The sequence below is a fragment of the Pristiophorus japonicus genome, chromosome 1 (genome assembly GCF_044704955.1).
Source record: "Pristiophorus japonicus isolate sPriJap1 chromosome 1, sPriJap1.hap1, whole genome shotgun sequence".
NCBI lineage: Eukaryota > Metazoa > Chordata > Chondrichthyes > Pristiophoridae > Pristiophorus > Pristiophorus japonicus.
Genome location: NC_091977.1, coordinates 78,626,440 through 78,698,528, shown reverse-complemented (window position 1 = coordinate 78,698,528; position 72,089 = coordinate 78,626,440).

Genomic DNA, 72,089 nt, shown 5'->3' with positions numbered 1-72,089 from the left:
GCCAGGATCCTATGCTATCACTTGTAAAAAGTTGCGTCCTCGATGGGAGCTGGTCAGCCATTCCCGGGGAAATGCAAGATGAAATTAAACTGCTTCACCGATGCAAAGATGAAATGTCCATCCAGTCGGATTGTCTCTTATGGGGTAATCGCGTGGTTTTGCCAAAAAAAGGTAGGGAAGCGTTTCTACGCGACCTACACAGTACCCACTCAGGCATTGTCATGATGAAGGCAATTGCCAGGTCGCATGTTTGGTGGCCCGGCATTGACTCTGAATTGGAGTCATGCGTGCATCAGTGCAACACTTGCTCGCAACTGAGGGAGGCTCCACTGAGTCTGTGGTCGTGGCCCTCCAAACCGTGGTCCAGGATCCACGTAGAGTTTGCCAGTCCCTTTCTGGGAAAGATGTTTGTAGTAGTAATGGACGCTTACTCCAAATGGATTGAATACATAATTATGTCATCCATCACATCCACAGCCACCATTGAAAGCCTCCTGGCTATGATCACCACCCATGTCTTGCCCGACATCCTTGTCAGCGACAATGGACCGTGTTTCACCAGCTCGGAATTCAACGAGTTTATGACCCGCAATGGCATCAAGCATGTCAGGTCTGCTCCGTTTAAGCCCACCTCTGATGGTCAAGTGGAGCAGGCAGTCCAAACCATCAAGCAGACCATGGAAAACGTGACGGATGGCTCCCTGCAGATCCGCCTGTCTTGCATTCTGCTCAGTTACCGGACGCGACCCCACTCGCTCACCAAGGTTCCCCCGACAGAATTGGTAATGAGAAGAGCCCTCAAAACCAGGCTCTCACTAGTCCACCAGGATCTCAATGATCACGTGGAAACCCGGCGACACCGGCAGAACATGTACCACGATCGCGCGGCTGTTTCACGTGATATTAATGTTAATGACACTGTGTTTGTCCTGAAGTACGGTCATGCTCTCAAGTAGGTTGCTGGCACCGTTTTGGCCAAGGAAGGGAATAGGGTGTTTATAATCAAACTGTTAAATGGCCAAACGTGCAGAAAGCATCTAGATCAGACCAAATTGCGATGTACTGACAACTAGAAACGACAAGAAGAGGACATCACCATCGACCACCAACACACACGCAACCAACAATCGACCTCGCTGTCAATCACGAGGATGAACCCACCATTCCTGACAGTCTGGTCAGACCAACCACGGTGCAGTGCAGCAATGGTCCGACTAGCTCACACACGCCAGTGTTTGAACTTAGACGATCAACCAGGGAGCGAAGGGCTCCGGATCGCCTCACCTTGTAAATAACTTGTACCGAAGACTTTGGGGGAGAGTGATGTTATATATGTAACTATAAAATACTTGCCACCAGAGGGCGCGACTGTTGGAGTCCTAATGGTCACCTGCACACACATGCAGGGCCAGTATAAAAGGTTGGCTGCCATGTTGTTTAGCCACTCTGGAGTTGCATAAAGAAGAGTAAGGTCACACTAAGTTTAGTTCACAGTACTCAGCCTCGTGGAGTTCTTCTATACATAACAGCAGCCATCAAGAACACTGATGAACACCAAGCGGTGAGCTATCAGTATTTATTAAAAAAACTAAAAAGCATTTCTGTTCCTGAAGCAAGATCTCTGTAACAATAACAAGAAACCTTTAAGAATAACATTTTCCAAGCATTTCCAGAATCTTGTCCTCCGAGCACAAAATTGTGGCCAGGGAGCCAAGTGCTTGAGGGAAAGTTCGCTACAGTATCTATCGAACACTCCAAGGTAATTAAGTAAAACACCAGAATATCTATCTAACTGTACAAATGTAATTATGCCACCCGAGCCAATTGATTCCAAGAGATCTCTATGATTCCAGTACAACAGAAACTATTATGTTCAGAAGACTATTTTTCCTCATTTAATACTTAATCTTAAATTCTATTGCTAACAGTTATTTATCCATTTTCCTTTTGTAGGAATACTCGGGGAATTCTAGCTGCTTCTAGGAATAGGGTATATTTTCTGGTTAGTTACACCTGATTAACAAATGTAATGTAGACGTAACTCAATGTAAAAAATGTGCAGATTCATTATTCGAGATGCCTGCCCTTTCAGCTCCCCATCCAATTTTACGGTTGTGTTTCGGAAGAGTGACAGTCTTATAATTATCAGCTTATAATTAATGATATTAAAATTTGGCCCTGATTACATCATAGGCCCATCTAATTTCCCACATTTATGTCGGTGCACTGCAGTAAATTACCTGTACAAGATGGATCTCCATGACTGCTATATTGTGCTGTTTATTGTGGACGTGCATTTAAAGAGCCATATGTTTAAAATTTATAGCAGCGTTTTGAGGATATTTCTGCTCTTATTTTTATTTTGTTTCTTTCCTGTTTCCACTTAATTGATCCGGAGGCTTTGTAACAAATGTTCTGCCACTGCCACAGCTCCATTGGGCGCACATTGTTCGCATGCCCAACACGAGATTCCCAAAGCAAGCGCTTTTCTCGAACTCCTACATGGCAAACGAGCCCCAGATCGGCAGAGGAAATGTTTCAAGGACACCCTCAAAGCCTCCTTGATAAAGTGCAACATCCCCACTGACACCTGGTAATCCCTGGCCAAAGACAACCCTAAGTGGAGGAAGAGCATCCGGGAGGGCACTGAGCACCTCGAATCTCGTCGCCGAGAGCATGCAGAAAACAAGCGCAGGCAGCGGAAGGAGCGTACGGCAAACCTGTCCCACGCACCCTATCCTTCAACCACTGTCTGTCCAACCTGTGACAGAGACTGTAATTCCTGTATTGGACTGTTCAGTCACCTGAGAACTGACTTTTTGAGTGGAAGCAAGTCTTCCTCGATTTCGAGGGACTGCCTATGATGATGATTTTGGGTGAGCCTTGTGTGGGACAACGGGTTTCTCAGTGGGAATCGTCATTTATTCATGGTGTTTGGCATAAGCAAAGGAGCAATGGAGAAATGTTGGGCAGCTCAGGCTACATCAGAGATAGATTGTGCCCACCCGCCCACTCACATTTACAGGCAGAATTGCACCTACCTGGCAATGACCATGTAAAGCTGGCTGCACAGGCAAATGGTGACATGATAGGTCCAAGTCAGCATGGATTTGTGAAAGGGAAATCATGCTTGACAAATCTTCTGGAATTTTTTGAGGATGTTTCCAGTAAAGTGGACAAAGGAGAACCAGTTGATGTGGTATATTTGGACTTTCAGAAGGCTTTCGACAAGGTCCCACACAAGAGATTAATGTGCAAAGTTAAAGCACATGGGATTGGGGGTAGTGTGCTGACATGGATTGAGAACTGGTTGTCAGACAGAAAGCAAAGAGTAGGAGTAAATGGGTACTTTTCAGAATGGCAGGCCGTGACTAGTGGGGTACCGCAAGGTTCTGTGCTGGGGCCCCAGCTGTTTACATTGTACATTAATGATTTAGACGAGGGGATTAAATGTAGTATCTCCAAATTTGCGGATGACACTAAGTTGGCTGGCAGTGTGAGCTGCGAGGAGGATGCTATGAGGCTGCAGAGTGACTTGGATAGGTTAGGTAAGTGGGCAAATGAATGGCAGATGAAGTATAATGTGGATAAATGTGAGGTTATCCACTTTGGTGGTAAAAACAGAGAGACAGACTATTATCTGAATGGTGACAGATTAGGAAAAGGGAAGGTGCAAAGAGACCTGGGTGTCATGGTACATCAGTCACTGAAGGTTGGCATGCAGGTACAGCAGGCGGTTAAGAAAGCAAATGGCATGTTAGCCTTCATAGCAAGGGGATTGAGTACAGGGGCAGGGAGGTGTTGCTACAGTTGTACAGGGCCTTGGTGAGGCCACACCTGGAGTATTGTGTACAGCTTTGGTCTCCTAACCTGAGGAAGGACATTCTTGCTATTGAGGGAGTGCAGCGAAGATTCACCAGACTGATTCCCGGGATGGTGGGACTGACCTATCAAGAAAGACTGGATCAACTGGGCTTGTATTCACTGGAGTTCAGAAGAATGAGAGGGGACCTCATAGAAACGTTTAAAATTCTGACGGGTTTAGACAGGTTAGATGCAGGAAGAATGTTCCCAATGTTGGGGAAGTCCAGAACCAGTGGTCACAGTCTAAGGATAAGGGGTAAGCCATTTAGGACCGAGATGAGGAGAAACTTCTTCACCCAGAGAGTGGTGAACCTGTGGAATTCTCTACCACAGAAAGTAGTTGAGGCCAATTCACTAAATATATTCAAAAGGGAGTTAGATGAAGTCCTTACTACTCGGGGGATCAAGGGGTATGGCGAGAAAGCAGGAACGGGGTACTGAAGTTTCATGTTCAGCCATGAACTGATTGAATGGCGGTGCAGGCTAGAAGGGATGAATGGCCTGCTCCTGCAGCTATTTTCTATGTTTCTATGTTTCTATGAGTCAGCAGAGCTGTGCCATCAGCTGCATGGATACCTGCAGCTAACATGCAGCGGGTGACAGCTGCACTACCAAGTTTTCCACCTCCAGCTTCTTCCTGGCATGCTGCAATGCTGGCCTATGGGGAGGGCAAAGAGGGCCAGTCTCCTTATTACTATCTTATCCTGCATGATTTCCAATTTGTCAGCTTTCAACTAAGGAGTTGGAGTGTCGCATCTGTTCATTTGACCAGACTCAATTTCCTGTCTTCACATTTAGTGTGTCAGCCACTGGGATTTGGAAGACATTTTTGTCACCTGAACAGCCTTTACAAGGGTGAAATATACATGATAGTCTTGGTAAAGGTGACCAACATTTAATTCCCCAGATCGCACAAGATCACAAGATCAGTTTGGATGAGGAAAGCCATTTTGCCTATCTTAGTTGATCCATCCAGAAAGACTCCACACTCACCCTCCATTGTAGCATCTCATTTTTTCTCAGATGGTTCCACCTCCATCATTCTATCTGGAGATGTATTCTACGCACTATTCACGTTTTGTGCTAAAGAGAACTTCCTAATATTAGTCATAAATTTCTGTTTTATTAGTTTTCATCCATTATGCTACTTTTGCAATTTAATTTGAATGAATATCCCAAATTTACCTTTCCCACATATTTATTGTCAAATACACCACTATGAGATCAACCCTCAGTCTTCTTCTCTTGTGGTTGAAAAGTCCAAGGTGACAATTTTTGTCTGTTGTCCGTTCCATTTACTGGAAAGATAGGATGGCAACGACATGAAATTTGGCAAGACTCATAACCCAATAGAAACATAGAAACATAGAAAATAGGTGCAGGAGTAGGCCATTCGGCCCTTCTAGCCTGCACCGCCATTCAATGAGTTCATGGCTGAACATGCAACTTCAGTACCCCATTCCTGCTTTCTCACCATACCCCTTGATTCCCCTAGTAGTAAGGACTTCATCTAACTCCTTTTTGAATATATTTAGTGAATTGGCCTCAACAACTTTCTGTGGTAGAGAATTCCACAGGTTCACCACTCTCTGGGTGAAGAAATTCCTCCTCATCTCAGTCCTAAATGGCTTCCCCCTTATCCTTAGACTGTGTCCCCTGGTTCTGGACTTCCCCAACATTGGGAACATTCTTCCTGCATCTAACCTGTCTAACCCCGTCAGAATTTTAAACGTTTCTATGAGGTCCCCTCTCATTCTTCTGAACTCCAGTGAATACAAGCCCAGTTGATCCAGTCTTTCTTGATAGGTCAGTCCCGCCATCCCGGGAATCAGTCTGGTGAACCTTCGCTGCAGTCCCTCAATAGCAAGAATGTCCTTCCTCAGGTTAGGAGACCAAAACTGTACACAATACTCCAGGTGTGGCCTCACCAAGGCCATATACAATTGTAGCAACACCTCCCTGCCCTTGTACTCAAATCCCCTCGCTATGAAGGCCAACATGCCATTTGCTTTCTTAACCGCCTGCTGTACCTGCATGCCAACCTTCAATGACTGATGTACCATGACACCCAGGTCTCGTTGCACCTCTCCTTTTCCTAATCTGTCACCATTCAGATAATAGTCTGTCTCTCTGTTTTTACCACCAAAGTGGATAACCTCACATTTATCCACATTATACTTCATCTGACATTCATTTGCCCACTCACCTAACCAATCCAAGTCGCTCTGCAGCCTCATAGAATCCTCCTTGCAGCTCACACTGCCACCCAACTTAGTGTCATCCGCAAATTTGGAGATACTACATTTAATCCCCTCGTCTAAATCATTAATGTACAGTGTAAACAGCTGGGGCCCCAGCACAGAACCTTGCGGTACCCCACTAGTCACTGCCTGCCATTCTGAAAAGTCCCCATTTACTCCTACTTTTTGCTTCCTGTCTGACAACCAGTTCTCAATCCATGTCAGCACACTACCCCCAATCCCATGTGCTTTAACTTTGCACATTAATCTCTTGTGTGGGACCTTGTCGAAAGCCTTCTGAAAGTCCAAATATACCACATCGACTGGTTCTCCCTTGTCCACACTACTGGAAACATCCTCAAAAAATTCCAGAAGATTTGTCAAGCATGATTTCCCTTTCACAAATCCATGCTGACTTGGATCTATCATATTACCTCTTTCCAAATGCACTGCGATGACATCCTTAATAATTGATTCCATCATTTTACCCACTACCGATGTCAGGCTGACCGGTCTGTAATTCCCTGTTTTCTCTCTCCCTCCTTTTTTAAAAAGTGGGGTTACATTGGCTACCCTCCACTCCATAGGAACTGATCCAGAGTCAATGGAATGTTGGAAAATGACTGTCAATGCATCCACTATTTCCAAGGCCACCTCCTTAAGTACTCTGGGATGCAGTCCATCAGGCCCTGGGGATTTATCGGCCTTCAATCCCATCAATTTCCCCAACACAATTTCCCGACTAATAAGGATTTCCCTCAGTTCCTCCTCCTTACCAGACCCTCTGACCCCTTTTATATCCGGAAGGTTGTTTGTGTCCTCCTCAGTGAATACCGAGCCAAAGTACTTGTTCAATTGGTCCGCCATTTCTTTGTTCCCCGTTATGACTTCCCCTGATTCTGACTGCAGGGGACCTACGTTTGTCTTTACTAACCTTTTTCTCTTTACATATCTATAGAAACTTTTGCAATCCGTCTTAATGTTCCCTGCAAGCTTCTTCTCGTACTCCATTTTCCCTGCCCTAATCAAACCCTTTGTCCTCCTCTGCTGAGTTCTAAATTTCTCCCAGTCCCCGGGTTCTCTGCTATTTCTGGCTATTTGTATGCCACTTCCTTGGCTTTAATGCTATCCCTGATTTCCCTTGATAGCCACGGTTGAGCCACCTTCCCTTTTTTATTTTTACGACAGACAGGAATGTACAATTGTTGTAGTTCATCCATGCGGTCTCTAAATGTCTGCCATTGCCCATCCACAGTCAACCCCTTCAGTATAATTTGCCAATCTATCCTAGCCAATTGACGCCTCATACCTTCAAAGTTACCCTTCTTTAAGTTCTGGACCATGGTCTCTGAATTAACTGTTTCATTCTCCATCCTAATGCAGAATTCCACCATATTATGGTCACTCTTCCCCAAGGGGCCTCGCACAACGAGATTGCTAATTAATCCTCTCTCATTACACAACACCCAGTCTAAGATGGCCTCCCCCCTAGTTGGTTCCTCGACATATTGGTCTAAAAAACCATCCCTTATGCACTCCAGGAAATCCTCCTCTACCGTATTGCTTCCAGTTTGGTTAACCCAATCTATGTGCATATTAAAGTCACCCATTATAACTGCTGCACCTTTATTGCACGCACCCCTAATTTCATGTTTGATGCCCTCCCCAACATCACTACTACTGTTTGGAGGTCTGTACACAACTCCCACTAACGTTTTTTGTCCTTTGGTATTCTGCAGCTCTACCCATATATATTCCACATCATCCAAGCTAATGTCCTTCCGAACTATTGCCTTAACTTGCTCCTTAACCAGCAATGCTACCCCACCTCCTTTTCCTTTTATTCTATCTTTCCTGAATGTTGAATACCCCTGGATGTTGAGTTCCCAGCCCTGATCATCCTGGAGCCACGTCTCCGTAATCCCAATCACATCATATTTGTTAACATCTATTTGCACAGTTAATTCATCCACTTTATTGCGGATACTCCTTGCATTAAGACACAAAGCCTTCAGGCTTGTTCTTTTAACACCCTTTGTCCTTTTAGAATTTTGCTGTACAGTGGCCCTTTTTGTTCTTTGCCTTGGGTTTCTCTGCCCTCCACTTTTCCTCATCTCCTTTCTGTCTTTTGCTTTTGCCTCCTTTTGTTTCCCTCTGTCTCCCTGCATTGGTTCCCATGCAGGGAGACAATGAGATCCCTCGAAAGGTCCACCCAATATGAAATGCAGGTGGGCCTCAAAATAAATGTCTGGCGCTCCCGCCCAAAACAAATGGAAGCCTCGTTTAACTTGGGGTCCTGCGTCCATCGAAGGAATCCAATGTGATGTTTGTGGAGCAATGGTCACTACAATACACCAGCTGTTGGACCCTGGCTTACAGTGCCATAAACAGCAGTCCTTAAAGAGACGGCTGCAGGCCACTTAAAAAATGGCTGACTTATTTTTTTTCTGGCCAGGAGGAGCAGGAATGGTACACTGAACCCCACAAAAATATTCTGGTCTGCTGTTGGTTGCTGAACGGCATCCTGGTCCCCACCCATATCACCTCCCCCCGCCTTCATGCATGGTTCGTACTGTCAGGTTGGTTTGATATATGAGCCAGCCAAACCCATATGCTCCCCAACTGCAGAGCTGCCTCTTGAGCACCTGTTCACCAGCCACATGTTAATGAGGCCCACTGCCCACCTGATTACTGCAGGTTTTCTTTCCTTAGAACATTCATAGCATAGTAAAAAATTGATTCAAGTACTTTTCCTTCTTATGCCCATGTAAGAAATAGGTTGAGATTTTTCAAAATTGTTACATTTCAGAACACATTGGTCAATAATAACAATAATTTCCATTTATTGAGAGCCTTTAATGCAAGATAATTCATGAGGTGTAAATACAATGGATGCCAAGCAAAAGGCCAAGGAAGGTGAAGAATTTCTAAAATGTGTACAGGCGAGTTTTCTTAACCAGAATGTGTGTAGCCCAAAATGGAAGGAAGCAGTGCTGGATCTATTTCGAGTTAATGAAGATGGACTTCAGAATGTGTTTCAGTGGGAGAACATTTGTGTAATAATGATCATGATATAATTAGGTTTAAAGTAGTTATGGAAAGGGATAAAAAAAAAATCAAAGGTGAAAATACCCAAATGGAAGAGTGCTGCTTTCAGTGATTTGCAAAGGGATCTAGCACAGGTGGACTGGAAACAAAGATTGGCCTAAAAAACAGGAAAAGGGCAATGGTAGGCCTTCACAGCAGAGTTAGTTCAGGTACAAACCATGCGTATTCCCGAAGGAGGAAAGATGAGACATCCTGGTACACTCATAATAAAGGATGAAACTGAGTACTGTATACAATGAGCAAGTGTAACCATAGCTCCTTTAATAAGACTTCAGAGTGGGAAGTGTATCCGTCTGCAGCTCCTGACGGACCGCATTGCGGCCCCGGAGCTGTGGGTGGATTCACTCTGGAGAATCCATGATGCTGAGAAAGACGTGAATAGCACGTTTAGTGAGTTGGTCATACCGCAGGTAAAAGGTACACAGTCAGATAGGGAATGGATGACCAACAGGAAGAGTAGTGCAAGGAAGGTAGTGCAGAGGTCCCCTGCGGTCATTACCCTGCAAAACAGATACACCGCTTTGGGTACTGTTGAGGGGGATGACTCATCAGGGGAGGGCAACAGCAGCCAAGTCCATGGCACCATGGGTGGCTCTGCTGCACAGGAGGGAGGAAAAAGAGTGGGAGAGCTATAGTGGTAGGGGATTCAATTGTAAGGGGAATAGATAGACATTTCTGCGGCCGCAACCGAGACTCCAGGATGGTATGTTGCCTCCCTGGTGCAAGGGTCAAGGATGTCTCGGAGTGGGTGTAGGGCATTCTGAAAAGGGAGGGTGAACAGCCAGCTGTCGTGGTGCATATAAGTACCAATGACATAGGTAAAAAATGGGACGAGGTCCGACAAGATGAATTTAGGGAGCTAAGAGCTAAATTAAAAAGGAAGACCTCAAAAGTAGTAATCTCAGGATTGAGACCAGTGCCACGTGCTAGTCAGAGTAGGAATTGCAGGATAGCTCAGATGAATACGTGGCTTGAGGAGTGATGCAGGAGGAAGGGATTCGAATTCCTGGGACATTGGAACCGGTTCTGGGGGAGATGGGACCAGTACAAACCGGACGGTCTGCACCTGGGCAGAACCAGAACCAACGTCATGGGGGAGTGTTTGCTCGTGCTGCTGGGGAGGTGTTAAACTAATATGGCAGGGGGATGGGAACCTATGCAAGGAGACAGGGGAAATTAGAATGGGGACAGAAGCAAAAGATAGAAAGAAGAAAAGTAAAAGTGGAGGGCAGAGAAACCTAAGGCATAAAGCAAAAAGGGCCACATTACAGCAAAATTCTAAAGAGGCAACATGTGTTAGAAAGACAAGCCTGAAGGCTCTGTGCCTCAATGCGAGGAGTATTCGGAATAAGGTGAACGAATTAACTGCGCAGATAGCAGTTAATGGATATGATGTAATTGGCATCACGGAGACATGGCTCCAGGATGACCAAGGCGAGGAACTCAACATCCATGGGTATTCAACATTTAGGAAGGATAGACAGAAAGGAAAAGAAGGTGGGATGGCATTGCTGGTTAAAGAGGAAATTAATGCAATAGTAAGAAAGTTCATTAGCTTGGAGGATGTGAAATCATTATGGATGGAGATATGGAATAGCAAGGGGCAGAAAAAGTTAGTGGGAGTTGCGTACAGACCACGAAACAGTAGTAGTAAGGTTGGGGACAGCATCAAACAAGAAATAAGGGATGCATGCAATAAAGGTACAGCAGATATCATGGGTGACTTTAATCTACATATTGATTGGGCTAACCAAACTGGTAGCAATGCGGTGGAGGAGGATTTCCTGGAGTGTATTAGGGATGGTTTTCTAGACCAATATGTCAAGGAACCAACTAGGGAGCTGGCCATCCTAGACTGGGTAATGTATAATGAGAAAGGACTAATTAGCAATCTTGTTGTGTGAAGCCCCTTGGAGAAGAGTGGTCATAACATCGTAGAATTCTTTATTAAGATGGAGAGTGACATAGTTAATTCAGAAGCTAGGGTCCTGAACTTAAGGAAAGGTAACTTCGATGGTTTGAGGCATGAATTGACTAGAATAGACTGGCAAATGATACTTAAAGGATTGACGGTGTCTAGGCAATGACAAACATTTAAAGATCAAATGGATGAACTTCAGCAATTGTACATCCTTGTCTAGAGTAAAAATAAAATGGGGAAGGTGGCTCAACCGTGGCTAACAAAGGGAATTAAGGATAGAGTTAAATCCAAGGAAGAGGCATATAACTTGGCCAGAAAAAGCAACAAACCTGAGGACTGGGAGAAATTTAGAATTCAGCAAGGAGGACAAAGGGTTTAATTAAGAGGGAGAAAATAGAGTACGAGAAGAAGCTTGCCGGGAACACAAAAAATTACTGCACAAGCTTCGATAGATATGTGAAAAGAAAAAGATTAGTGAAGACAAATGTAGGTCCCTTACAGTCGGATTCAGGTGAATTTATAATGGGGAACAAAGAACTGGCAGACCAATTGAACAAATACGTTGGTTCTGTCTTCACGAAGGAAGACACAAATAAGCTTCCGGAAATACCAGGGGACCGAGGGTCCAGTGAGAAGGAGGAACTGAAGGATATCCTTATTAGGCGGGAAATTGTGTTCGGGAAATTGATGGGATTGAAGGCCGATAAATCCCTGGGGCCTGATAGTCTGCATCCCAGAGTACTTAAGGAAATGGCTCTAGAAATAGTGGATGCATTGGTGATCATTTTCCAACAGTCTATCGAATCTGGATCAGTTCCTATGGACTGGAGGGTAGCTAATGTAAAACCACTTTTTAAAAAAGGAGTGAGAGAGAAAGCAGGTAATTATATACTGATTAGCCTGACATCAGTAGTGGGGAAAATGTTGGAATCAATTATTAAGGATGAAATAGCAGTGCATTTGGAAAGCAGTGACAGGATCGGTCCAAGTCAGCATGGATTTATGAAGGGGAAATCATGCTTGACGAATCTTCTGGAATTTTTTGAGGATGTAACTAGCAGAGTGGGCAAGGGAGAACCAGTGGATGTAATGCATTTGGACTTTCAAAAGGCTTTTGACAAGGTCTGACACAAGAGATTGGTATGCAAAATCAAAGCACATGGTATTGGAGGTAACATACTGACGTGGATAAAGAACTGGTTGGCAGACAGGAAGCAGAGAGTCGGGATAAATGGGTCCTTTTCAGAATGGCAGGCAGTGACTGGTGGAGTGCCGTAGGGCTTAGTGCTTGGACCCCAGCTCTTTACAATATACAACAATGATTTGGATGAAGGAATTGAGTGTAATATCTCCAAGTTTGCAGATGACAGTAAACTGGGTTGCGATGTGAGCTGTGAGGGAGACGCTAGGAGGCTGCAGGGTGACTTGGACAGGTTAGGTGAGTGGGCAAATGCATGGTAGATGCAGTATAATGTGGTTAATGTGAGGTTATCCACTTTGGGGGCAAAAACACGAAGATAGAATATTATCTGAATGGTGGCAGATTAGGAAAAGGAGAGGTGCAACGAGACCTGGGTGTCATGGTTCATCAGTCATTGAAAGTTGGCATGCAGGTACAGCAGGCGGTGAAGAAGGCAAATGGTATGTTGGCCTTCATAGCAAGGGGATTTGAGTACAGGAGCAGGAAGGAGCAGTTCTATAGGGCCTTGGTGAGGCCTTACCTAGAATATTGTGTTCAGTTTTCGTCTTCTAATCTGGGAAAGGACGTTCTTGCTATTAAGTGAGTGCAGCGAAGGTTCACTAGACTGATTCCCAGAATGGCAGGACTGACATATGAGGAGAGACTGGATCAATTGGGCTTTTATACATTGGAGTTTAGAAGGATGAGAGGGGATCTCATAGAAACATATAAGATTCTGACGGGACGGGACTGGTTAGAATGTTCCCGATGTTGTGGAAGTCCAGAACCAGGGACACAGTCTTAGGATAAGGGGTAGGCCATTTTGGATTGAGATGAGGAAAAATTTCTTCACTCAGAGAGTTGCTAACCTGTGGAATTCCCTGCCGCAGTGAGTTTTTGATGCCAGTTCATTGGATATATTCAAGAGGGAGTTAATTATGGCCCTTACGGCTAAGGGGATCAGGGGGTATGGAGAGAAAGCAGGAAAGTGGTACTGAGGGAATGATCAGCCATGATCTTATTGAATGGTGGTGCAGGCTCAAAGGGCCGAATGGCCTACTGCTGCACCTATTTTTTATGTTTCTATGTGAAGGTACCTCGTGGGTAGCCTTTGCAGGGAGCAAAATTCACCAGAAGCCCCCCCCTGTGTTTGGGCTCATTTGAAAGGAAATTTAATTTGGGACTAGCTACCAAAAAGTTTGGAACTGTAAAGCGCTTATGGAAGAAACTACGCACTTTAATAGAATTATGAACTTTTACAAGACAAATTGAAGCCTGTGGGCGGACCTCGGGAACAAAAGAAGCCCATTTGATTATTGGAACTGTCTGGGTGTGAGGACTGAGTTAACCTGTCTGAAAGAATGAGTATCACCTAGAGATAGCTCCCCATCAACATGGGCCTGGACAAACCATTTCAGCATATACATCACAAAGAGGCCCAATCCAGCCTGTATGCGAAAGACTAAGCACTAAAGGACATTGCAATTACCAAACTAATATTTCCATCAGGAAACATTTTTCGAACATCAACCCACCCAAGACATATCAACTTTAATGAGCCCGACAAAATATTACAAAGAAGAACCAAGCCCGCCAAAATTAAACAAAGGATTGTGAACAGATTGGGCGGCACGCAAGATTAGAACACTGAAATCGTATAACTGGCCACTATTTTCAACAGCGAGAGGAGAGAGAGAGAGAGAGAGAGGAGAGAGGGGAGAGACTCTCCAGCCTCGAAGTCTTGAAGTCCTGAAGGAAGGAAGAACATCACCATCTACCATTAACTATCAAAAGGATTGGTAAGCATAAATCCCTGCCTGCCCTGGAGTCTAACCTAGCTAGAATTAGGGATTGGGAGGTGAGAGGTATAATTTTACTGCAACCCCCTTTGAATGTGTAGTGTATGGTACTTTATTAGAGTGATTATAAGTTTAACCTTGTACCTTTCCTTGTACTGTTCTTTATTAGTGATTTTAAGTTTGACCTTGTACCTTTCCTTGTATTGTTCTTTATTAGAGTGATTAGTAAGAAAATACACAGCCAAACTTACAGAGTAATAAGCCTGTATTATCTTGACTATAATAAAACCAAAGTTCTTTGCATCAAAGCAGTGTCCTCTGCACTTTTGTCATACCCCCCAAATAAATCCAGAGTACAGAACCTGAGGGAGGGGGAGCGATTCGAAACCGCTCAAAGGGTTCAGAAGGAAACCTGACCCCCTCATAGAGACCACACCACGCCCCCCCCCCCCCCCCCACACCTGTTTATATACCGTGCTCCCAAGGGATGCTGGGATCCCTTGGGTCTCCAACAGGTAGGCCCTCTGGTGGTAGTGTAATACAGGTTACAAGGGGTTAAATACATAACATCAGCCCCCCCGTGAAGTCAACAGTACACTTATTTACAAGGTGAAACGATCTGGGGCTTTTTGCTCCCTTGTCGATCGTCTCGGTACAAATGCGGGTGTGGGTTGGTTGGTCAGTTCTTCACTGGGCTGTTGGGTAGCCGGCCTTGCTGGGCTGCTGGGGATGGTGAATTCGGCTTCGTGGTCAACCATGATGTCAGTTGTCACTTGTGTGTGTGTTGGAGGGTCAAAGTTGGCGGTGTCTTCTTCGGGTTGTTTGTAGCTGTTGGTGAACCGCAATTTGATTTGGTCCAAATGTTTTCTGTACGTTTGTCCATTTGCCAATTTGACCTGAAACACCCTACTCCCCTTTTTGGCTGTAACCGTGCCAGCGAGCCATTTGGGAACCATGTCCATTATTGAGCACAAACACAGGATCATTGATCTCAATACCGCGTGACAAATTTGTGGGGTCATGGTACACACTTTATTGATGCCGCTTGCCCTCCACATGATCATGGAGATCAGGGTGGACAAGAGAGAGCCTTGTTTTTAGTGCCCTGTTCATGAGCAGCTCGGCTGGGGGAACCCCGGTGAAAGAGTGGGGTCTGGTGCGGCAGCTGAGCAGCACTCGGGATAGCCGGGTCTACAAGGAGCCTTCCAACACACGTTTCAAGCTTTGTTTGATAGCCTGAACTGCCTGTCCTGCCTGGCCGTTGGATGCAGGCTTGAATGGGGCAGATGTGACGTGGTTGATCCCATTGCGGGTCATTAATTCCTTGAATTCAGCACTGGTGAAGCACGGCCCATTGTCGCTGACTAAGACATCAGGCAAGCCGTGTGTGGCAAACATGACTCATAGGCTTTCAATAGTGGCTGTGGACGTGCTTATAGATGTTAGCCTGTTGTAATACACACCCGACCCCATATGACGACGCATCGCAAGCTAGCACTAATCTTTTACAAGGGTTATACAGGATAAGCAGTTTTTTTGAACACAACAGATTTCTGGCTTTCTTAAAGGCAGCCTCTTGTGAATTCCCCCATACCCAGTCATCTCCCTTGTGCAGTAGTGCATATAGGGGTTCTAGCAGAGTGCTTAACCCAGGTAGGAAATTACCAATATAGTTAAGAAGTCCCAGAAACAACTGCAGCTCCATCACGTTCTATGGTCTCGACTCATTCTTGATGACCTCCGTCTCGACGTCGTTGTGTCTGATTCCGTCTGCTGCGATTCTTCTTCCCAAGAACACGACCTCCTGTGCCAGCAAAACACACTTCGAGTGTTTCAACCTGAGCCCCACGTGATCCAACCGACTAAGCACCTCTTCCAGATTCTTCTAGTGCTCAATGGTGTCCCGACCTGTAAACAGTATGTCGTCCTGGAAAACCACAGTGCAAGGAACCGACTTTAGCAGGCTCTCCATGTTCCGTTGGAAGATTGCTGCAGCCGACCGAATCCCGAACGGGCACCGGTTATAGATGAACAGACCTTTGTGCGTGCTGATGCAGGTGAGGCCTTTCAAAGACTCCTCCAGCTCCTGCGTCATGTAGGCCGAGGTCAGGTCTAGCTTGGTGAACATCTTCCCTCCAACCAGGGTCGCGAATAGGTTGTCTGCCTTGGATAGTGGGTACTGGTCCTTTAGCAAAAAACGGTTAATCATTACTTTATAGTCACCAAAATTCTAATTGTGCCGTCCTCTTTAAGTACCAGGATAATCGGACTAGCCCACTCGTTGAATTCCACCGGCACGATGATGCCTTCTCGCTGCAGCCTGTCCAGCTCAGTTTCCACTTTCTCACGTATCATGTACGGTACCGCCCGTGCCTTGTGGTGGATGGGTCACATACCGAGAACCAAATGGATCTGCACTTTCGTCCCTGAGAAGCTTCCAATGCCTGGAGCGAACAACGATGGGAACTTGCTCAGAACCTGGGCACATGAGGTGTCGTCAACGGACGAAAGTGCTCGGATGTCGTCCCAGTTCCACCGGATTTTTCCCAGCCAGCTTCTGCCAAACAATGTAGGGCCATCCCCTGGCACAATCCACAGCAGGAGTTGATGTATTGCTCCGCCATAGGAGACTTTGACTTCTGCACTGTCAATTACAGGGATTAGCTCCTTGGTGTAAGTCCTTAGTTTGGTGTGAATGGGGCTGAGCTTGGGCCTGTGTGCCTTTTTGCCCCACAGCCTGTCGAAGGCCTTTTTACTCATTATGGACTGACTTGCACCCGTGTCCATTTCCATAGATACTGGAATTCCATTCAGTTCAACTTTCAACATTATTGGTGGACATTTCGTAGTGAATGTGTGTACCCCGTACACTTCTGCCTCCTCGGTACGAATCTCCAATTCAGCCTGATCCACAGTGGATCAATTTTCCTCTGCAACGTGGTGGTTTGCAGGGTTTGCATGGTTTGCAGCTCACCTGCACATTCACTGGAGGTGTCCCATTGTTTTGCAACCATTGCACGCATAGTGCTTGAAGCGGCATTGTTGGGGTCGATGATCACCTCCACAGCACTAACAAGGTGTTAAATGCCTCGCATTAACAGATGATGGCGGACTCTGGGTTATCTGAGGTCGGGCAGCAGCAGCCAACGCATACGTTCTGCCATGTATATTTCTGCTCGAAACCGACGTTACTTTATGCACAGTACTGGCTGAAACTTCTTTACTCTGCGAAATCTGCTTGGTGTTGTCGCTGGTGGACATAAATGCCTGGGCTATCGTTATGACTTTACTTAGATTCGGAATTTCTACAGTCAACAGTTTGTGAAGGATTGTTTCATGACCAATGCCCAGTACTAAAAAATCTCTGAGCATTTGTTCTAGGAATCCCTCAAATTCACAATGTCCAGTGAGGCACCTTAGTTTGGTGACATAACTCGCCACTTCCTGGCCCTCCGATTGTTGGTACGTGTAGAACAGATATCTTGCCATCAAAATGCTTTCCTTAGGATTTACGTGCTCCCGGACCAGTGTACACAATTCGTCATAGGATTTCTCTGTTGGTTTTGCCGGAGCTAGGAGATTCTTCATGAGGCCATAGGTTGTTGCCCCACAAACCCTTCGTTTGGCAGCATTCTCGACCCCTTCCAGCTCGTTGGCCACAATATTGGTCGAGTCTCTCCACGAAGGCCTTCCAATCATCCCCTTCTGAGAACTTCTCCAGGATACCAACTGTTCTTTGCATTTTTGCGCGGTTGTTCGTTATCTCGTCGCCAATTGGTACACTAATAACAAAGAATGAAACTGAGTACTGTGTACAATGAGCAAGTGTGACCTTAGCTCCTTTAATAAGACTCCAGAGTGCAGGTACCTCGCGGGAAGCCTGCATATATACCGTGCTCCCAAAGGGAGTCCCTTGGGACTCCAACAGTTAGGTCCTCTGATGGTATTTTACAAGGGGTTAAATACATAACACATCCAAAGCAAGAGTTCCCTGGATGATAAAGGAAATAGAGATTAAAATAAAACTGAAAATAGGTTTATGACAAATGTCAGGTACAGAATATAGTAGACAACAAGGCAGAATAGAGAGAGTGCAGGTGGAAATTAAAAAGGGATATAGGGCCAGACTTTTGACTTTATTGTCGCCGATTTTCTCGTCGTTACAGCTGGTTTTTTGCCCGGCGAGAGTTTCCAGGTAAGTTTTTGAACGTTATCGCCCACATCTGAAGTCAACCGCCGGGACCAAACCGCCCACGTGCAATGCCAAGAACAACCGCCAGGGCGTAAGTTTGGGCTCAACCGCCGATGTCCAGGTCACCGAGAGACCGGCCCTGTAAAAGCTGCTTTTACAGGGTGGTATGGAGGGGACCCTGCAAAGAAAGGTAAGTTAAACGTTATTTAATTTTTTAAAAAATTTACCATGCGATTAGGGTTAAAATTGTCTTGGGAATGCTTTGTTTGTGTTTTTTATTAATGATCATTTTTTCTTTAAGTTTTCCCCCCCACCCCCCCGCTCCATAGGCCCAATCCCAGCCTCGGCCTAAATTTTTGTTCTTATCGTCCATTCCGGTAACGACCGCCCATTTGGCTACTTTGCACTTACCCGCCGAGAAAACAGCTGAGAATGAGTGTGCAACGCCCATTTTTTTGCCGGGCAATCAGTTCTACTTACCTTTACCCTCAAAATGGAAATTCTCGTCCACTTTTTTCGCCGAGCGTTAGGGATCTTTCTCAGCAGGCAATCGGGCGTTGAGGGCCTTTATGGAAAGTCTGGCCCATAAGAAGGGCAAAACGAGAATATGAGAAAAGATTAGCGGGTAACGTAAAAGGGAACCTAAAAGTCGTTTATAAACATGTAAAAACTAAAAGGATAGTTAAAGGAATGGTGGGGCTGATTAGGGACAAAAAAGGTAATTTTCTTGTGGAGGCAGAGGGCATGGCTGAGGTACTGAATGAGGACTTTGCATCTGTCTTTACAAAAGAAGAGGATAAAGTTAATGTCGGAGTAAAGGAGGAGGGAATAGGGATATTAGATAGGATAGAGATGTATCGAAAGGAAGTGCTAAATAGGTTGGCATCACTCAAAGTTAACACCTCACCTGGTCCAGATGAGATGCATCCTAGGTTGCTGAGGGAAGCTAGGATGGAGATAGCAGAAGCTCTGAGGACAATCTTTCAATCCTCCTTGGATATGGGAATGTTGCCAGAGGACTGAAAGTTTACAAACGTTACACCTATCAAAAAATGGTGAGTGATAAACCTGGTAAGTACAGGCCAGTCAGTCTAAAGTCAGTGGTGGAAAAACTACTCGAGACCATTGTCAAGGACAAAATTAATTCGCACTTGCAGAAGCATGGGTTAATAAAAGCCAGCCAGCATGGATTTGTTAAAGGCAAATCTTGTCTTGATGAACTATTGATGAACTAACAAAGAGGGTGGAGAAAGACAGATTTTTGAATGATAAGGGAGTCAAGGGTTATGGGGAGTGGGCAGGGAAGTGGAGGCCAAGATCAGATCAGCCTTGATCTTATTGAATGGCGGGGCAGGCTCGAGGAGCCAAAATGGCCTACTCCTGCTCCTATTTTTTAATGTTCTTATGTTCTACCACGAGGTTCAGGAGGATGAGGAAAGAATGCTTTTAATGACTTTGGTTAGGACCATTTCAATGTTGTAGGTGGAGCAGAAACCAGGTTGGATTGATTTAAATAGGGAATTTTAAATGTTCTAGAATCAGATCTGTGAGGTGACAACACATTCAAAGACTTTGGAGAAGAAAGGGAAGTTGGAGATGTGCCAATAGTTTGCAAGGACAGAGAGGTGGAGGTTGGGAGTTGATGACAGTGGTTTGAAAGTAAGGGTGATCGTGCCTGAGGAGAGGGAACTATTTACAATGTCATTTATCATGGGATCCAGCATATTGGGTAGTCATCCATTTTGTGAGAATGGTATCAAAGGAGCAAGAGGTGAAACTCATGGAAGAGATGAGCTCTGAGAGGGTGAGGGGGAGACAGAAGTGAAGCTAGAGAGAGATGGGGTTCAGAATCAGAGTGAGAGGGCCTTTAGGGAGTTTTGGGTAAGAGTAAAGGTTTAAAGCAGCATAGGCAGCTGAATGGATGGTCTATACCTTGATGGAAAAATGTCAATGCACTCTTGCACTCATTGCTAGAGATGAAGTAGGATGAATGGTTTTTGGAGATGGTTGGTAGCGGAGAGACAAACTGGGTGTTATTTCTGCTTTTCAGAATGATCCTAGAGTAGTGGATGGTTTTGACAGAGGTGACTGAAGCCCAGTAGAGCTTGAAGTGGTCCCGGTGGATCTGGTGATAGATGGCTAAGCCAGTTGTATGTCAGATATGTGCAAATCCGTAACCCTTGAACTTGTGAAAGTGGAGATAGGGGCTGTACCAGGGGAATGACTGGGATGGGAAACAGTGATGTATAAAATAAATTCTCAGGATGTGGGCTTCGCTGACTTGGCCGACGTTTATTGCTCATCCTTCATTGCACTTCCAAAGATGGTAATGTGCCTTATTCTTGAAGCACAGCAGTCTATGTGGTGAAGCTATTCCCGCAGTGCAGTTAGGTAGGGAGTTCCAGAATTCTGACCCAGTGATAATGAATGAATGAATGGTGATATATATCCAAGTCAGGATGGTGTGTGACTTGGAGGGGAAGTTGGAGGTGATGGTGTTCCCATGAACCTGCTCCTCTTGTCCTTGCTGGTGGAGGTCATGGGTTTGGGAAGCCCTGCCAAAGAAGTCTTGGTGAGTTGCTGCAGTGCCTCCTGTCGATAGTACACACTGCAGCCATGGTACGCCAATAGTGCTGGGGAAAAGGACATTGAAGGTTGAGGTAAAGGAATGGTTGAGTAAATCAACAGCTGCAAAGGTATTGTGATACTTGGATGGCCAGGCACTCGGGAGAGTTTTTTTCCAGGGAATTGGTTTTCAAAGGGGACGGGGGATGTGGTTGCCGAGGAATATAAAAAAGTTGGTGGAAATGGTTCATTAGTGCTTGAGACCATGGGAGCAGAGACGCCACAGGAGATGGTAAAGTTGAGGGAGCAGAGAGTCAGTAGAGAAAAAAAAGCATAACATTTCTATCAGTCTGGGCTGGATTTGAGTCCAGGAGCTCAAGATAAAATCAGAAACTTGTACATATGTTTGTGTTTTTAATCTATTGTGGTCAGTTTCTAAACTTCTACCAGAGGGAACTCTCACATGTAATCTGAATGCATTTAAAATAACTGTTGGTACTAACACCATGCAAATGATCCATTGGAAGCTGAGACGACAAGCCCATAACAATTTTGTTCATTGGTTCACAGATGTAACATCTAGATTTGCCAACATAATAGCAGCCACTGTACTCCAAAAAAGGAATTGATTGCGTGAGACATTTCAATGTGATGAAGCGTTATATACATGGAAGCTTCTCTTTTTATGATCCTAAAACTCCCAAAATGAAGGAAATTCTCAAGGAGCACAGTGACAACTAAGATAGGTTGGCGTCTCTGCCATTGGACTCACCCTGTCCATCACCCATTCACTGTGGTTGCAGTGTATACTATCTATGGGATATACTGTGGTTGTAGTATATACTATCTATGGGATATACTGTGGTTGCAGAATATACTATCTATGGGATATACTGTGGTTGCAGTATACACTATCTATGGAATAAATTGTGATTGTAGTATATACTATCGATGGGATACACTGTGATTGCAGTATATACTATCTATGGGATACACTGTGGTTGCAGTATATACTATCAATGGGATACACTGTGATTACTGTGTACACTATCTATGGGATACACTGTGGTTGCAGTATATACTATCTATGGGATACACAGTGGTTGCAGTATATACTATCTATGGGATACACTGTGGTTGCAGTATATACTATCTATGGGATACACTGTGGTTGCAGTATATACTATCTATGGGATACACTGTGGTTGCAGTATATACTATCTATGGGATACACTGTGATTGCAGTATATACTATCTATGGGATACACTGCAGCAATGCACCAAGCTTGCTTTGGCAGCACCTTCAGTCCCACAATCTCTGCCTTCAAGAAGGGCAAGAGCAGCAGTGTCAATGAAACATTATCACCTCCACATTCCCTCCAAGTCACATACCATTCTGACAGGGACATCGTTCTTTCATTGTTGAAGGGTCAAAATCCTAAAATTCCCTACCATACACCATCACCACAAGGACTACAGTAGTCCAAGATGAAGACCTCAGTATCACCACCTTCCAAGGGCAACTAGGGACAGCCAATGATTGTAGCTTTGCCAAAAATCAGCTTTTTTATGCTTAGAATTTGCAGAAATGTTCAAAATGTGTAATAATAACACATCTATAATCCCTATTTTCATGCATAATACAGTTTTAATATAGTCAGACCTTTTTCAAAACCTTAATTTGGAACACCAAACATAGTTCAAATAAAGAAAATGTATTTACAAGTTATAATAATCAAAAGTTGTCCATGAATAATAAGAATTTGAGATTTGTTGAGTTTAAATTTGTTCCATTATTTAAAGCTATAGTATCAGAAGTGTTGGACTCTATGTGGCTGCATGCAATGTTAATTCAAGCAATGTCCTTGCATGAATTCATTTAATTTCATTTGTAAGTAGTGTATTATATCTGTTTGCCGCACATGGAAATAACAGGCTGCTGCTGATTACCAGTGGAAACCTCTGCGTGCCATTTATCAGTAAAGATCCCTTAAGATTTTACAATTATATTATCACTGGTGGTCCTATTGGTCATTCACTGTGGATGAGGAAGTAAAGTAATTATCTAAATGTTAACCAACGATGACTGTATAACAGTACAATTTGGGAAAAATAATCGCGTTAAGTTTTTTTATATACATATACAAAGCAAATTACAATTTAAAATGATAGCTACATGGCAATGAACAAAACAAAAATTGCAGCTTCACAGTGCACCCTGCATTATACTGCGCAAGAATAGATAATTTAAAACAAGTTAAATATTTCAGTGTGAATACAGAACTCTTAAAGGAGTAAGAGATTTGGTATTGTTGCTGTTTTCTGAAAGGAACTGACTTGTTTTCAATAACAGGGCTGCAAGAGCAGTAGATTTCTGTAGGAAGCATCACATCCCAACACAACAATCAATCACACACCTATCCCTATTAGTTGAGAATAGACTCGAGTGCAGCTGTAATATTTCTTTCAAACACAATGTAAACAATTTAGTCCAATTTAGAGGACAGACGATGATTTACAAGCAATAAACCATACAGTGACACCAGGTCGCAGCAACTCCCCAGAAGAACAAATGCAAGTGCGGTATGTCACCCAATGCCACAGCAACTAAAACTACCTCCCCATCTTATACTCTATTCTTTCCACTTTTTAAAATGTTCATGTGGGTGCGATACCAAATTAAGAAATATTGTAAGTTACGAAAGAAAAAATGAATTCCAGTTTTGAGAACCAAACACTGATTTTGGCATTGACGCCATGGAGTTGGAGTTATAGCACTTTCTCTAAACCATCCTTAGAACTTCCACATATATATGGAGCAATATTCTTCCTATAATAAGAGTGATTATAAATCCTGACAGATTAATAGTATGTTAACCCAATAGGTCGTACTTGAGAGGTTCCAGGAAATGGAAGCTCACATCAATACATGGCTCACCCAATAACATCAGTGATGCTAGTTTAATCAGCTGCAGCCAGAAAGAGCTCTCTGATTGATGGTTACTGGCAGTAATGTGAGGCGTTGTCATCGGTGGCCTGAAACACTGAGTGAGACAATCAGATTCATGTTGATCCAAGCCTGTGGGCAAGAATTTCAAATCCAATGCACTCAAATTTCTAAATTCAGATTTCAAGAACAGCCTGCACAATCACCTTAAGGAATTGAGCATATATGGGGAAAGTGTAGTTCAATGTAAATAAAAGTGTAGGAGTACCTTCACCATATGGACTGCGGCAGCTCACCATCATCTTCTCAAGGGCAATAAGGGATGGGCAATAAATGCTGGCTTTGCCAGCGCCGCCCACATCCCATGAACGAATTTTAAAAAAATCATCAATAGTTTTTTTCTCCCTCTCCTCTCTGATGGTGTTAATCCTTTCTTCCTTCATTCATTCCATATAGCTCCCACTATCTCATCTCAGGGGCTACTCTTCATGTGTGAATCTTCATTGTGAGTGTTAGCAAATTATTTAACTAGTAGCACAGCTGACTGTAATCCTATCATCACTTGACTTCCACACTTGCATTTCCAGCATGGCTTACTGGATAGTAACCAGGAGTAGGAAGTTAACCCAGTGGTGCTGAGGCCACTTGCATCACCTCTACTACCTGAGATCAAACAATTCAATCCAGACTGCACTAAGGCCCTTTGTGGTTTATGTTGCTCAGTTACTCACTAGATAAGTTTGCTCAGCTATCAAGAAAGTCCGTAAAATCCATTTTTGTCCCACTTTGTTGCAAAATGAAATAAATAATTTCTTGTAGGCTTGGAGGGAATCAATAGACAATTTGTAGATTCTCCATCCAAAATTCCACAATCTTTTATGCCGTGTATTTGATTTTTTCTCAATTGTCCATATCGCTGGGTGTAATTTGCAAAAAATTCCAGATGTGAAAGGCGCTATAAAAATGCGTTATTTCTGTCGTTTAGAGGTGGTGAAAAGGGAAATAAAAACCATCCACCGTGCTCCTTGACTTTGCTAAAGATATGTCACTCTGTCACTGACACTGCTGCTCTCCCAGCATGGGATTTCAACTGTGTTCATAGTGATGGATACCAATTGTTTATACTAGATTTTGGTTGATTTACATTCATTTAATGTTTGGATATATTCTAATGAGATTCGCTGGAATTTTGAGCATAACTTGACATCGGCAGACTGGATGCAGGAGTGGGTGCATTTTCGGGTCTAACTTCTGGCTTGCACCAATGGAGGACATTCTAGGTCACGTGTTTAATTCTCTCTTAAATGCCATGATTGACTCAGTTTCAATATCCATTTGATGCAATGCATATTCTAATAATTCTTTGCATGAAAATGTTTCTTCTAGTTTCCCCTTTTTGCTACTGGGAGTCATATTCATTTTTCAACAATTAATTTAAATGGTTGTAAAATCCTACACAGCACACATCTGAATTTCCAATATGTGCTATCCACAGGATAGACTTGCCACTGGGAGTGCAGTCAGAACATTACTCTTTTATTTACATTTTCTCCCAAAATGTACTGTTACATATTTACCTACATTGAACTACACTTTCCCCATATTTGCTCAATTTCTTAAGGTGTCGATATCCTTCTGAAATATCCTACATTCTTCTTTAGAATCTGTCAAGCCTTTTCATTTGGTGCTGTTAGCTGAGATATATTGAGACACAGTAAACACACACAACTGCACAGCATAACTTGACATCGGCAGACTGGATGCAGGAGTGGATTCATTTTCGGGTCTAACTTCTGGCTTGCACCAATGGAGGACATTCTAGGTCACAGTCTAAGGATAAGGGGTAAGCCATTTAGGACCGAGATGAGGAGAAATTTCTTCACCCAGAGAGTGGTGAACCTGTGGAATTCTCTACCACAGAAAGTAGTTGAGGACAATTCACTAAATATATTCAAAAGGGAGTTACATGAAGTCCTTACTACTAGGGGGATCAAGGGGTATGGCGAGAAAGCAGGAAGGGGGTACTGAAGTTGCATGTTCAGCCATGAACTCATTGAATGGCGGTGCAGGCTAGAAGGGCTGAATGGCCTACTCCTGCACCTATTTTTTATGTTTCTATGTTTCTATGGCTCCTGGATAAGAACTGTGCAGCACGTGGCTTTATTGTTATTACATCAATAGTCCAGGAGCGGTGAGGTCAGGACAAAGGAGCGGCGAGAGACTGTAGAGTGATGTGATCGGGGCCCAGGGGAGGCGTGAGTTCGGGGCCAGCGGCCCAGGGGTAGCATGAGCCAGCCCACACTGTGATATGTGTGCACGCTATGTCTGTGCAGCAGAGCAGGTCTCCAGTTTGTCTTGGTTAATCCTTGCTACTGAACCAAGACCTAGCTCTTGTTTAAAAATTTCCAAGCACAGGCATCTTCCACCCTTCAGGATGTAGTTCAGGACCTGGAACTTTAGATCCTTCATTGGAACACTTGTGAACGTATCCTTTTTTGGCGTGGAAGCAAGTCATTCTCGTTTTGGGACCACCTATGATGATGACTAGGTGGCTCTACAATATGTCTCCCTCCTTATTGAAGAAGTTAATCATAACAAATAGTCATTGTACATGACTTGCATGATATATACAACTCTTGGTATACATTTCTCAAATGGAACCCATTTTATGTTTCCAAATTCTGCTATAGAATTCTGTAACACGAACAAAAAGATATGAACTTATTTTCCATATATACAGATTAAACTTAATCACTGGTTTTCTGTTTCAAAGAGGATATCTTCTTTCTTGAACTGAACTTTCTGATCCTGTAGGACTTGGACAAATTTCAGGCTGAGCCTGAGGAGAGTTGTCTCCAAGGACTGACCTTGATCTACATTTGCACTCTCTACACTCTCAGACTGCTTGCCTGACTCAGACTTAAATTCTGACTTGCTCTTTGACTTTTTTCTGGTACTTCTGATGCAGGATTTGATACAGGTACTCTACTTGTAACAAGACTATCTGACTCATCAGAATACATGATATCATCCCAACTTTCAACTCATTCTACCTCTGTAGATAAAATATGATCAATGTGAGCAAACCTAACCTGTCCATGATCAAGCATCTTGACCAAATATGTGCGAGGGTCACATAAGAATATAAGAAATAGGAGCAGAAGTAGGCCATTTGGCCCCTCGAGCCTGCTTTGCCATTCAATAAAATCATGGCTGATCTGATCTTGGGCTCAGCTCCACTTCCCTGCTCGCTCTTCATAATCCTTGACTCCCTTATCGCTCAAGAATCTGTCTATCTCCACCTTAAATATATTCAATGACCCAACCACCACAGCTCTCGGGGGCAGAGAATTCCACAGAATTTCAACCCTCTGAGAAAAGAAATTGCTCCACATCTCAGTTTACAATGGGCGACCCCTTATTCTGAAACTATGCCCCCTAGTTTTAGATTCCCCATGAGGAGAAACATCCTCTCTGCATCTCCCTTGTCGAGCCCCCTCAGTATCTTATATGTTTCAATAAGATCACCTCTCATTCTTCTAAACTCCAATGAGTATAGGCCCAAACTGCTCAACCTTTCTTCATAAGTCAACCCCTACATCTCAGGAATCAACCTGTGAACCTTCTCTGAACTGCCTCCAATGCAAATATATCCCTCCTTAAATAAGGAGACCAAAACTGTACGCAGTACTCTAGGTGTGGCCTCACCAATACCCAGTACAGTTGTAGCAGGACTTCTCTGCTTTTATACTCCATCTCCTTTGCAATAAAGGTGAACATTCCATTTGCCTTCCTGATTACTTGCTATACCTGCATACTAACTTTTTCTGTTTCATGCACAAGGACCCCCAGGTCCTCCTCTCCTGCAGCATTTTGTAATTTTTCTCCATTTAAATAATAATCTGCTTTTTTATTTTTCCTGCCAAAGTAGATAACCACACACTTTCCCACATTATAATCCATCTGCCAAATGTTTGTCCACTCACTTAGCCTATCCAAATCCCTTTGCAGAATCTTTGTGTCCTCCTCACTACTTGCTTTCCCACACATCTTTGTATCATCAGCAAACTTGGCTAAATTATACTTGGTCCCATCATCCAAGTCATTACTCTAGATTGTAAATAGTTGAGGTCCCAGCACTGATCCCTGTGGCACCCCACTAGTCACTGTTTGCCAACCTGAAAATTACCCATTTATCCCGACTCTCTGTTTTCTGTTAGTTAGCCAATCCGCTATCCATGCTAATATATCACCCCCAACCCTGTGAGCTTTTATCTTGTGCAGTAACCTTTTATGTGGCACTTTATCAAATGCCTCTGGAAATCCAAATACACCACATCCACTGGTTCCCCCTTATCCACCCTGCTCGTTACATCCTCAAAGAACTCCAGAAAATGTGTCAAACATGATTTCCCTTTCATAAAACCATGCTGACTCTGCTTGACTGAATTATGCTATTCGAAATGTCCTGCTACTGCTTCATTAATAATGGACTCCAGCATTTTCCCAACGACAGATGTTAAGTTAACTGGTCTATAGTTTCCTGCTTTCTGCCTGCCTCCTTTTTTAAATAGGGGCATTACATTTGTGGTTTTCCAATCCACTGGGACCTCTCCAAAATCCAGGGAATTTTGGTAGATTAAAACCAATGCATCCACTATCTCTGCAGTCACTTCTTTTAAGACCCTACGCTGCAAATCATCAGGTCCAGGGGACTTGTCCATCTTTAATCCCATTATTTTACAGAGTACTTTTTCTTTAGTGATCGTGATTGTTTTAAGTTCCTCCCTCCCTATAGGCCCTTGATTATCCATTATAGGGATGCTTTTGGTGTCTTCTACCATGAAAACGGATACAAAATATTTGTTCAAAGTCTCTGCCATTTCCTAGTTCCCCATTATTAATTCCCCAGTCTCATCCTCTATGGCACCAACGTTTGCTTTAGTTACTCTCTTCCTTTTTATTTACCTGTAGAAACTCTTACTATCTGTTTTTATATTTCTTGCTAGTTTACTCTCATAATCTATCTTCTCTCACTTTATTATGTTTTTAGTTGTCCTTTGCTGGTTTTTAAAAGTTTCCCAATCCTCTGGCCTCCCACTAATCTTGGCCACTTTATATGCCATTGTTTTCAATTTGATACCATCCTTTACTTCCTTAGTTAGCCATGGATGATTCTCCCTTCTCTTAAAGTTTTTCCTTCGCACTGGAATATATTTTTGTTGAGAGTTATGAAATATCTCTTTAAATGTCCACCACTGCTTATTAACAGTCTTACATTTTAATCTATTTTCCCAGTCCACTTTAGCCAACTCTGCCTTTATACCTTTGTAATCTCCTTTATTTAAGCTCAGGACACTCGTTTGAGATCCAACTTTTTCACCCACCTACTGAATTTGAAATTCAACCATGCTATGATCACTCTTTCCTAAAGGATCCTTTACTAGGAGATCATTTATTAATCCTGTCTCATTACACAGTACCAGATCTAAGATAGCCTGCACCCTGGTTGGTTCCGCAACATACTGTTGAAGGAAATTATCCCGGATACACTCTATGAACTCTTCATCAAAGCTACCTTGGCCAATTTGATTTGTCAAATAAATATGAAGATTAAAATTGCCATTCCTTTTTTTATAAGCCTCCATTATTTCTTGATTTATACTCTGTCCAACAGTGTAGCTACTGTTAGGGGGCTATAGATTATGCCAACCAGCGACTTCTTCCCCTTATTGTTTCTTATCTCCACCCAAACTGATCCTACATATATTCAACCTCTTCTAGGTAACCACTTTAACCATTTATGATGTTGGTTTTTCACTCTAACCTTCTGATTCAACTTCACACTTCTCTCCCTTACTCTACCTCGATAATGACTGTCTTTCTGTCTTGATTGTGCCAAGTTTGGCTTTATCAATGAGAACCTGGTTCATGGCTGTCATTTTAGAAACAACTCTGCTGGTTTTCTACCAGTAGTGGTATGAGGAGTAATCAGAAAATTTTCCAATTTGTGGTCCAATGACAAATGTCGTTTCTTTGGATTTGGATTCAACATTTGCTTGATGAGGGCACATTTGACAATTTGTTCTATGCATTCTGCTGCACCATTGGAAGCAGGATGGTATGGTGGAACTTTGGTATGTTTCACACTGTTTCTGCTCATGAGCTGTGTAAATTCTTCTGAACAAAATTGCAGCCCATTATCAGACATGATTTCTTCTGGGAAGCCATATGAAGAAAATAATCTTCGCAAATTGTGTAGTGTTTTTCTTGTTGTTATTTTCCACATCCGAAACACATCTACCCACTTCGAATGACTATCTATTACTATGAACAATTGCTGTCCTTCTAGCTGAGCAAAATCTACATATAACCTTTGCCACACCTTTAGGAGGTCATTTCTATGGCTGTAATGGTACTGATGATGGTTTCTTGCTCACCGATTGACATGTTGTACACTGACTGACGATGTATTCTATCTCCTTATCTAAACCAGGCCACCATAAAACTCTTGATCAAGTACATTCCCAGGTGCTGGTTCATTAAGATCTCCAAACAATTTGGACCCGAACCTATTTGGGATAACCACATTTGCTCCCCACATGAAACAATCTTTATCCACTGACAATTTATTCCTACGAATGAAGTATGGATGAATATCTTCCTCTGATACCTCATTTGGCCATCTATTTGCTATCTAATCGTACACCTTTGACATAACTGTGTCACATTTGGTTGTCCTACCAATCTCTTCACCTGTTACTGGCAGCACATCAATGTATGAGAAATAGAACACTTCTTCCATATTGGGTGTAACTTGTGATGAGGATGGTAACCTGGACATAGCATCAGCATTACTGTGATCAGCTGATCGTCTACTCAATGTCATACATATACACTAACAAAATCAAAACCCATCTCTGCATTCGGGCTGCAGCTAAGCTTGGAACTGGGGACTTTGCATGGAGGACTGCTGTCAGGGCCTTATGGTCAGTAACTATAATAAACTTACGACCAAACATGTATTTGTGAAACTTCTTGACCCCTAAAATCAATGCCAAAGCTGCCCTTTCGATCTGCGCATAATTCCGCTCACTGGCATTGAGAGTGCATGAAGCAAATGCAATTGATCTCTCCCCCCCACTATCTAGTACATGAGAGATCACTGCCCCAACTCCATAAGGAGAGGCGTCACACACTAGCTTGATCTTCTTAGATACGTCATAGTGAACTAACATGATACTCTCTATTAACTGGCTTTTACACAGTTTAAATGCTGTGTCGCATTCTTTTGACCACTTCCAAGGGACCTGTTTTTTCAACAGCTCATTCAGTGAATGTAAAACTGTAGCCAAATTTGGGAGGAACTTTCCGTAATAATTCAAAAGACCCAAAAATGATCGAAGTTCAGTGACATTCTTAGGAGTGAGTGCATTTCTGATTGCATCCAGATTTTCTTTGGTTGAATGTAAACCATCTTTGTCTATTCTGTGCCCTAAGTACTCCACTGAGTTTTGAAACATCTCACACTTGTGAGCAGTCACTCGTACTCCGTGCTTCTCTAACCATTTGAGCGTTTCATTCAACATATTATCTTGGATTTGCCTGTTTGGTGCTGAAGTGAGTATGTCATCCAAATAACATACTACCCCTTCAATCCCTTGCAAAATATGGTTCATCACCCCTGGAATATGTCGGGTGCAAAGACACTCCAACTGGTAGCATATTAAACTGAGAAAGGCCGAGGTGAGTATTTATAGTCAAGCATGACTTGGACTCCTCATCTAGCTCCAGTTGTAGGTAGATGATTGTTAGATCTAACTTTGAAAAGATCTGACCACCTGTCAGCATTGTGAACAAATCTTCCACATTTGGCAATGTATTGGGTAGATTACACTCCAGGACCTGGTTTACAGTTATCTTATAATCACCACACAACCTTACCTTACCATCTGACTTAAGTACAACAACAATGGGTGCAGCCCAATTACTTATATCTACCTTAGAAATAATGTTCTCAGTTTCTAGTCTCTTGAGTTCTTGCTCAACTTTTTCCTTGAGTGCATAAGGTACGGGACGTGGCTTGTAATAAACTGCTCTAGCATCCTTCTGCACTCTGACACTCATCTTGAAGTCTTGGATAGGACTGCCTGTTTTGTGGAACACCTTCAGATACTGCTTGATGACATCATCTTTCGATGCAAATTTACTTTCCACGTGAAAAATCTCATTCTAATCCAGCTTCAGTGATCCCAACCAATTTCTACCTAACAAGGCAGGCTTGTCTCCTGCCAGTACTATGAAAAACAAGCTCTTAAACTGATCCTTGTAGTTCACCGGTATGGTGATACGTCCTACCACAGGGATTTTCTCTCCTGAGTAGCCTCGCAGCTCTATCTTTGATTTCTCTAGTCGATAATCACGCAATATAGTGATTCTGGTACTGCACCAGTGTCAATTTCCATGGGTATCCTAGTTCCTGCGACATCTACTTGGATGGCAATACTTTGCGAATCGCTGTTAGATACCTTCTGCTCCTGATGGTGTGAAACTCTAGATATTCCTCATCCTGCTGCTTCTCTTCAACGCTATGTAGTGTCTGACGATTTCTACTTCTAGCATTGCCAGTCAGTTTACTCTTCAATTGGCACGCTTTCGCATGATGTCCAGTTTTCTTGCAGTAAAAACACTCTACCTTCACATATGGACAGCTTTGGGTGATGTGTTGTCCCAGGCACTGACAGCATGACTTCAATGCACTGTTGCTGAGCTGCCAACTGCCTTTTACCTTTAGCCTGCAGTCGATTCACCTCAGTTGTCTGACGACTGGAAATAACACAAAATTTTCGGGAGTATTGGTCGGCCATATCCATCGACATAACTCTCAGACAAGCCAAATCAAAATTCAAGTTAGAGGTTGTCAACAATTTACTTCTGATTTGTTCATTTTTCAACCCACAAACAAAGCGGTCATGCAAAGATCGCTCCTGAAAGTTTCCAAAATGACTTTGAATGGATAGCTTTCTTAAAACAACAATGTACTTACTCACTGATACCCTCGTCATTTAATTGATCACTTGTTCCAAAACTATGTATTTCAGCAATTTCCAGGGGCTCAGGACTGTAGTGCTGTTCTAACTTTGTGAAAATCTCCTTCAGTGGTGTGTCCGTCGGCTTGGCGGGAACAAGCGCATTTTTCAGGGATTCATACACCTCGGGGCCTGCTTCAGTCTAGAAAATAGCACGTTTCATTTCTAAAACCACCCGGTTATGGGTTACATCACTGGGGACTTCAACGATACTATTCACGGTGAAAAACATTACTAGCCACTCCACATATGCTCTGAAAGTCTCTCGGTCATGATGGAACTCACCAAAGTGCCCTATTATTCCCATAGGGATGGCCATCTGGACTCTGGCAATATCGACAGTTGAGCCACATGTGCTCAAAATTTACCACAGATTTTTAAGTTTTTCTGCAAAACAAAGGACCTCTAACAGTCCCTCTGTTGGTTGGCAGGATTATCCTCCAACAAAATTTCAGTTAGTGTAAGAGAAAATTGGCATTAGGGGTATAAGTGAAATAAGGTTTAAAGTGCCAGCTTCTACATTGGCTCAGCAAAAGGGACAGAAGGTCTGTGGCTGACCTCACATTCTGACATATTCCAGCACCAAGGACCCAGAGGCTTCTGATTCAACATTGATGTACAATTGATGTACCAAAACATTAGAGAACATTAAGGTACGTCCAGTCCGACAAGATAAGACTCTGTGAAAAGACTCTAAACAGACTTTTAGGCGTTACGTACGATCAGCAAATTCTAACCCAATGAGGTCATCCCAGTTAAGATCTAAAAGTTGCCTTGAGATCTTGGTCTGTCAATCCAAAATATTACGAATAAGGTAACCCAATTAGAGATCGAGGGAGGTCGTGCCGGGGGGGGTGGGGGGCGCGAAGGGATCTATGAAATGTATAAATGATGTACAATTTTGCTATTCAGAGAGCATCTCCACTCACAGGCGGCTGAGAGAGGGGTTCCCGGACGTTCATAATTAAAGATCGTTATACCTTGCCATCCATCTCTGTCTGCTAACTTTGAGAACTGCTACACGGGTTCGGGCGAGCGTCGACCTCTATCTCAGAGGGCCACTCGTGGGAGGAGAAGCCTTCCCATTTCCCCCTACATTTTGGCTCTGCGAGCAGGGTACAAGAACTTCCCGAACAGAACAATGATCGAGCTGTTGGGGTGAGTATGTTTAATTTACCACCTTCAAGTTAGAGCTGTGGCATTGGAAACCGAGAGGGAAGGACATCTGTACAAAGAATCATCTATAGCAGGTCCTGGAGGGACGGAGACGGAGGACAGGGACGATCTAGGGGTGGGAGGGGGTTAAAAGGCATACTCTGAGACGCGTGCATGTAGGTAGCGCGGCAGTGCAAGGGTATGACGCAAGGGAAGAGATAGGGGCAAGGCCTATTGACCCATAACGGTATGAGCATACGGCGCAGGGACGAGATATATTGACCTAGAAGCATGGCAGTACGTGTGTAAGGCGCAATGGGAAGACATATAGACGACGCCCCCGCAGAGACAAGATATATTGACCCAAAAGCGTGGAAGTACAAGTGTACGGCGCCAAGGAGAGACATATAGACAATGTGCTGCACACCAAACATGAATTGAAGGGAGTGCCCACAACCCTTATACCTCCCCAAAGTAAGATGGGTAACTCGGCAAGTAAAAAAGTGAATAGAACTGGTGAGGAAACAGGAACCCAGGCCATCAAAAAAGGGAAGAAGAAAGAATGTAACTGGGGACCAGAGGGGTCTCTACTAAATTTACTGGGTAACAAATACGCAATACTAGTGGAAGGAATGAGACGGAAAGGGTGGCAACATATGGATACCCCCGATAGGCAGATAAATGAAGGGATGGTCAGATCAAGCACAAGGTTGAAACGGCTCAGGTAATTATCCTCACCTGCTACCGGAAACTGGCAAAAGAAATAGATATCCACATTGAATTGATTCAGAAATTAAACACTAAAATAACAACTTTAGAAAGGGCTGTAAAGGAGAACGACCAAACTCTCCGGTGCGCATCAGCGACACCCAACCCAAAAATAGCCCGAATATACCCCTCCCTGGGGAAGGTACCGGCAGAAGAATCTCAAGGTGGTAACGAGACCCAGGGAGGGCCTCCAGCTTATGACGAGCATGTACAGGCAGCTCCCGTATGCACTACTACCATCCCGGCACACGGGATGCAACCCGCTCACGTCACTGTACAAGATGTTCCCCTCACCCCACATGAGAGATAGACACTGCTGAAAGATTTACCCACCCCCAAACCAAATAGCAGGAATACAGAATTCTGGCAAAGAGTTGAGGAAATGTTTGATGCACACAATTTAACCCTAGGAGACATACACGGTCCGGTAAAGGCCAAAACCGGTAATGTAAACTGACAAAACGCTACCCGAGCCGTGCAAAACAGCGACTGGATGACGGGGGGAAACCCGGGGTGAACTAAGGCACAGCGAATCAGTGACCTCAAGCATGGGATGGATGAATGCTGGGGACCAATAAGAACCAATTGGAGCCGGATATTAAAAGTAATCCAAAAACCGAACTAAACTGTAGGGGTACATGAAGAGTGGAAATGGCTCGAGTACAAGGACATTCCGCTGTTAACAACCCTGGTAAAGAAGACGTGGCATTCTTAGAAATGTTTAAAGACAGGCTGGGGGAGGCGCACCAAAAAATAATTAAACTAGGATTCAAAATTGGAGATGATTACGATGAAGTCTTAGAATGGGCACAGAACGTAGAGGAATTAAAGGCCGAGCAGATAGAAAGATAGTGGCGGCAGCATTAGCAACGGGAGGAAAGGAAGATGGAGGGGACCTCCACGCCGCTCCCTTGACATGCTACACATGTCATCAGTACGGGCACTTTAGCAGAGAATGCCCTCAAAAGGAGGCTGGAAACAGGACAGATAGGCCCAGGTACCGTAATTGCAACAAACTAGGACATGTAGTGAAAAGATGCTGGGCACCAGGATGGGGGGGGAGGAGGAGGGGGGGGGGGACGGCAAGAAAGGACCCCCAGCAAACCGGGAAACAAACCCAGCAAATCGGGAAACAAACAGGGACGCCCATTACGCGTGAGGAACTGATGGAAATTCTCCAACAAACAACATTGCCCCCTCCAGAGCCACCCTCGAACGAGGAGCTCCTCAACCTACTCAAATTGGCCAGTGGCCAATAGGAGTTACCAGCCCACAAAGGAAGGTTGGAACGGCCAACGTTAGATCCCCGTATGTTTATTAGTGCAGTGTTAGGGGACCGGCAGTGCAACATGCTAGTAGACACGGGAGCGTCGGTATCCATAACCAACCTAGATCTCCCCCTTACAAGAACAATGGTCAATATTCAAGGGATAGAGGGAGGATCTAAAAAAGCGACATTGAGTGAAGTAGTACTATTAGAGATACAGGGCATAATGGTACCCACCCAATTTTGGTGCTGCCCTAACCTGGAAGGCACCATACTAGGGATAGACACCTTGAGGGAAGTAGAGGCACTTATAGACCCCCAGCATAATCGGATTATATGGGGAGAAAAACACCAGACCAAGCAGAAGTTCGATTGTCTGGGGCATCAGCAGCAGCGAATAGCAAGGATTGTCCCAATGCAGCCCGAGTGGGAAACGAAGGGCGTGTGGGGCAGCGTATGCTGACTATACCCATTGCTGTGGGCACGGTACAAGCAAGATTGCAGGCTGGCCCGAGTTGAACCGGTCAACATCCCTGGGCCGGAACACAAGGCCCACAGACAATATCCTTTAAAACCCAAGGCTGATGCAGCCGTCCACCAAATAGTGCAAGAATTAGAAGTACAAGGGGTGATAAAGCTAGTAACTACCATCACTAATTCAGCGGTCTGGCCGGTAAAGAAACCCGACGGAACCTACAGGTTCACTGTCGACTATACAGCCCTGAACAAGGTCACCCTTAGGGAACATCCGATTGTGGCGAGCCCACCCACTATTTTCAATGGCCTGAACTCAGAACATAAAATCTTTACTGTACTCGACATAGCGAAGGGATTCTGGGCTATACCTTTGGATGAGGAGTCATAGAGGAAGTTTGCCTTCACTGTAAAGGGGAAACAGTATACCTGGACCAGGGTGCCGCAAGGGTTTCACAATAGCCTGGGCATATTCCACCGGGCATTGTCAGGAATCCTGGAACCCCTAGACGTAGGAGAAGGAACCACTATACTACAGTACGTGACGATATTCTTATCGCTTCAGGTACTGAGCAACAACACATGTTGGCCCTAGCTACAGTATTAGGGGCCTTACAGTGCTCGGGGTTGAAGGCAAATCCTAGGAAAGCCCAGGTGGGAAAGGAGGAGGTTACGTACTTGAGATACGTAGTAGCCCAAGGAAATAGACGGATGCCTGCAGATCGGAAGAAGGTTATTAGAACAATGCCTTGACCAGGAACAGTAAAAGGGGTCCGACAGGCATTGGGACTATTTAACTACTGCCGGAACTTTATTCCGGAGCATGCGGAGATGGCCCAACTGATACAGGACCTAGTAAAAGGAGGCAAGCCCTCCCAGGAGACTATCGACTGGGGTAGCTCCCAGGAGGCGGCGTTTATACAACTGAAGCAAGCCCTTATGTGCACCCGCCTTGGGATTGCCGGATCAGAATAGACCCTTCCACCTGTATATGTACCATAGTGAGACCCATTACAATGCGGTGGTAACCCAGGAACACAGGGATAAGCAAAGGCCCGTGGCATACTATTCCACAAAACAAGGAATGGTGGCAGTAGGGCTGTGCCGATGTGTTGCAGCTCTCGATTGTGCGGCGTGGGTTTTAACCAATAAGGGAATTAAGGGTTACGGGGGAGCGGGCGGGTAAGTGGAGCTGAGTCCACGGCCAGATTAGCCATGATCTTGTTGAATGGCGGAGCAGGCTCGAGGGGCTAGATGGCCTACTCCTGTTCCTAATTCTTATGTTCTTATGTTCTTACGTGAGGGCCAGCGAGCCTATAGTGATGAGCAGGCAGGTCATCTTACATACGCCACATACTCTCGTGGAATTACTTAAGACAGGAACTGTATCCGACGCACGGCGTGCCAATTGGGAAGCGATGCTCTTACCCCCAAACGGCGCTGTGACTATAATAAAGGACAACGGGAATAATCCCGCAGGATGGATAGTCACCGAAGGTACAGAACTCCAGTGTGGTCTCATGGGAAATGAGGGAGAAGGCAGTCACATTAGTGAAACCCCGCTTGAAAAGGCAGATATGGACCTCTATGTGAATGGATCCCATCAATATATAGACGGAACCCCACGAACAGGATGGGCAGTGATGGACGACAATGGACAAGTCAGGAAAAGGGGACCCTTAGAGAGAAATCTATCGGCTCAGGTAGTGGAATTGATAGCCCTCACCGAAGCATTAAAACTAGCAGTAGGGAAAAGGGTCAACCTATACACCGATAGTCGTTACGCCTTCGGGGTGGTACATGATTATATGATTGCTTGGAAGGGGCGGGGGTACGTGACATCAGGAGGGGGACCCATTAGGCACAAAGAGATAGTTAAGGAATTGGTAGAAGCATCCCTCCTCTCTCAGGAATGTGCAGTGATAAAAATTAAAGCACATCTAAAGATCACGGACAGGCACCAGCAGGAAAATGCCTGGGCAGACGAAGCTGCCAAACAGGCAGCCGAATTAGATATGACTAGTAACGCCCCGATTGGCTCATGTATTACCCAAATGGAGGAAGTAAACATACTCAAGATACAGGGAGAATCCACATCGCATGAAACAGAAGGGTGGGAACAGAATGGAGCTAAAAGGGGGGCGGATGGAGTTTGGAGGAAAAATGACAATGTAATGGCCCTGGAATGTATCCAACAGAACCTATTGAGTCTCTACCAGGGATACATCCATATTAGTAGGACCGGCTTGATGAACTCCATGTCACGATGTTGGTGGTGGAAAGAAATGGGTAGAGACATAGAAAACCATAGGAGGAAATGTATAACATGCCTTAAACACAACCTGGGGAAAAAGATAAAGGTCCGGCTGAGACACCAAACTCACCCAAAGGGACCCTGGGAAGCCTTACACATGACTTTACTGGGCCACTGCCTAGCCAAAGGGGAAAAATGTACTGTCTGGTAATAATAGACCAATTTACAAAATGGGTAGAAACCTTTGCCACTAGAAACTGCTCCACTGATACAGTAGCTAAGATCCTGGCAGGGAAAATAATACCTAGGTGGGGAATGCCTCTACAGTTGGACTCAGACCAGGGTACACACTTTACGGGAAAAATCATGAAACAAGCTTACTCCCTGTTAGGGATTAAACAAAAATTCCACATAACATACCACCCTGACTCTTCCAGATTGGTAGAGCGAATGAATAGGACCTTAAAAACAGCACTGGCTAAGGCAATCGAGGAGACCGGATAGCGGTGGGTTGAGTTACTACCACGAATCCTAATGAAATTAAGAGCTACCCCTAACTGGACTACTGGACTGACTCCCTTTGAACTAATGACAGGAAGAGCCATGAGGCTCCAGAAGTGCTGGTTACTGGAAGTGATGACGTCGGGCCCTACAAGGATAAGATACGGAGGTTTGTGATGGAACTCTGTAAACAATCACATGAATTACGAGCACAAGCTAGAGACCAACAAATTATTAGGGATCTAGATAGGGACATGAAGGAACAAAGGGTTCAGGCACCACAAATAGGGAGCCGGGTCATGGTAAAGATAAATCCTGAAAGACCCAGATTCTCACCAAAATGGACCGGACCCACCAGGTGATTATGGTTAGTGACACATGTGCTTGCAGGTGTTGGCAAATGGGACCACTGGACCCAGTTGAAACGATTTGGATCCTAACCAACCGGTGGCCACTGGAAAACGTTGTGTTTTACAGGATCCTATCCCTTCTTGGAGCCAGAACAGCCACTGATGAAGAAAGTAACAGACCTCAAGGCCTATATTATAAGACGTCGGAAAACGTTAGCTGTGATCCTGATTCAAAAACCCTAATGGTGGTAGTCAGCACAACGGTAGATTTAAATTGTAACATTGGACTAACGGGCATAACACAACTTAACATGAGCTTTAATCGACAGTGGGGGTGGAACAATAACAGGGGCCTAACATTAGTAGTAAATGAGACCACAGTGTGCTTCGTGTTAGAGAAAGAACGAATAAGTTGCACTCGTAGGGAGGGGATACAGATAAGGTGCACGCCCATCTTCAGTCAATTCTCAGGAAGGCCACAACAAGGGGATACAAGGTGGAAGGTATATCCGGCCTCCCTGTGCGTGGGCATGGATCAGTGGTGTTGGGACATCCGTGTCCAAAATAGACGCCCCACCACTGCCCCGACAACCACCTTGGGGACAACAACTCTCTTCAGTACCACCACGCATGCCCCTCCCACATGCCCATCCGTAAAGACGGGAGCCAAAGGGGGGCTAGTAATAAAGGAACCTAAGGAAAGAATACATTTTGGGGTGCTTCAAAGACTACTTACGGTAGTCCTAAACCTGATGGACATTGTCCTTCCTAGCTTCTGTGGGAATGAAACAATAAGTCTATACCAGAATTTGACACAACGAATCCTCGAAGGCCTGGAATCCACTACCCTGAGATTTAATGTTAGAAAGGGAACAGAACAAAGTCGAATGAAAAGGGGAATACTGGAAACATTAGGCACGGGTTATGCGGCGGGGGATGCGATGGTTAATTCCATAGACCTGTGTGCAATAAACGACTGGGTTAACACCTTAATGCAAATCTTAAGGGGTTTATTGGGGATGGAAATAGATAGCCAAGCCCTACAAGCGCAGTTGGGAGATGGCATGGAAGGGGAACTGTTACAAGTGGCCCACGCATTAAAGGAACATGCCAAGACTATAAATTTGATCCACACAATGGGGAACGACCTAAGTAAACGATTACAAGCTGAGATAGTTTGCTCCGGGTATGGGGCCTGGATACTGAGTGAGGTACAACATAACCTGGAGCAACTCCAGAATGGGTACATACCAGATTGGATCCCGAACGGCATATTTAATAATTGGACTCTAGGCAAAAACATGAACCACACGTGTGAGGTACGGAAAAATAGTCACGCATGGGTGCCAAATTTTAGATGTACTACTGGACATGTGAATATGATCAGATTCGTGTTATCAATACCAGAGTATAACGTAACAAAGGGAGACCCCTTATATCAAACCGACAATATCGGTGAAGTAAGAAACCGAACACGGTTGCGTTACCATCAACCCTCCAGACAGGTGATTAAAATTAACAATAGTACCAAAGGCATTGACATAACTGACAGCTATAAAAATAACCAAATGGTTTTATGTCAAGGTACGCTAAGAATGATGGATGATGATTGCGGATTCCACCAAACAAACGGATGCATGCTGAGTATCACTCCTCTCGAACGCGATTCCGAAACAATCGCTGCTCCACAAGGGAATGGAGATTGGTGCGTGAGCACAGGAGCAGCCAACCTGACAATTAAGACCAGGGGAGGAGTCACCCCCTGAGTCATCACCAACCCTAACTTCTGTTTCAGGCCCATGGGAAAAATAGACATAAATGGTTACCACATACATCCCGAGACACCGGAAATTATCTACAGAATGGTCACGGATACCCTCCGAGAAGGGTACAAGGAGGCGGTATGGGAACCGCAAGGAAAACAGATACCCGAATTAAGTGAGGAACAATTACAATTGGTGCAAGGAATCCAAAACCAAAGACGACAGTATATCCGGCTGATGGAAGAAATAGACAACCTACAAAGAGACATTAATGCGATGCTGGCTGATCAGCGCTGGTACTCAAAACTGTGGAACAATGGACTTGATATTCAGATCCACCCATGAATAAGGATTATATCACATGTACTTGTAGTAATACAGGGCCTGGTCCTGATGGTACTGGAAGGGTTAACCTGTGCACGAATTAAACAGGCCAAACGACACGCTAGGGCACGCACTATGATTAAGACAATAAGGGACGAAAATTTAAACGGTCCTGCAGGAAGGACTTACCTTCTATAGCCCTGCGGGAGAAGTCACAGGAGGTCCTGAAGTTTGGGAGATGGCCACCCAGGCGAATGGACATATCTGGAATTTGCCCACAAGGGAAGCATTTCCGGGGAATATGGCCTACTTGGCGTATAGCCAAGGGCCAAAGTGGGGAATTGTAAGAGAAAATTGGCATTAGGGGTATAAGTGAAATAAGGTTTAAAGTGCCTGCTTCTACATTGGCTCAGCAAAAGGGACAGAAGGTCTGTGGCTGACCTCACATTCTGACATATTCCAGCACCAAGGACCCAGAGGCCTCTGATTCAACATTGATGTACAATTGATGTACCAAAACATCAGAGAACATTAAGGTACATCCAGTCCGACAAGATAAGACTCTGTGAAAAGACTCTAAACAGACTTTTAGGCACTATGTACGATCAGCAAATTCTAACCCAGTGAGGTCATCCCAGTTAAGGTCTAAAAGTTGCCTTGAGATCTTGGTCTGTCAATCCAAAATATTACTAATAAGGTAACCCAATTAGAGATCAAGGGAGGTCGTACCGGGAAGTGAAGGGATCTATGAAATCTATAAATGATGTACAATTTTGCTATTCAGAGAGCCTCTCCACTCACAGGCATTCGTAATTAAAGATTGTTATACCTTGCCATCCGTCTCTGTCTGCTAACTTTGAGAACTGCTACGCGGGTTGGGGCAAGCGTCGACCCTCTATCTCAGAGGGCCACTCATGAGAGGAGAAGCCTTCCCATAGAAACATAGAAAATAGGTGCAGGAGTAGGCCATTCGGCCCTTCGAGCCTGCACCACCATTCGATAAGATCATGGCTGATCATTCCCTCAGTACCCCTTTCTTGCTTTCTCTCCATATCCCTTGATACCTTTAGCCGTAAGGGCCAAATCAAACTCTCTCTTGAATATATCCAATGAACTGGCATCAACAACTCTCTGCGGCAGGGAATGCCACAGGTTAACAACTCTGAGTGAAGAAGTTAATCCTAAATGGCCTACCCCTTATCCTAAGACTGTGTCCCCTGGTTCTGGACTTCACGAACATTGGGAACAATCTACCCGCATCTAACCTGTCCCATCCCGTCAGAATCTTGTATGTTTCTATGAGATCCCCTCTCATCCTTCTAAACTCCAATGTATAAAGGCCCAGTTGATCCAGTCTCTCCTCATATGTCAGTCCGGCCATCCCGGGAATCAGTCTGGTGAACCTTCGCTGCACTCCCTCAATAGCAAGAACATCCTTCCTCAGATTAGGAGGCCAAAATTGAACAATATTCCAGGTGAGGCCTCACCAAGGCCCTGTACAACTGCAGTAAGACCTCCCTGCACCTAAACTCAAATCCTCTAGCTATAAAGGCCAACATTTCCCCCTACAGTTAGGAAATCCAAGATCCCATCTTCATCGCCAATTCTGTGGTATCTTGCGACACAGTAAACACACACAACTGAACAACAAAGCAAAGCAGATGGACTACTTTCCTATTGCAAGCATCCAATGCTAGTATCAGGCACTTCCCGTCCAGCCGCAGAGTGAAGCTTTTTTCTAATCTTAACTCAAACTTCATAGGAAAACAGCCTACTTCACCATTGTGATGTTTTCCATTTCCCAAACCAGCCAATCCGATAGTTTCAATGACAAGATTGTCAATTTAGTTCCAAATTAGGATGAAGCGATATGCTTTTGATCCACAGCCACTAGCAAAAAGGGTGGAGTCTGCCCAAACTCATTTCACATGAGATCCTTATAGACAACAGAGTGAAGGACCATTGCATCATTTTGGGCTTGCCTTCAACCATAGGTCCCAGAGGTAAATGAGAATATTGTAACTCACCACATCAAACAGCTCTGCAACTTTACACCACCCACATTTTTCTAACAACTGCCATAATGACAGCAAACATTTGACTCCTTGTGTGTACAGATAGATTGCACAATACTACATTGTTAACTACATAGTATTTACAGCACAAAAGCAGGCTATTCGGCTCACACTTCTTCATCTAATCCCAGCATCATATCCTTCTATTCCTTTCTCCCTCGTGTTTATCGAGCTTCTTTTGCTCTTTTATGTGCAGAGCCCATTTACCATCTAAAAAGGTTTGTCCTCGGTACCCATTCCCAGGATGATTTTTGAAAAGAGCAGATAACTTTGAACTGCGGCAGTCTCACAATTGCCGAGGGTTACATCAGATGCTTTTTGCATGCTGTAAAAACTGCTCTTAATGTCTAAAAAGCACTAACTTTATAATTTAAATTCTTTTTCACAGAAATCAAACCGACATGCCTGTGTACGTGAAACCATTGTACCTGGAAGCTATTCCACCGATGAGGGGAATCTTATCAAGTGGGAAAAATTGGATATTCAATGGTGAAACCTAAAATTTTCATTCACTGTATATTCCAGTTCTGTCCTTTTTCACATTGGCACATGATCATTTTACAAAGGTACTTTCCTTGCCTCTATTCAATGGCAGTGGAACTTGTCCAGTGGGATTTATAAGCTTATGGAAGGGGTAGCAAATTCTGAGTGCCAAACAAAGCAGTTTTGTTTTGTTTTTGTTTCACTAAAGCTTATTTTTCTGTGTCAGCCTTAGCTAAGTGATAGCATTCTCGCCTCTGATTTGGAGGGTTGAAAGTTCAAACCCTACTCCAGAGACTTGAGCACATAATCCAGGCTGACACTTCAGTGCAGTATTGAGGGAGTGTTTTGCTGTCGGAGGTGCTACCTTTTGGATGAGACGTTAAACTGAGGCCCCATCTGCTCTCTCAAGTGGAGACCCATGGAGCCAAAATTTCCCCTCTCCTTAAGGCCTGTTACCACCGCAAATTGCGGAGTGGAGTGGCCGTCGACTTTTCGTAGAATGGCCGCTGATAACCCAATTGCCCTTCCCCTGCGAAGTTTCCCGGCAGTGCCCTGATCCCCCTCCTACCATTTTGCTGCTGCCGATCGTGTTAAGTACATCATCGCCGTGCGCACCGCCGATCTACCCCCGCCCGCCCCCCCCCCACACCCCAACGGCGAAATTCCGCTCTGAAAATCTTCAGCCCACACAGCGGTGTCAAAACAAACTTTTCTCCGTTGGTCCAGTGAGGCTGAGGCCTTCTGCAATGGCGGTGTGGCTTCCCTTAAAGGGAAAGATGCACTGCCGCTGCCGCCATGTTTCTTTTTTGTCGGCCGACTGCCATGTCGGCCCAACAATTATACCCCCGGGTTCGGCCGGACCGTCAACAGGCAGCTTGGCACCCCCTCTTGGGTGCCAGGCCACTGGCTCAGCTGAAACCCTCCCTGGTGGCCGAGTGGATCAAAGTTTTAAAATTGAGAAGGCTCTCCCCTTAAAGTGAAGGGGAGAGCCGTGGTGATGCGGCACCATGATGACGTCATCACAGCGGTCACTCCGCATTTCCCCGCCAACTTCCGTCCCTCAGGTGTTGCCACCGTCACATATCTGCCCCTCTAGTGAAGTCACCGCCCCCATTAAGAGCAACTTCCGGATCCAAGTAAAAAAAAAACCCAAAGAACGGAATTTCGCTCAACAGGCGAGGTCAACCACCACGAAGATAAAAACCACACAAAACGGGGTGGGAGAGCCCCGTTTCGGGCGAGGGGCAATTTCAGCCCCCATGTCTCACGATCAGCATGTCATACTCAAATTTGCATGCTGGGTCTGATTTAATATCCTAGCACTTGGTGTGGGCTACTTTATGTGGAAACACTGTCGCCGAAATTAGTATGGGCCCGAAATTGGTTGATACCGATGGTCCGCCCAATTCTCGATGGTATGCTAGTGGTGCGTCATTTCATACCGCTGGCATACCACCTAGACCGAAGAGGACAAAATTGCAGAAAGAATTTTCGGCATTACGTCGACAATATGTCAGCGGTCTGCATTGGGTGGTATGCATCTTAGTAGTCGATCAAGATCAACTCTCTGTTCGATGACCGGTGCGGCACGGAACTGCGCATGCGCAATTTTTTTTTCTGATTTTTTTTTCAGATACGTGTTACCCACGATTTCGGGGGTCAGAGGTCACCCACGCACACATAGTGAGTTGAGGAGGAGAGAGAGAGAGTGAGAAGGAGCAGCAAGGTAGTCGAAGGCCAGTGAGTTTGAAAATAGATAGCACAGTGGAAAAGAATTGGTAGCAACTAATAATTATTCAGTTTCAACACAAGAGCAGGTATTTAAGAAGGGAAAATTAATATCCAGAAAAAAATTATGCCAGTGGTAAAGAAAACACCCAAGCGCAGGAATATCAAGAAGGAGGGGAGGTTGAGGGTGCCTGCCTTCGATGAAACGCAGGCCCTTCTGGAGCACATCACAGAGAGGTACTCTGACCTCACCAAGGTTGGTCGTGGAAAGGCCCTCCCAAAGGAGAACAGCCAAATTTGGGACGAGATCGGGGAGGCTGTTTCCTTGAAAAGTACGATGGTACGCACTAGGGAAAGGTGCCATAGGAGGTGGAACGACCTGGCGAGGGTTGCAAGAGTAAGTAATGATTTTATTTATGCCCCCCCATGTGTTATGTGCCAAGTAAATGTAGGTTCAGTGTCACATGGATGATGTTATTTATCTTAAGGTTACGGCGATGTATTCGTGCTTTTCAGGCAATGACAAGAGGATCAACGCAGTGGTGAGTGTGTGTGTGTGTGTGTGTGTGTATAATGTTAAATGGATTGAAGATTTATACATTGATTTACTTTCCTTTCTGCAGAGGAAGACATCTGCAATAGCTGCCGATCAGCGTCGCATAACCCAGGAGCTGCTTGCAGATATCGAGATCCGTGCCCTGTCCCTGGTTGGGGAAAGCAACCGTGCCACCACCGGCATTGGAGCTGAGCCACTCACACAGGATGGTAAGTTGAATAAAATGCAGTCCGTGTTGCAGTCCTTTCATGTCATGTAATCTAACTGTAACTATAATGTTGGCCTGATATAATGTAATGTAAGTTTATTGCACTGTAATGTTGGCCTCATGTGATGTACTGGAATGTTGGGGGCATGTAACGCAATGCATATATGAATTCTGTCTGTGATATGTAATGCAGTACTGCAGCAGTCGTGGACATTTAAGTAAGACTGCAATAATCACTGTACTATGTTCTCATGTAATCCTCATCCCTTCCCTACTGCCAAGCTTTTTATAATGTTGTTTTGTACTTCCAGACTCCAATGATTCAGACCACAGTGACACCAACGACAGACCCACTGGCGTCACTCAGCCCTCTCCTTACAAGGAAGAGGAAGAGGAAGAACAGGAAGAGCCAATGATCCAGCAGCCAGTGGAGGTGGAGCTGGTGTTGGAGACGGAGGAGGATGCACCAGCTCCGTGTTGGCCAGCTGGAACATCCGCCACCACCACGGAGTCTATATTCATGGGATTCCCCCATTGGTCCTCTGAATCTGCGGACCAAGCCATGGGCAACAAGGCACCCCCAGTGTTGCAGCGCCTTTGCCACAGTGACGGAGGTTGGTGCAGGAAAGGCCGGATGCTGTAGGCGTGTGCCAGGACATGTCACAGGCCAACGTCGACATAGGTTGAGAGCTGCTCAAGGCCATGACCCCAATAACCACTAACATTGTGGCTCTATCAGAGCGGCAATCGGAGGAAAGGTTGCGTATGATCACCGCGATGGAGCGAACCGCCGACGCTGACGAAGCCATGAGGCAATCGACAGGATTGGAACATGAAGTGGAACCCCCCCGTGCCATAGTAGTCAGGTCGACAGCACCTGAGGGTGGGGAGCTGACATCATCTCCCAGCTCTGAAGCCTCGCCTTCCACATCGCGACTTCTCCTGAGGCCCCAGTGATTGCGTCTGCAATGTCTCACTCCCCCCCACCCCACGACCACCAACGACAGCAACGACACTTGGGGTGTGGTGCTGGATGCCGGCTTGGTATATACCCGGGGAGGTCATGCCCATGGGCGACGGTAAGAAAGGGGGGAATAGTCCCAAGGGTGGTGTACCATGCGGCCGTGGAAGGGGCAGAGGGCATGGGCGGGGAAAGTAAAGGGTTTGTTAGTAAAGTCATCAAATGTTTGTTAAAGTTGGTTTAAAGTTTTGTAAGTTTTGTTCAAGCTTTTATTAAAGTTGTAACAGTTGTTAATTTTTACAAAGTTTTGAAATTGTTGTATATTTTTAAAATGTTTAGATAAATGTTTGAATTGAATGTAACCATTCTTGTACAGTGTCAAACTTTTGGGGTAATAGTTATAAGGGTCCCAAAACGCAGCTCTCCACATTCAAGCAAAGCGTTCATTTATGAACTGTTGACGTAACAATTTTGCAATGGCATACACTCTGCATGCCCTCCGCTGTGGTGTTGGGGGTAATGCCATGGGTTCATCTGCAAGCTCCTCATCATCCTCCTGCCCCTCATTCTCCTCTTGCTCCTCCTCCGTCTCCTGTACTCTCTCCTCAGGTGGTCCCGCAGTCCCCTGTGGCAATTCCTGTCCCCGCATGATTGCTAAATTATGCAACATGCAGCACACCACCGTGAACTGAGCAACCTGCTCAGGGTAGCATTGCAGTCTGCCTCCCGAGTGGTCCAAGCATCGAAAGCACTGCTTCAGCACTCCAATTGTCTTTTCAATTATGTTATGTGTGGCTATATGGCTTTTATTGTATCGTTTCTCAGGTTCTGTGTGAGGGTTCCGCAGGGGGATCAAGAGCCAGGTAGCGAGGCCGTACCCTTTGTCGCCCAGCATCCAGCATTTACCTTTTGGTCAGACTTCAACAAGTCAGACACAGTGCTCTCCCGCAAGATATGTGCATCATGGATGCTCCCTGGAAAGTTGGCATTCACTGCCATTAGCCACTGTGTATGGTCGTATACCAGCTGCACATTGAGGGAGTGAAATCCCTTAAGGTCTCAGTACATCTCCGCCTCCTGTAATGGTGCTCGCAGGGCAATATGGGTACAGTCAATACCCATGCATGCAAATCCCAAAGCCCTGTCACTCTGAGCCTCCCTCATCATTGGGAAGTTTATAAATTCCGTCCTGCGTGCATACAATGCTTCGGTTACCTGTCGAATGCAGCGATGAGTAGCGTACTGAGAAATAGCACGTATGTCCCCAGCTGATGATTGAAAAGACCCACACGCATAAAAGGAAAGTACCATAGTCACCTTCATCTCGATAGAGAGTGCAGTAATATTGGTGCTACCGGGCTGCAGGTCTGCCTTAATGATCTGGCAAATGTCAGTGAAGACCTCTTTTCAGAACCGCAGCCTTCGGACACACTGTTGATTGGTCAGGTCCAATTATGAACACTTCTCCCTGAAGATCCTTTGTGGGTAAGGCCTCCTCCTCATCATCATCATCATTCTGCGACCTCTTCCATGAGCATTATAACTATGCTCAATAAACTTCCTCACATCTGATTCCTCCAATAGACACGTTGTCATCAATACAGGCTGAGATAACACAGGCCCCATTCTTTTTAAATCTCCACAATATTTTTTGATCAAAAAAATATTAATAAAATGCCTTTCTATCTTAATACTTTACTCACTAATAGTAAATATACCTCTTTCAATCAAAACCACACTCTAAAATCACTTTTCACCTCAGAGATACAGAGGTGCTGCTTCAGCTGACAGTTCCCAATTTCCAAAATGGCAGATTCCCAGCCACTTAACATTGCGTACAACCACCTTTTCCAGGCCGGTATGCAGCTCCAGCGGTATGCGATGAAAATCACACTTTTTGGACGGTGTACGGGTGGTCCTGCACGGCGGACGGTGTGCATACCGCTCGGCGGTATGTCATTGATTATTCCATCGAGCAGTATGTCAGCGGTATGTAGCTGTTTTATGACCAAAATCGGCCTTTTGGGCGATACGCCAGCGGTGTGTGGCGGTATGCCGACCAATTTCGGCCCCTATGCGTTTAGCCCAATTTTTTTTTTAAACATAAAATGGGTGCAATGTATAACAATTTCTGGATGTAAGGTCCTGCACCTAATCTGCCCCGGCGGCAAGGCGACTGCCATGTTGATCCTCATTACTTTCAGGCATCCCTGGAGGCTGCCTGATACCAGCATTGCATTAATTTAAATATGTAAAGAAGGGTCTTATGCCTGTTTCAGAACCTGGTCTGCATAATTTGTGAAATACTAGGTGGAGCATGCACAGTGCAAGCTCTGATGAGTTTTTCTCAGTTCCACAATGGCCTAAACAGCGGTCCTTATAGGGACTGCTGAAGGCTGCTGAAAAAATGGTAGGGAAAGCATGCCTCTCCCACTTCCAAAGCATTGAGTTTCAATCTCACCAACCATTTCCCAAATCCCAATTTCACCTCACCCCCCCATCCCCTCTGAGTCCCAATCTCACCAACCCCCTGCACCTCCCCCACCCCACCAATTCCAATCTCCAAACTCTCAATTGCCTATTCCTTTAGTCCCTGTTCACCTAGCCCAGCCGAGCCTAGCCCCATACCACACCTCTCCCCTCCCCGTGTATCTCTCCTCTCCACATACCGCTCAGTCTATGGTCATTTCTGAGTTGGAGGACTAGATCTCTGTGCCAGTGGAAGGGGCGCTGATGTCACACAGGGATGAGGGATGACCGTGACTGTGATGAGAAATTTAAAAGGCACAGGTCTCCTGGGCTGGAAGGAGCAGCACCCGAGAGACGTGGCCCAGTAATATCGTGGGCTGTATAGAACTATTCCACGGGCTGTATGTTTGATACCCCTGCTCTATATGAACAAGGGTCCAGGCCAACATTTATCCTTCAACCAACACCATCAAAATAAAAATAATCTAGTGGTTTATCTCATTACTGTTTGTGAGACCTTGCTGTTTGCAAATTAACTGCTGCATTTCTCTACATTACAAACAGTGACTGCACTTCAAAAGTATTTAACTGGCTGTAAAGTGACGTGGGAGGTTGCAAAAGACACAATAAATATAAAGTTCTTGCTTATATTGTAGGAATTGACACAGTCAGGAAACTGACTTCAGACATAGGTTAGTGCGTGAAACCTAGAAGCTTGAATAAAAGTATTTTGACTAAAATCATAAATTAATTGAAATGGCCACCAAGAAATACTGGGCAAAATGAAATTACAGAAGAATTTGGCTAAATGTAGACCTCTGAACAGAATCATTATTCGCAAGGTAGCTTTTGAGATAAGACATTCTTTATTTGGAAACATACAAATATTGTTGTACACTTGTTAATACTGCTCTTCCCTGCATACTATTTCTCCTTTTTACAGTTTAGGATTCTATCAGGTGTAAAACATTTGTATATCAGCAGCTGTTATATCAGGCTTCATCCTGGAGCAAGTGAGTGTAGCCAGAAGCACCCTTCTAGCAATGAATGCTGGGATGCTCTATTTGTTACATGTCACGAATCCCCTTTGCTACCCGTCACAAACCAACAGCCCTTGCAGATTGTGTGTTTTGGACCGAAACTCCCAGCAAAAGAGCTCTCATTGGTAACAAAAAAAAAGCAAATTATAAATGTGGCAATTTGCCCTGTTATAGCTATGGGGGTTCCAAAGCCTGTGGCTTTTATCTGAGCAATATGATAGCAAGCGCAATGGAGTGTGCTGATATAATAAGAGGCTGGCAGGCACATATCTTAGAACTGCAGGAACCAAGCAAAGCAAACCTTGGTGGTGACTCATTTCAATTCTATAGCCTCTGTAGGTTGTCACATCTGTTTTTCCTGAGCCAGCCCAAAAACATGTGCTGCAAGAGGCGTAAATAACTTATGGAGGTAATTTCAGACAAGTCTATGGGTAACAGCACACCACAAACATCACTGCCAAACTTGGATAGCTGACAAAAGCTAACTGACCTGTCAAAAAGCCTCAATTCGTTATTGAATTCTTGCAGTTTATATTCTCCTTGATTATTTTTTGTTCTCATGCTGATAAGTGTGATTTTATTTTTCCCTGAAAACAATAACCTGTGCTGGTGAATGGTTCCACAAGCACTGAGAGCCTCAACTCCATGGCCATTCTTCATATTTGAACAAGATAGAAAATATTCACAGGCTATGCAAACCTGGGCAATATCACAGCCAAGCCAAGCTCTTCTTATTACCCATCCATGCATAGTTTTCAAAAGGAGTCACTGCACTGATTCATTTCCCCCTCAGTGGTTAGGGGACAATAAGGGTAACTGTGCACCTCCTACCACCATCTGTCCATCAGCTAACTGTTATATATGCAGACTATAGATATACTTTCTGTATATACCCAGCGGCTGCGAGAGGCGGCGGCAGATCGGAGGTGGGAGCTCGGGGTGCGTGGTGAGGCCTATAAAGGCCCAGCGGCTGCGAGAGGCGGCGGCAGATCGGAGGTGGGAGCTCGGGGTGCGTGGAGAGGCTGATAAAGGCCCAGCGGCTGCGAGAGGCGGCGGCAGATCGGAGGTGGGAGCTCGGGGTGCGTGGTGAGGCCTATAAAGGCCCAGCTTGTGCAGCTCCAGCCGGGAGAAAAAGCAAAAAAGAAGTAGAAAGGAATCAAAAGGTGACGTCACAGCCAAAGGGGTAAATGATTGGTGAGTAGCTTTTCTTTTTCTTTTTTATATCAATAAGAAACCTGTTAACATTGTTGTAACCAAATTAAGTGTAGCTAAGGGTTAAGCCATGGCAGGAGAGCTCGGTCACGCGATATGTTCCTCCTGTACCATGTGGGAACTCAGGGATACTTCCGGTGTCCCTGATGACTATGTGTGCGGGAAGTGTATCTGCCTCCAGCTCCTGACGGTCCGCGTTGTGGAATTGGAGCTGAGGGTGGATTTACTCTGGAGCATCCACGATACTGAGAATAACGTGAGTAGCACGTGTAGTGAGTTGGTCTTACCGCAGGTGAAGGGTCCACAGCCAACTAGGGAATGGAAGACCAGCAGGAAGATTAGTACAAGGAAGGTAGTGCAGAGGTCCCCTGTGGTCATCCCCCTGCAAAACAGATACACTGCTTTGAGTACTGTTGAGGGAGATGACTCATCAGGGGAGGGCAGCAGCAGCCAAGTTCATGGCACCATGGTTGGCTCTGTTGCACAGGAGGGCAGGAAAAAGAGTGAGAGAGCGATAGTGATAGGGGATTCAATTGTAAGGGAAATAGATAGGCGTTTCTGCGTCCGCAACTGAGACTCCAGGATGGTATGTTGCCTCCCTGGTGCAAGGGTCAAGGATGTCTCAGAGCGGGTGCAGGACATTCTGAAAAGGGAGGGAGAACAGCCAGTTGTCGTGGTGCACATTGGTACCAACGACATAGGTAAAAAAAGGGATGAGGTCCTACGAGACGAATTTAAGGAGCTAAATTAAAAAGTAGGACCTCAAAAGTAGTAATCTCGGGATTGCTCCCAGTGCCACGTGCTAGTCAGAGTAGGAATCGCAGATTAATAAGTGGCTTGAGCAGTGGTGCAGCAGGGAGGGATTCAAATTTCTGGGGCATTGGAACAGGTTCTGGGGGAGGTGGGACCAGTACAAACCAGACGGTCTGCACCTGGGCAGGACCAGAACCAATGTCCGAGGGGGAGTGTTTGCTCGTGCTGTTGGGGAGGAGTTAAACTAATATGGCAGGGGGGTGGGAACCAATGCAGGGAAACAGAGGGAAACAAAATGGAGACAGAAGCAAAAGACAGAAAGGAGATGAGTAAAAGTGGAGGGCAGAGAAACTCAAGCAAAAAACAAAAAGGGCCAATATACAGCAAAATTCTAAAGGGTCAAAGTGTAATAAAAAGGCAAGCCTGAAAGCTCGGTGCCTCAATGCGAGGAGTATTTGGAACCCAGGAGAGGGCTCTGAGCTAGTGAGAGTGGGTGAGAGCGCAGATGAACAGGACCCCAAGAAAGAATGCAAAAGGCAGGAGGCAACAGAGCAGAGTAGCACTGGGGTAAGTGTAAACCACAAGGTGATAGGAAGGGACAATATGTATGAATATAAAGGGGCTGCAGGAGGGGTCAAAACTAAAAATCATGGTTTAAAAGCTAGTATTAAAATACTTTACCTAAACACATGCAGCATTCGAAATAAAGTAAATGAGTTGACGGCACAAATCATTACAAATGGGTATGATTTGGTGGCCATTACAGAAATGTGGTTGCAGGGTGGCCAAGACTGGGAATTAAACATACAGGGGTATCTGACAATTCGGAAGGATAGACAAGAATGGAAAGGAGGTGGGATAGCTCTGTTAACAAAGGATGATATCAGGGCAGTTGTGAGAGATGATATTGGCTCTAATGAACAAAATGTTGAATCATTGTGGTGGAGATTAGAGATAGTAAGGGGAAAAAGTCACTGGTGGGCGTAGTTTATCGGCCCCCAAATAATAACTTCATGGTGGGGCGGACAATAATCAAGGGAATAATGGAGGCATGTGAAAAAGGAATGGCAGTAATCATGGGGGATTTTAACCTACATATCGATTGGTCAAATCAAATCGCACGTGGTAGCCTGGAGGAGGAATTCATAGAATGCATACGGGATTGTTTCTTAGAACAGTATGTTACAGAACCTACAAGGGAGCAAGCTATCTTAGATCTGGTCCTGTGTAATGAGGCAGGAATAATAAACGATCTCCTAGTAAAAGATCCTCTCGGAATGAGTGATCACAGTATGGTTGAATTTGTAATACAGATTGAGGGTGAGGAAGTAGTGTCTCAAACGAGCATACTATGCTTAAACAAAGGGGACTACAGTGGGATGAGGGCAGAGTTAGCTAAAGTAGACTGGGAACACAGACTAAATGGTGGCACAATTGAGGAACAGTGGAGGATTTTCAAGGAGCTCTTTCATAATGCTCAACAAAAATATATTCCAGTGAAAAAGAAGGGCGGTAAGAGAAGGGATAACCAGCCGTGGATAACCAAGGAAATAAAGGAGAGTATCAAATTAAAAACCAATGCGTATAAGGTGGCCAAGGTTAGTGAGAAACTAGAAGATTGGGAAAATTTTAAACGACAGCAAAGAATGACGAAGAAAGCAATAAAGAAAGGAAAGATAGATTACGAAAGTAAACATGCGCAAAACATAAAAACAGATAGTAAAAGCTTTTACCGATATATAAAACGGAAAAGAATGACTAAAGTAAATGTTGGTCCTTTAGAAGATGAGAAGGTAGATTTAGTAATGGGAAATGTGGAAATGGCTGAGACCTTAAACAATTATTTTGCTTCAGTCTTCACAGTGGAAGACACAAAAACCATGCCAAAAATTGCTGGTCACGGGAATGTGGGAAGGGAGGACCTTGAGATAATCACTATCACTAGGGAGGTAGTGCTGGACAGGCTAATGGGACTCAAGGTAGACAAGTCCCCTGGTCCTGATGAAATGCATCCCAGGGTATTAAAAGAGATGGCGGAAGTTATAGCAGATGCATTCGTTATAATCCACCAAAATTCTCTGGAATCTGGGGAGGTACCAGTGGATTGGAAAGCAGCTAATGTAACACCTCTGTTTAAAAAAGGGGGCAGACAAAAGGCAGGTAACTATAGGCCGGTTAGTTTAACATCTGTAGTGGGGAAAATGCTTGAAACTATCATTAAGCAGGAAATAGTGGTACATCTCGATAGGAATAGTGCAATCAAGCAGACGCAGCATGGATTCATGAAGGGGAAATCATGTTTAACTAATTTACTGGAATTCTTTGAGGATATAACGAGCATGGTGGATGGAGGTGTACCGATAGATGTGGTGTATTTAGATTTCCAAAAGGCATTCGATAAGGTGCCACACAAAAGGTTACTGCAGAAGATAAAGGTACGCGGAGTCAGAGGAAATGTATTAGCATGGATAGAGAATTGGCTGGCTAACAGAAAGCAGAGAGTCAGGATAAATGGGTCCTTTTCGGGTTGGAAATCGGTGGTTAGTGGTGTGCCACAGGGATCGGTGCTGGGACCACAACTGTTTACAATATATATCGATGACCTGGAAGAGGGGACAGAGTGTAGTGTAACAAAATTTGCAGATGACACAAAGATTAGTGGGAAAGTGGGTTGTGTAGAGGGCACAGAGACACTGCAAAGAGATTTAGATAGGTTAAGCGAATGGGCTAAGGTTTGGCAGATGGAATACAATATCAGAAAATGTGAGGTCATCCACCTTGGAAAAAAAACAGTGAAAGGGAATATTATTTGAATGGGGAGAAATTACAACATGCTGCGGTGCAGAGGGACCTTGTGCATGAATCCCAAAAAGTTAGTTTGCAGGTAATCAGGAAGGCGAATGGAATGTTGGCCTTCATTGCGAGAGGGATGGAGTACAAAAGCAGGGACGTCCTGCTGCAACTGTACAGGGTATTGGTGAGGCCGCACCTGGAGTACTGCGTGCAGTTTTGGTCACCTTACTTAAAGAAGGATATACTAGCCTTGGAGGGGGTACAGAGACGATTCACTGATTCCGGAGATGAGGGAGTTACTTTATGATGATAGATTGAGTAGACTGGGTCTTTACTCGTTGGAGTTCAGAAGGATGAGGAGTGATCTTATAGAAACATTTAAAATAATGAAAGGGATAGACAAGATAGAGGCAGAGAGGTTGTTTCCACTGGTCGGGGAGACTAGAACTAGGGGGCACAGCCTCAAAATACAGGGGAGCCAATTTAAAACCGAGTTGAGAAGGAATTTCTTCTCCCAGAGGGTTGTGAATCTGTGGAATTCTCTGCCCAAGGAAGCAGTTGAGGCTAGCTCATTGAATGTATTCAAATCACAGATAGATAGATTTTTAACCAATAAGGAAATTAAGGATTATGGGGAGAGGGCGGGTAAGTGGAGCTGAGTCCACGGCCAGATCAGCCATGATCTTGTTGAATGGCGGAGCAGGCTCGAGGGACTAGATGGCCTACTCCTGTTCCTAATTCTTATGTTCTTATTATGTAATCACTGTATAGTTGCATAAGATGAAGACTTGTTTCCTGATGTACTATCAATAAAGTTTACACTGTGTATATACTATGCTGGCACCACTGGAGTGTGCAACTGGTGGAGACTGATGTTTCCTGCTCCTGTGGCAGAGGCTGTCCACCAGAGGGCATTGCGGTGGGTGACCTGAAGATCACCTGCATAGGTGTGTAGGGCCCAGTATAAAAGGCTGCCCACCATGCTTGTGCCTCACTCTGGTGTTATGAATAAAGGATCAAGGTCACTAATGTTTGAGTACAACACATTGCCTCGTGGAGTCATTCATAAGTGCATTACAGACAGTACACTAACTTTATACAGATTAAGGATTAAACCCTTCTCTGTTTGATTCAGTATCACACTAAAGCCGGGGGGAGGGGGGGGTGGTGCGGGCAGGGGGCTGCTAAGGATGGGAGATTTACTCACCAAATCATGGAAGGTGCTTTCTGTGTTCATTCTCTTTTTCTCTCTCTGCTCATGTGAATTTTATAACCCTGCCAACCAGAATGTATCATTTGTATTGCAATAAAACTTTCCTGTAAAAATGGGAGGGAGGCTGGGCACAGTAGTAAAATACTCCAAGGACTAGAAATTATGTTACGTCCCATTTACGTATGCAGGAGTGCAAAAGTATCAGTGGACACTAAAAAAAAAATTCTGCCAGGAACTTCCACTTTAGCGCTCCAAGAGGGAAGTAGAGCGCTAAAGGGAGTGAGAGCTGGTAGCCGCAGAGCGCTGCAAAATAAGAATATAAGAACATAAGAAATAGGAACAGGAGTAGGCCATACGGCCCCTCGAGCCTGCTCCGCCATTCAATAAGATCATGGCTGATCTGGCCGTGGATTCATCTCCATTTCCCTGCCCGCTCCCCATAACCCCTTATCCCCTTATCATTGAAGAAACTGTCTATTTCTGTCTTAAATTTATTCAATGTCCCAGCTTCCACAACTCTCTGAGGCAGCGAATTCCACAGATTTACAACCCCCTGAGCGAAGAAATTTTTCCTCATCTCTGTTTTAAATGGGCGGCCCCTTATTCTAAGATTATGCCTTCTAGTCCTCGTCTCCCCTATCAGTGGAAACATCCTCTCTGCATCCACCTTGTCAAGCCCCCTCATAATCTTATATGTTTCGATAAGATCACCTCTCATTCTTCTGAATTCCAATGAGTAGAGGCCCAACCTACTCAATCTTTCCTTGCAAGTCAACCCCCTCACCCCGGAATCAACCTAGTGAACCTTCTCTGAACTGCCTCCAAAGCAAGTATATCCTTTCTTAAATATGGAAACCAAAACTGCATGCAGTATTCCAGGTGTGGCCTCACCAATACCTTATATAGCTTAGCAAGACTTCCCTGCTTTTATACTCCATCCCCTTTGCAATAAAGTCCAAGACACCATTGGCCTTCCTGATCACTTGCTGTACTGCATACTATCCTTCTGTGTTTCATGCACAAGTACCTCCAGGTCCCACTTTGCAATGTTCCATGCAGCTCTGCCGGTTGTACAGGCTCCTTCCTTCCCTTAAAATGCTGCGTTGATTTCAACATAAGTCTGTGTGTGTTCCACGACGGCACCTGTGATAAGCGCATAGCAGCTCCAAGTACTCTCAGAGAGTGCAGGGCTGAGCAATCGGGGCGGCTAAAGAAACAAAATCCAACACACTGGGGACATAATTACATTTTTGTCTACCTGACCACCACTGCCTTTAATTAGCGCTCCCCAAGCGGCCAGCCGGGGCGACAATGCCTCCTGCACCTGCCGTTGTTGATGCCCGGCAATGCTGCAGGGGTGGAAGTGAATTTTACATTCGGGGCAGTAACGGGGCGCTGCGCACCGGATGACATCAGTATCTCCAGAGTGCAAGAGATAGAGGCGGTAAGTTTTAGCGCCAGCGCAAACCCACCAGGGAAGTTTGCGGGCGTTGGTGATTTTGCCTCGCCTGGTCGGAAAGCCCTTAGCGTCCTGTTACTGTCTCCCTGGAGGCGCTAATGGGAGGCGCAAACCAGGCCAATTTCTCCCCCCAAAGTCACTGAAATATGCTGGATGCTACCCAGTCTGCCTTAGATTTATGGTAAAATTACATTATGGAGCCAAAATCATGGGAGTCCTGATCCACCGGTTCAAGTGCAGTGGAATCAGATCTCCTGTCTATCCATTGAAGAAGATGCCATGTCCCAAATTGTTATTAACGTGGTCAGGCAGGCAGCCTGCACCTGTAAAGGCCCATCATCAGCGATTACCCAAACAGCACACCAAAAAATCGGAGTGACGCCATGTTGTTCTGACAGCAGAAAGGAGGTAAGGGAAGAGTTGAAGAGGTAAGGCTTGCCAATGCTTTCTTCTCTGAAAGGAGCAAGTGCACATGTATAGAAAAGTAACCAATCCCCTCTGGGCTGAAGAATTGCTTACTTCCACCTATTATTTAGAGGGTCCACAGAAGGACTCTGAGTGGAACAAGTCTTTACCCCCAATTCTGACCCTCTGGGGGATGATGTAACTGTCCTCTCTAGACCAATACCCTTCTATCACACGCTGCAAGTTGTCAAATATCTAATATACTGAATTGCAAACAGTCATTCCTCAGGACACAGCTCAGTCCCCTTTAAGCTCTCTGATAACCAGCCTGGTAAGATTGTTTATGCAATGTCGTTTTGACTGATAATTCAGTCCAACCAGAGAGTGACTTTGTGAAAGAACTATGGTTGAATTCCACACATGTATACTTGGATTGTATCCTAATGATACCCAGCTCTACCTCACTACCACTTCTCTCGACCTCTCCTCGGTCTCTAAATTGTCAGACTGCTTGTCCGACATTCAGTTCTGAATGAGCAGACAGTTTCTCCAATTGAATATTGTTAAGACGAAAGCCATTGTTTTCGGTCCACGCACAAACTCCGTTCCTTAGCAACTGCATCCATCCCTCTCCCCAACCTCTGTCTGAGGCTGTATCAGACTGTTCGCAACCTTGGTGTCAAATTTGACCGTGAAATGAGCTTTCGACCACATATCCGCAGCATAACTAAGGCCACCTATTTCCACCTCCGTAACATTGCCCTCATCCATGCCTTTGTTAGCTCCAGACTGGACTATTGCAGCGCACTTCCAATGCATTCTACTCTATGTAAAATAAAAGTGATTCAAAACTCGGCTGCTCATGTCCTAACTCGCATCAAGTCCCGCTCACCCATCAGGAGATTAATGCAATAGTTAGGAAGGACATTAGCTTGGATGATGTGGAATCTATATGGGTAGAGCTGCAGAACACCAAAGGGCAAAAAACGTTAGTGGGAGTTGAGTATAGACCTCCAAACAGTAGTAGTGATGTTGGGGAGAGCATCAAACAGGAAATGAGGGGTGCATGCAATAAAGGTGCAGCAGTTATCATGGGTGACTTTAATATGCATATAAATTGGGCTAACCAAACTGGAAGCAATACGGTGGAGGAGGATTTCCTGGAGTGCATAAGGGATGGTTTTCTAGACCAATATGTCGAGGAACCAACTAGGGGGAGGCCATCTTAGACTGGGCGTTGTGTAATGAGAAAGGATTAATTAGCAATCTCATTGTGCGAGGCCCCTTGGGGAAGAGTGACCATAATATGGTGGAATTCTACATTAGGATGGAGAATGAAACAGTTAATTCAGAGACCATGGTCCAGAACTTAAAGAAGGGCAACTTTGAAGGTATGAGGCGTGAATTGGCTGGGATAGATTGGCGAATGATACTTAAGGGGTTGACAGTGCATGGGCAATGGCAGACATTTAGAGACCGCATGGATCAACTACAACAATTGTACATCCCTGTCTGGTGTAAAAATAAAAAAGGGAAGGTGGCTCAACCGTGGCTATCAAGGGAAATCAAGGATAGTATTAAAGCCAAGGAAGTGGCATACAAATTGGCCAGAAATAGCAATGAACCCAGGGACTGGGAGAAATTTAGAACTCAGCAGAGAAGGACAAAGGGTTTGATTAGGACAGGGAAAATAGAGCTTGCAGGGAGCATTAAGACGGACTGCAAAAGTTTCTATAGATATGTAAAGAGAAAAAGGTTAGTAAAGACAAACGTAGGTCCTCTGCAGTCAGAATCAGGAGAAGTCATAACGGGGAACAAAGAAATGGCAGACCAATTGAATAAGTACTTTGGTTCGGTATTCACTAAGGAGGACTCAAACAACCTTCTGGATATAAAAGGGGTCAGAGGCTCTGGTAAGAAGGAGGAACTGAGGGAAATCCTTATTAGTCGGGAAATTGTGTTGGGGAAATTGATGGGATTGAAGGCCGATAAATCCCCAGGGCCTGATGGTCTGCATCCCAGAGTACTTAAGGAGGTGGCCTTTGAAATAGCAGATGCATTGACAGTCATTTTCCAACATTCCATAGACTCTGGATCAGTTCCTATGGAGTGGAGGGTAGCCAATGTAACCCCACTTTTTAAAAAAGGAGGGAGAGAGAAAACAGGGAATTATAGACTGGTCAGCCTGACATCGGTAGTGGGTAAAATGATGGAATCAATTATTAAGGATGTCATAGCAGTGCATTTGGAAAGAGGTGACAAGATAGGTCCAAGTCAGCATGGATTTGTGAAGGGGAAATCATGCTTGACAAATCTTCTGAAATTTTTTGAGGATGTTGAGGATGCAGGTAGAATTTTTTGTGAATATAGCTTCCGGGGCACAGAGGCAGCGGTGTGCGCTCTGATTACATAATTATGGCTGCATCCATAACACCGCGGTGTAACTGCAGCGGCGGGGTGGCGGGGGGGGAGGCGCGGGGAGCAAGTCAGCACCGCTGCAAAAACCCCCGAGGACAATTTCTCTGCCGGTGGCCATTGGACTCGAAGCCGGCGGACACTCGACTCCGCCGCTTTGCCGCCGCTTTCTGGAGGTAAGAGACCTTTTCGAGAGGCTGAATTTCAGCCCCAATGGCTCCAAGTTTCTCTGCCACACTCCCACCTTAAACCTGATGAGAGTGGAATTCATTTGTAAGAAATGGGGACATGATTCCACTGGGTCCCTGCCAATAACTGCATTTTCTGTTCAACCGTGTGAGGTGTGGAACCATTTAAGTGACTTACAAGGCTAGTGACATCAGGAGGCAGAGCCAGCAAGGAATCCGTGCTTCTGTTCTGATGTATTACTGGAGGGTGGTACGCTACACGATATTAGGTATACATGGCTGCAGATGGGCATGCCAAGCTCACCAGGTCAATTCACTAAATATATTCAAAAAGAAGTTAGATGTAGTCCTTACTACTAGGGGGATCAAGGGGTAAGGCGAGAAAACAGGAATGGGGTACTGAAGTTGCATGTTCAGCCATGAACTCATTGAATGGCAGTGCAGTTTCGAAGGGCTGAATGGCCTACTCCTGCACCTATTTTCTATGTTTTCTATGTTTTCTATGTTATCACCCCAGTGCTCACTGGCCTACATTGGCCTCCGGTTAAGCAAAGCCTTGATTTAAAAATTCTCATCCTTATAATCTCCTCCAGCCCTGCTGTTATGTATGTAAACCTGTAAATACCATGTCTAACCACCAGAGGACTTATCCCCTGGATTCCCAAGGGATCCCACAATCCCTTGGGAGCACATGTATATAAGGAGGCCTCGCAGGCTGGAGAGGCACTCTGAGATCTGTAATAAAGGACTACGGTCACACCTTACTTTGAGCTTGCAGTATCTAGTCTGATGCTTCATTCAAGACATAACACCTTCCACACAGCACTGCCCCTCAGTCATGAAGCTCCATGGCTTGGCCCTGGACAATGTGGACCACTTTCCATACCTCGGGAGCCTATTATCAGCAAGGGCAGACATCGAGGATGAGGTTCAACACCGCCTCCAGTGCACCAGCACAGCTTTCGGCCACCTGAGGAAGAGAGTGTTCGAAGATCAGGCCCTCAAATCTGCCATCAAGCTCATGGTCTACAGGGCTGTAGTGATACCCACCCTCCTGTATGGCTCAGAGACTTGGTCCATATATAGTAGAAACCTCAAATCGCTGGAGAAATACCACCAGCGATGCCACCGCAAGATCCTGCAAATCCCCAGAGAGGACAGACGCACCAATGTCAATGTTCTCGATCAGGCCAACATACCAAGCATCGAAGCACTGACCGCACTCGACCAGCTCCATTGGGCAGGCCACATTGTTCGCATGCCTGACACGAGACTCCCAAAGCGAGCGCTCTACTCGGAACTCCTACACCGCAAGCAAGCCTCAGGTGGGCAGAGGAACTGTTTCAAGGACACCCGCAAAGCCTCCTTGATAAAGTGCAATATCCCCACCGACACCTGGGAGTCCCTGGCCAAAGACTGCCCTAAGTGGAGGAAGAGCATCTGGGAGGGCGCAGAGCACTTCGAATCTCGTCGCCGAGAACATACAGAAAACAAGCGCAGGCAGCGGAAGGAGTATACGGCAAACCAGACTCCCCACCCACCCTTTCTTCCAATGACTGTCTGTCCCACCTGCGACAGAGACTGTAATTCCTGTATTGGACTGTTCAGTCACCTGAGAATTCACTTTTGGAGTGGAAGCAAGTCTTCCTTGATTTTGAGGGACTGCCTATGATGATAAATCTCCTCCAGCCCCACAACCCCCCTGAGATGTCTGCGCTCCTCTAATTCTGCCTTCTTGAGCATCCCTGTTTATAATCGCTCAACCATTAGTGGCCGTGTCTTCTGTTGTCTAGGCCATAAGCTCTGGAACTCCTTGCTTATTCCTCTCCACCTCTCTACCTCTCTTTCATCCTTCAAGGTGCTCCTTAAAACATACCTCTTTGACCAAGCTTTTGGTCACCTGCGCTAACTTCTACTTATGCGGCTTGGTGTAAAATTTTTATCTCATAATACAACTGTGATGCACCTTAGGATGTTTCACTATGTTCAAGACGCTATATAAATAAATATATACATATAAATGTTGTTGTAGAGTTTGTAAAATGTTATTTAGTAGGAAAATTAAATGCCTTTTTCTGTGTCAAATGTTGTATAATTGAGTAATGTTTCTATTCAAGATTTAGCTAAATAAAACATCGAATAACTGTTCTGATTACAGTGCCGACGTGACAGGATGAAAGTGCTGTCAGGAACAATGCTTGCATGTTTTGGAAAAGGGCAATCTGTGAAATCTTCCAGGATTGTCCTTATTATTTATTCATGGTGAGCTCCTGACTTTGATTGGACCTGCCACCAGGAGTTTGCTTACTGGGGAGGGGGAGTGGGTTTCCTGCGCAGTAGCAATATCTAAAGTGCAGCGGCCGCCATTTAAAGGGGATATGTGTCCACACAGCAAAATTTAAAGTCTGAGAAAAATGTTTTGGCAAAAGAATGCTGCTTTGGGTGTGATAAACAGTGCCATTTACTGATGCAGCTATTGAGCTGTTTCTTCACTAAGGAAGGCTGCCCTTTTGAGGGTAGAAAGGCATCTGCAATACATGGGAGGAGGCCTAACTCTCTAACACATTCAGAGGAACTGGCAGCAAATGCAAAAGATGTTTACCAGCCTCATGAAATCTTCAAAGGTAAAACTGCTGAGCATTTCCCAGACCATGTAGATGGGCAAAGTATGTGAGTCATAAAGAGATCCTCTCAAGCTATGATAGCTAGCATGCAAAACACTCAGACAACCTTTTCAGAGATTCATATTCATACCCATATAGCTGAAAGGCAAATTTCTTAGCTGTCACTAAAATCTGGACCCATTTACATCTGTAAAATTGTGCCCACAAAACAAGCTTCCAAAAAAATCTTGGTGCATGACTTATTTTAATTCACTCACACACGTATTGAGATGTTCATTGGGCACTTCAAATGTCATGCCAATTCTTTTCTAACATCTCAACACAATTTCTTTATTTGTGGAACAAGGTGGTACATAACAGGAGCAAACGTACAATTAGGAGAGTCCTGCCAGTGTAGGCCCTTACATACATTCCACATATTTGAACAGGAGCTGTTGGTGCATTGCATTGGGTGGATCAAACACTTACCTGATCCTAGGGTACAACCTTTACTGGCAGCAAATGGGTTACAAAAGGATATCTTGAGGATCCTTCTCAATGTTCTGATCTGCCATTGACTGTGGTAAGATCTCCTAACCCACCTGTTCCATGGTAAAGAATCTTTGTATGGTGCCTTTGCTGTTGGAATTAGTATTCACCCCCTCCATTATCAGTGCACTGTGACTTCAGTATGTACTGTCTAAGGGATGCATCGGAGCAACTGAGCAACCTCATTTCAACAACATCAGCTTTCCCTGCAATCTTTATATAGGTAAAGGCAAGAGCAGCCAGGGGCGGGCTAAACGTATGGGAAATTGTGAGTTCCATCGCACTGTAATATCAGCACCCTCTTCCTTTTTTTAATGAGAATCCTTCAACCTTTACAAGGAGCCGGTATCCTGATGAACGGTCTTCGACCCAAAACGTTAACTCTGCTTTCTCGTGACTATTTTAATGCTCTTCTGACCAACCTCCCACCTTGCGCCCTCCATAAACTTGAGCTCCTCCAAAATTCTGCTGCCATATCCAAACGCGCATCAGATCCCATTGACCGACATTGGCTCTCGGTCCAGCAATACCACGATTTTAAAATTGTCATCCTGGTTTTCATATCTTTCCATGACCTCACCCCTTCCTGTCTCTGTAACATTGTCCAGACCTACAACCCTCCGAGATCTCTGCTCTCTGCCAATTCTGGCTTTTTGCACATTCCCGATTTTCAGAGCGCTCCACCATTGGCAGCCGTGCCGTCAGTTGTCTAGGTCCTAAGCTCTGAAATTCCCTCCCTAAATGTCTCCACCTCTCTTCTCTCTCCTCCTTTAAGATGCTCCTTAAAACCTACCTTTTTGACCAAGCTTTTAGTTATATGTCCTTATATCTCTTTATGTGGCTCATCATCAAATTTTGTTTGTTAACTCTCCTGTGAAGCACTTTGGGACATTTAACTATGTTAAAGGCGCTATATAAATGCATGTTGTTGATATAGACAGCTGCCTGGGATAAGCGTGGACAGTGTAAGTGGTGGGAATTGGATAGCGTAGGCACATTTTTGAATGTATGATGCTGAGACTATTTACAGGAGAGCCCAAAATCCACTGTACCCAAGAGAATGTCTAAGGTAGACCAGAAAATTGTAACTACAACATTACTTTGAAAGGGGTTCAAAAATATTTTCGTGAATTGTTTTTACATATTTTTTAATGGTATAGATTATTTTATTTTTCTTCCCAGTCATTCCACAGGCAAATTGGGTAAAAGATTAGATTGACCAGCTGCTATTGGTCTCTGACACTGCAGCTCTAGATCTATGCAAAAGAAAATCAGGTGGTGCATAAAATGAGTTGCTGAATTGTTATCTCTCATTTTACGCTACTCAAGACTAATTCCACCCGCCGCACCACCCCCCCCCCCCCCCCCCCCGCCCATGAATTCAACACATACTTCACCTCTATCGCAGATAGCTTGCTGCCAATAACACTAACTGAACACAGAGATTCAGGAATTAAAAATGTTTGCTTGGATGCAGACATATCACCAGCCAGACCAAACCAGGTAGAAATTTGAATGAAAACAGAAACTTACTGGTAATGAAGACAGAGAACTAATACTGCGGAAATCAATACAGGATTGTACAGGAATATTTTGCTTGTCTATACATGGAAAGCAAATGTTTGAAAATGTAAACCATTGATTTGGCAGCTAATTCAATTCTTCTGTGAATTAACCTAGAGCTGAGCAGTTAAGGTCACTTGATGTTCAGAATCCAAATGGTTTATACTTCAAACTTACTGCCTTTTGTATATTTCTTTTATTCTTTGGTTCTGAAAGTTTGGAGTTGGGGGGAGAAATTTGTCCTGGGCGACAGCGCAAAACAGGCGGTATTGCATCAGCCACTCATTATACACCCCGCCTGATATTTTGTCTCCTTGACTGCAATAGAACTGACTCTCGGATGGAGCGTATAACAAAAGGCCGATGTGATACTGCCCATTGTGCGCTATCGGCTGAGATAAATTTCTATCACACGATTTTTGAAAAAGAACAATTTTTCTTACGCAGTTCAGCATGATTGAGTCAGATGTAAAAACTGAAACTTTTATTCAGCAGAAACAATCTGTTCTATTAAAACTGCAATCCTGAATTACAGCTCTTGATATTCATGAGCAATAATAAAACAAAGGCTTCTATGAAAAGATCCAGCTCAACACAGGAGACTAAAAGTGAAACCTACATGTTACAACTCATTTTAATGTGACAGAAAGTATAATTACAAACAATACTGTTGAGCTTTCATCTGTATTTGTCAAAACTGAAACTAATTTATATCAATAAAATAAAACCGTTTTCATTTTTAAAGGATTGCCAGATCCCAGTAACAGCTTGTACATTCCATCTAGTCCTTAACTAATCCTTAATCATTCCAAATGCGAAGAATATTTTTTCTTATGTTATGTGTTTCCAATTCAATTTAGATAGTGTCCATAACTATCATTTGCTTTTATTAATATGTTAATGATGTTTCTCCATTTAGCTGTATTTCTCTTACAATGCAATGAAAATAACCTTTATAAAAGCATTGGTTTAATTTTGTATATGTTGCATATATCATGTATTTCTTTTTGCTTTTTGTTTGCAGAAATGAGTGTTGGCATTTCAACAACGCATGTATTAAGAGTGTATTAAGACAAAATAATTGACACTGAGCCACACAAGGAGAAATTAGGGCAGATGATCAAAAGCTTGGTCAAAGAGTTAGGTTTTAAGGATCGTCTTAAAAGGAGGAAAGAGAGATAGAGAGGCGGAGAAGTTTAGGGAGGGAATTCCAGAGCTTAGGGCTTGGCATCTGAAGGCACAGACACCAATGGGATGTTCAAGAGGGCAAAATTAGAGAAACGTAGATATCTCAGGGGGTTGTGAGGCTGGAGGAAATTACAAAGATAAGTTGGGGCAAGGCCATGGAGGGAGTTGAAAACAAGGATGAGAATTTTAAAATCGAGGTGATGCTTAACCAGGAGCCAATGTAGGTCAGCAAGCACAGGAATAATGGGTGAATGGGACAAGGTGCGAGTTAGGACATGGGCAGCCGTTAAGACTTCAAGTTTACATAGAGTAGAATGTGGGAAGCCAGCCAGGAGTGCGTTGGAATAGTCAAGTCTAGAGGCAACAGAAGCATGGATGAGGATTTCAGCAACGGATAAGCTGAAGCAAGGGCAGAGATGGGCGATGCTATGGCGGTGGAAATAGGCGGTCTTTGTTATGGCGTGGATATGTGGTCGGAATCTCACTTCAGGGTCAAATATGACACCAAGGTTGCGAACAGTCTGGTTCAGCCACAGATATTAGGGAGAGGGATGGAGTCAATGGCTATGGAACATAGGTTGTGGCGGGGACTAAAGATAATAGCTTTGTTCTTCCCAATATTTAATTAGCGAAAAAATCTGCTCATCTATTACTGGATGTCGGACTAACAGTCTGACAATTTAGAGATCGTGGAGGGGTCGAAAGACATGGTAGTGAGTTAAAGCTGGGTGCCATCAGCGTACATGTGGAAACTGATTGGATGATGTTGCTGAAGGACAGCATGTAGATGAGAAATAGGAGAGGGCCAAGGATAGATCCTTGGGGTACACCAAAGATAATGAGGTGGGAGCAGGAGGAGAAGCCATTGCAGGTAATTCTTTGGTTATGATTAGATATATGAGAATGGAATTACACTAGTGATGTCCCACCCAGCTGGACAACGGTGGACAGCTTTGGAGGAGAATGGATTGTCAAAACCTGGAGACACGTCGAGAAGGGCAGAGAGGGATAGATTACCTTTGTCACAGTCACAGAGGATGTCATTTGTGGCTTTGATGAGAGCCATTTCAGTACTGTGGCAGGGGTGGAAATCTGATTGGAGAGATTTAAACATGGAAAGATGGGACATGGATTTGGGAAGTGATAACATGCTCAAGGATTTGGGAGAGGAAAGGGAGGTTAGAGGTGGGGTGGTAGTTTGCAAGGATCGAGGGATCAAGGGTTGTTTTTTTGAGAAGAGGGGTGATGACAGTAGATTTGAGAGAGAGGGTGAAGTACCCGAGTAGAGAGACCCATTAACAATGTAAGCTAACATGGGAGTCAGAAAAGGTCAGCAGTTTGGTGGGAATAGGGTTGAGGGAGCAGGAAGTTTTAGGGCCGAAATTTCCTTCCGTTTGGGGCAGATAATTTGAATTAACTGAAGATTTAGTGCCTGTAGAGATGTGGGGGGTTGGAAATGGAGCGATATTCGGGACTTTGGTTTTTGGGAAGCCTCCTGGTGCTCTCGGGTGCTGTTGGAGGCAGGAACGGGGCAGAAGCAGGGCGGTGTCATTTAGGGCCACGCTGATGACATCAGCACGATGTGGACGTGCCGCAACCTTCCTCCCCTTCACTTAAACAAAATGGCGGCTGCGGCAGTATTCCCTCACCTTTAAGGGCGGCCGCAGCACCCAGCCACAAGCAGCTTTGTCTTCTCGGGGCACCGACTGCCGCTGACCACACTCCCGCGGGGCAATAACCCCCATCCACGGGGCGCAAAAGGGGTTGGCGTCGAGCAGTATGGGGTTAGCGCGCCAGCCAGGGCAGGAAAGATGGGGCGTGGGTCACCCTATGCCTGCTCCCGGGCTGAAAGGCCTTCTCAGAGGTGGTATAGGGCCTTAAAAAAACAGGCAATTTTAGAAATTTGGCAAAGCTCCTTTATTTTGGATTAGGTTTTATTACATAATGGTGGGGGGGGCGGGGGGGGGGCAAGAGGGGTTAGGAGAGAAATTTTCCATTAGTTTCCCCCCTAATTGACTTGGGTTTTTATTTGTTTTTCGCCTCTCCCAGGAGATTACATTGCTTTGGAAGGGTGGGCACTGCATTTAATGTGATGCATAAGGTATCACAACTTGTGGGACAGATTGGATGAGCCAGTAAGTCGTTCCTTGCCTATCATTTTTGTCTGTTCGTGAGATTGACTACCAAGCAACATGACCAATTGATCAGCTTTATTGCTAGGAAATACAAATGCATATTCACCTCTAAACTAGTAGAAAAAGACACATAGACTATCACAATATTAGGGACTAGTCATTTTAACTAAACCATCAGACAACACGTGCAATTTACCCACTAATTCCCCAGTGAAAATGAACACCATTCGAATGCCAGCCAAAGTATTGCCTCATCCTTGCTTTCAAAAAGTATCAGGATTTTTAAATTTCTATGTTTACTTCTGTACTTCCAGTTACAGACAACAGTTGCTCACCTGTAACCTGCTCTGAAACAATGGCAAAATATAGAAAATGTCTGCAAGCATTCCATTATTTTGTTATATTTCATATTACATTTGCTAGATCACACTTAGATTCTCTATCGCCTATTTTCAGCAGTAGATGTACAAGAAATGTTCAGGGTATATCTATTCAAATTAATTCAGAATCCCCGGTGTTGTGTAGTTTTGAAGATCTTCTTCATGTAACAACTATGTTTCTGGAAACTCTTATTTTAGCTGGGCAACTTTGGCAAGGATGGAAAACAGCTGGAATCAGATGGGCAGCCCCTTCTACACCCTGCCTAGTTTTCCTTTCCATTAAAGTTAACGGGGCTGAAATTGGCCTCCGCCCGAAACGGGGTGGCTGCACCCCATTTCAAGTGTTTTTACCGCGGCGGTGGTTGAGGTGGACTCTTGAGTGAAATTCCGCTCCTTGTTTTTTTTTTCAGGTGGATCGGAAGTCGCTCATAATGAGGGCGGAAGTGGGGTGGTGAGCACACCAGAGGGGTGGAAGTTGGGGGGGGATCAGAAGGGGTGCCAGGCTGCCTATTGGCAGCCCGACCGAACCCGGAGGCATAATTGTCGGGCCGGCATGGTAGTCGGCTGACAAAAAAAAAAAATAGCATTACGGCAGTGGCAGTGTAATGGGAGCCGCACCGCCAATGCAGAAGGTCACAGCCTCACTGCACCGCTGGAAAAAAGCAGGTTTTGGCATTGCCCGGCGGGAGGAAGATATTCACGACGGATTTCCGCGGAACGGAGGGTACATCGGCGATGCGCACTGTGGGAGCTCGGAGCAGCGCGAGTCCGGGGTCGGCGAGAGGCCTATAAAGGCCAGCGGGAGCTCGGAGCAGTCAGTCGAGGAGGCGGGAGCTCGGAGCAGCGCGAGTCCGGGGTCGGCGAGAGGCCTATAAAGGCCAGCGGGAGCTCGGAGCAGTCAGTCGAGGAGGCGGGAGCTCGGAGCAGCGCGAGTCCGGGGTCGGCGAGAGGCCTATAAAGGCCAGCGGGAGTCGAGCAGTTCGAGCAGTCAGTCGAGGAGGCGGGAGCTCGGAGCAGCGCGAGTCCGGGGTCGGCGAGAGGCGTACCGGTGCAGCTACAGGGAGAAGGCAAAGAAACAAAGGTGACGTCACAGCCTAGGGGGTAAGTGATTGGCTGGTGATTGGTGAGTAGTTTTTCTTTTTCTTCTTATATTGGTCAGTAACTTTTAACATTGTTATTACCAGTTTAAGTGTATCTAAGGGTTAAGACATGGCAGGAGAGCTCGGTCGGGTGTTATGCTCCTCCTGTACCATGTGGGAACTCAGGGACGCTTCCGGTGTCCCTGACGACTACGTGTGCGGGAAGTGTGTCCACCTCCAGCTCCTGACGGCCCGCGTTGCGGAGTTGGAGCTGAGGGTGGATTCACTCTGGAGCATCCACGATGCTGAGAATGACGTGAGTATCACGTGTAGTGAGTTGGTCTTACCGCAGGGAAAGGGTCCACAGCCAGATAGGGAATGGAAGACCAGCAGGAAGAGTAGAGCAAGGAAGGTAGTGCAGGGGTCCCCTGCGGTCATCCCCCTGCAAAACAGATACACTGCTTTGGGTACTGTTGAGGGGAATGACTCATCAGGGGAGGGCAGCAGCAGCCAAGTTCATGGCACCGTGGCTGGCTCTGCTGCACAGGAGGGCAAGAAAAAGAGTGGGAGAGCGATAGTGATAGGGGATTCAATTGTGAGGGGAATAGATAGGCGTTTCTGCGGCTGCAACCGAGACTCCAGGATGGTATGTTGCCTCCCTGGTGCAAGGGTCAAGGATGTCTCGGAGCGGGTGCAGGACATTCTGAAATGGGAGGGAGAACAGCCAGTTGTCGTGGTGCACATTGGTACCAACGACATAGGCAAAAAAAGGGATGAGGTCCTACGAAACGAATTTAAGGAGCTAGGAGCTAAATTAAAAAGTAGGACCTCAAAAGTAGTAATCTCGGGATTGCTACCAGTGCCACGTGATAG